General features: G+C 40.4%; 1 long non-coding RNA gene across 1 annotated transcript; it reads left to right on the top strand.

The window, feature by feature from the left end:
* Nucleotides 1-13431: 13431 nt before the first annotated feature.
* Nucleotides 13432-43715, top strand: LOC137615182 (uncharacterized). The gene is made up of 4 exons (XR_011039187.1): nt 13432-13605; nt 31413-31592; nt 42435-42638; nt 43589-43715. It is a non-coding gene; the product is annotated as an uncharacterized lncRNA (long non-coding RNA).
* Nucleotides 43716-69845: the final 26130 nt, after the last annotated feature.

Raw genomic sequence — 69845 nt, 5'->3', positions numbered from 1 at the left:
ATTTTTGCCACGCACTGGCACGCATTGATGCGTGCCAGTGCGTGCCACAAACCGCACTGTTCACGACCAGTTCACTCCAGTTCGCGCGACGTTCACGCGATGGCACGAATTGGCACGCGTAGTTCACGAGAAGTTCACGACACGTTCACGCGAGTTCGCTCATCATTGCGCATCGTTCACGCATCGTTCACGCATCGTTCACGCCAGTTCACGCCAGTTCACGAATTGGCCACTCCATATAAAAACGGGGCTTCTCCAACTCGAGGACATTCTTGGATTGGCTTCAGACGAGACAACATGCTTACTGTCAGAGACACCATTGAATTGAGGAGAAGATACCTATACCTGGCACCTGCTGTAGCATTTGTTGGAGTGCATCAGAAAAGGCTGGCAAAGGAAAAAGAGAAACAAAAGCCAACCCTACCTTGAAGAAAGATACAAAGGAAAGTGTGGGTCAGGGAATGGTTAACCAGAAGGCACTCGTTTGGACACTATGACAGTCTATTGACTGAACTCAACAAGGAAGATCCAAAGGGCTACAAAAATTACCTCAGAATCACACCTGACCTGTTTCAAGAGATGGTTGAGAAGTTAACCCCGCACCTCCTGAAGCAGTCCACCTTCATGAGGGAACCGCTTCAAGTTGGACTCAAGCTTGCTGTCACCCTCCGCTTTTTAGCCACTGGAAATTCCTATCAAAGTCTACAGTACAGCTTCAGGGTTGAAGCAAGTACCATCAGCAAGTTAATACCAGAGGGGTGTAAAGCCATCATCGCTGCCTACAAGGACGAAGTGCTGCGTTGCCCCAAAACTGAAGAGGCCTGGATGGAAGTTGCTGCCAGATTCAGCTCCAGATGGAATTACCACAACTGTCTGGGGGCTGTGGACGGAAAGCACATTGCCATAAAGAAGCCACCCAATGCTGGCTCTTACTACTACAACTACAAGGGCTTCCACAGCATTGTACTGATGGCAGTTGCAGATGCTTCCTACAGGTTCCTCTATGTGGATGTTGGGGCAGAGGGTGGTGCGTCGGATGGAGGAACATGGAGCAACCGTTCTCTGTATGATGCTGTAGAAGACAACAGAGCTGGAGTGCCTCAACCAGAACCACTCCCTAATGATGACCACCCAGTGCCCTATCACTTCGTTGGGGATGACGCCTTTGCTCTACGAACCTGGATGATGAAACCATTCTCCCATCGGTCACAAGTCCTACGAGAACGCATATATAGCTACAGGTTGTCTCGTGCCCGACATGTCGTTGAGAATGCCTTTGGAATTTTAAGTCAAAGGTTCCGTTGCTTCTTGACGACGATGCAGCAGAAGCCCAGCACCATCAACATGATCACCATGTGTGCCTGTGTCCTGCACAACCTCGTCCCCATCAAATACCCAGGTGCTTTGTCAGAAGTGGACTACGAAGATCCGGACACACATGCTCTGATCCCTGGTGCATGGAGGAATGAGCAAAACCTGCAGGGGCTGATGACTCTACCCGGCCATCATATCCAGAAGGATGCAAAGGATCAGCGAGACTACCTTTCACATTACTACATGTCCCCTGCTGGTGCTGTCCCTTGGCAAGAAAAAATTGTAGTACTTCCATGACCTGTATAGTTGTTCCATTTTGTAAATAAAAGAAACTTATATTTTTCGTTTGTATTTTTTGTGGCCCTTTATTTTAGTTTCAATAAGAAAGCATTTGATTTACATATAAATAGCAGACATAAAATATGTACAACTATTAAGAAAGCATTTTATTTTTACATTCAAACAGCAAACTTTAAAAATTTCTTGGGTTTATTTTTCATTTCATTTTTATTTAAAACAAAAAATGTGCATCTTGATTGGCAATAGATGAAAATAAGTGTGTGCATGAAATAAGACATCATTTCAATTTTACATGAAAACAGCAAACTTATAAATTTCTAGGGTTTATTTTTCATTTCATTTTTATTTAAAACAAAAAATGTGCATCTTGATAGGCAATAGATGAAAATAAGTGTGTGCATGAAATAAGACATCATTTCATTTATACATGAAAACAGCAAACTTAAAAAAATTTGCCTATAGCGACAATACGTCGACAAAGGCAGGATCGTTACCTCGATCGTGTCGAAATCCCCGAGCTAACAATATAAGCATTTTATGCGGAGCTAAATAGCTAAATTATTAAAGCAAAACAAACTGGGAATGTCGCTCTAGCAAACTAAATCAGTGTTTCTCAACGTGGGCCATATGGCCCCCTTGGGGGCCATGAGAACTTTTTAGGGGCCACAAGGCAAAATTGGAAAAATGGGGGGCCATGGGGGGGCCACAGAAAATTTAGGACCCACAAAATATATAAATGTATAATATTTTGAAATAAATCATTATTATGCTTCGAATATTCTGTTTATCATGCTTGACTTTAGTTTAAACATCATTCGATTCAATATACAGTACCAGGTAATTTTTGCAGACAGTGAAATATGTGCCTGCTATGTATGACCTCACTCTCAAATGAAAGTATGCGTCCCAGCAAACTGAAAAAGCATCTGGAGACTGCACATAAAGACAAGAAAGACAAGCCGCTAGATTTCTTCGAAAAATTATTTGATGAGTTCCAAGGAAGGATGACAGTGAATCATATGTTTACCCAAAAAGTGGCAAAAGTAGATAGAGGGATGTTGGCTTCTTACAAGATAGCAAATTTGATTGCAAAAGCAGGTAAGCCTCATACTATCGATGAATCTCTGATCATGCGGTCTGTGGCTGTAGTGCTTTCAATAGTCATGAATCAGTCCACAAGAGGTAACTAGTGTTATTCCTCTGAGCAACTCCTCAGTATCACGCCGCATTGAAGAGATGGCAGCTGATGTTGAAAGCCAATTAGTCTCAAAACTGCAGGTGAATGAATTCTTGCTTCATCTCGACGAATCAACTTTACCTGATAATTTTGCTCTTCTGGTGGTATTTGTCAGGTTTCTTGACGTTCAAGAAATATGTCAAGAAATGCTTTTCGCATTGAAATTAACGAATGACACTAAAGGTGAATCCATCTTCAAAAAACTTGAGGTCTATTTTGAGGGGAACAACATTCCACTCAAGAACATTGTGGCTTGTGCAACAGATGGCACTGCTGTTATGATTGGAAGGTATCGGGGATTCAGTGCTCACTTAAAAAAAGCAGTTCCTAATGTCGTTTGTGTGCACTGTGTTGTTCACCCGCAGCACCTGGTTGCCAAAAACCTAGCAGAACGTCTGCATGAAGCACTTGGGCATGTTATCAAGGCTGTCAACTTGATAAAAAATAGTGCACAGAAAGATCACCTCTTTCAGCAATTATGTGAAAAGAACAATGAAGAATTTGAAAATGCGTTGCACACGGAAGTCAGGTGGCTTTCTAAAGGTAATTTCCTGAACCGTTTTATTGCACTTTGGGAGTGTTATCTCTTTCTTTAGTGGGACAGAACTTGGACAGAAACTTGTTGATGCAAAGAGTGACATCTTATACCTGTCAGACATATTTGAAAAGCTAAATGTTCTGAACAAAGAGCTTCCAGGAAATAACTCCACCCTGTTTTCCTGCTAGGAGGCAATTATTGCATTTAAAGGGTCATTTAGTTACTAAATGACCCATAAGAGCGAGCGATAGCATCCTGGATGCCTCCTGTAGGCAACAGCTCTTGTTTACGTTAATATCACTTTTGATTTCATTCAAAATGACAAGAGCTTACATTTATACATAGTAAAGATAATACTCAACTTTTCAATTTTTTTTTCACATTAAGACAGCAAATATAAAAACATAGGTTTATTTTTCTTTCATTTTCATTAATTTTTTCGTTTCCTTTTTGTTTCTCTTCATTATAAAGATAAAAATAGTTTGAAATAAGATATCATTTTTTTTCACATTAAGACAACAAATATAAATTTTTGGGGGGGTTTATTTTTCTTCCCTTTTATTATTTTTTACTTTGCTGTTTCTTTCTTTGTATTTTAAGGAAATAGACGAAAAGTGTTTGGAAATATATAAATATTCTATTTAAATTAAAACAACATATATATACAAGTATCACACTTCAATTATGTACAAATATTTAACACTATTTAAATTTCCTTGTCCTTGACTGGTGGGGTTTCAACCTCCTTGGACGAGTAGAGGGGTGAGGGTGTCATGGCTTCATTAAGGTTGCTGTCGATGGTCCCCGGGGTCAGGACAGGGAAGGTCAATGGACTTTTGAATGCCGCCGACAGCGACGTTAATGAAGGTGCTGGTGAAGGAGCCTGGACAAGGGTGGGTGACGACACTGGCACTGATGGCGAGGTCACCTGGACAGGGGTGGATGACAGTGGAGTTGGCATCCCTGGGTGCCACTTCGTGGTACGGGGCAAGGAAGAAGGGCTTGACTGCGGCACCCAGTTATGACTGGCTGGACGATGCTGCTGCTGCTGCTGCTCTAGCTGTGCTTGCGAGGGTCCTGGTTGAGGGGACTGCCAAGGTTGCTGCTGGTGAGGGGGTTGCCAAGGTTGCTGCTGGTGAGGGGGTTGCCAAGGTGACTGCTGGTGAGGGGGTTGCCAAGGTGACTGCTGGTGAGGGGGTTGCCAAGGTGACTGCTGGTGAGGGGGTTGCCAAGGTGACTGCTGGTGAGGGGGTTGCCAAGGTGACTGCTGGTGAGGGGGCTGCCAAGTTGACTGCTGCTGAGGGGGCTGCCAAGGTGACTGTTGCTGAGGGGGTTGCTGATGCACAGGGGGCTGTAAAGGTTGCTGTTGCTGTGGGCCTGCCCAGGTCACTGAGGGTTGTTGCTGTGCCTGCTGGAAGACCTGAGTCTCGTCCCTGTAACGTTGTGTGAGATTGAGGCACTCTATTTGGAATTCGTGCCATCGGTGTACTGCGATGGCACGCATGTAGCCTTCCAGCAGGCACGCAAAATCGTGCACAATCTTGTGCTGGCCCATAAACGTTGGGGTCGACGATTCAGCTTTCGACACAAGCTGAAACATAAAAAAATATTATAAAAATATATTATATATTATATATATGTATATATATATATATAACAAACATTGTAACAATTTAGTACAGCATTTTAATGCAACAGATAGCATATGTCAAAAAAAATTAATACTCACATTCCTCAATATATTGCTGAAATCCTTCTCAGACACATAGGTGTCGCTGTGAAAGGTGTCAAGTGTTCGGCAGGACCCCTTCCCCTTGTCCTTCTGGTGGTGGTAGATGCCTGGCTGCGAGACCCCGTCGACCTCACGTCATCGTCGACATCGCTGGCTGTCGTGGCACCTCCTTCGGAGCCACGAAACTCCTCACTGGCGACTGTCTCTCCCCGGACGATGTGCTGTATGAGGAACGACTAAGTGTCCATGAGGAAGTCATCACGGCCACTTCTTTGGGCCTGGCCAGCTCCACTCTTCTTCTCCTTCTTCATAATTTTGCCAACCCTCGTCCTCAAGTTTTCGTAGCGTTTTTTGCACTGGGCAGCAGTGGCAGGAGGTTCCAGCTGGCTTCCTATATATGCCCACCTGCTGTCCTTCAACACCTTGTTTATCCACTCCTTGTGTTTCTTGTCAAAGAGCATGGGGTTCTCCTTGACAAGGCCGGCCAACGTAGTCTCTGTCTCTTCCGTCCACTGGTAATCAGGGATGTCCTTCTTAGACACCCGAACCCGCTTCTTCTTTAAATCGTCATCACTGGATACCTGGCTCTGGCTTGTATCCTGCTGTGTCTCTGGGATGACCATATCGAGACTTGAAAATGATGAATGAGGAGAATCTCGATCTGCAGTCTCCTCTATCACGTCCATTTTCCTCCCCCTTCCCTTTGGCAGCTTCAGTTTAGGCATGTTGTCTCCTCGCTGGCGAACTCTGGAATGGCTAGGAGTGTCCTCGGACCTCAATTTATATACCCCCTAATCCCTTTAATCACACAAGAGCTCCACCCCCTGATAATCCCACGAGAGCTCCACTGGCGGAGTAGGAGGGCACTAGCGTGAGTAGGCGGGCACTAGCGTGAACCGGCGGGAACTGGCGTGAACTGGAGTGAACGATGCGGGAACTGGCATGAACTGGAGTGAACAATGCGGGAACTGGAGTGAATGATGCGCGAACTGGCGTGAACAGTGCGAGACATTGCGGGAGTACAATGCGTGACAATGTCAGTGGGAAGGCTGCGATGAGCGAACATATCGTGAACTGGAGGGAACAGTGTGGGAACTGGAGTGAACGATGCGTGAACTGGCGTGCACGTTGCGTGGAATGGGAAGCATGGCACGCATTGGTACGCTCTGGCACGCCAGTTCCCGCACTGTTTACTCCAGTTCACTCCAGTTGGCGCATCGTTCACGACTATTTCACGGCCATTTAGTGCGTGCCAATGCGTGCCACAAACTTTAAACATTTCAAAGTTCTGGGCACGCATGGCACGCATTGGTACGCTCTGGCACGCGAGTTCCCGCACTGTTCACGACATTTTCACGGTTCGTTCACGCGAGTTCGCGCATCAATGCGTGCCAGTGCGTGCCACGAATGCGCGCAAGTGTCAGGCAGGCTTTAGTTGGTAGAGTATGGGAGATTCAAGTCCGTTTGTCTAAAGTCTGTTTGCTTTAGACTTCGTTGTTTTTGTATTAATATGGTGTGGCGACAGTGCGTAAAGTAAGGGACTTTGTTTTTGGAACCGTTGAAATTGGTCATGAACCAAAGATTCGAAGAAAATACAGATTGTCTAGCATAAAGTGAGTGAAAAAGATATATTAGTTTATTAAAGATTTCTTGATGTCATCGACAGTTTCTTAAGAAGTACAATAGTCTGTTCATAATTTACTAAAGATTAGATAAATTCTTGGTTTATATGCTTCGAATGAACTGCTTTATCACCAAGTTAAATGTTACGAATATTTAAATTTTTTTTTTTTCTCTCTCTCTCTCTCTCTCTCTCTCTCTCTCTCTCTCTCTCTCTCTCTCTCTCTCTCTTCTCAGCTGATTGTGTTCGACTTATGCAATTGAGGTTCATGATAAATTGATTAAGATATTTTGCCAATAGCGAATGGACTTGGCTATCAATTTTAGTACCTAATTATTTGGTTTTGAGTTTTTTCGTCATAACTGTCACTTGCTTTATTACTTACAAAGCTATTGGCGAATGCAACAATTACTGTCCGGAAGTAGTCTTCAACCACAAACCTAATTCTCAAAGTGATTGATTATTTTAAATGTAGGGATGGGTTGCGACCATTACTGACCATTCACGCCAAATAGTTTGGCCTATTTTTAGTCTACGTTCTCCTTTGTCCCTTTACACTTGACAAACCGAGATTACCAAACTATTATTCTTCGCTCAAGGGGTTAACTACTGAAATGTAATTTTTCAGTGGCTACTTTCCTCTTGATAAGAGTAGAAGAGAGACTTTAACTATGATAAACAGCTCTTAGCCATAGCCTCTGTACCATGGTCTTCCACTGTCTTGGGGTAGAGTTCTTTTGCTTGAGGGTACACTCAGGCACACCATTCAATCTTATTTCTCTTCCTCTTGTTTTTTTTTTTTTTTTACTTTCATGATCTATATTTTATTTAATTCCTTTCCTCGCTGAGCTATTTTACCTATGGGGTCCTATGGCTTAAAGCATCCTGCTTTTCCAATTAGGGTTGTAGTTTAGAAAGTAATAATAAATGTTTCATATTCTCCCCACAACAGACTGTTGCTATTAACCGAGTTTTGTCCCTCGATCTTGGAATTATGAAGTGTTGGTAATGAACCTATGGTTGTGGTCAGAGCAATGTTGCTGAGGCGACTTCATAGCTGTTAGCCGATTTCACTCTAAATGATTTCAGTTAGCTGACATACGATCTCACTTGTCCAATTTCACGCTGTTACACTTAAATGATGGGATTTGACTACATTGATTTCACTTGGCTAATAATTATTTTCTCTACTGATTAAACATGGTGATAAATTTCATAGGACTGGCCTCATTTAGCTGGCAGACTTGAATATTTGATAAATTCTATAACTGAATTTACCTAAAGTACAATTTAACTAGTATGTTTCGCTTGACCAAAGTTCTTTTTCACTCTTTTGATTTAATTAGCCTTTAGGCGATTTCCCTTAATTCCATAATGCTGAGGAAAATTTCACTTGTTTATTTCCTTATTCCCTTTCCTCACTGGGCTATTTATCTTATTTCCTTTCCTCGCTGGGCTATTTTTTCCTGTTATAGCTCTTGGGCTCATAGCATCTTGCTTTTACTGGTGTTGTAGCTTAGCTAATAATAATAATAATAATAATAATAATAATAATAATAATAATAATAATAATAATAATAGCAAAGGCAATCGCAGTCCCATGATTTCGTGAAGATAAGAAGCGATTTCACCATAAAGATTTCAGTCGGCTAATCTGATTTTAGCAAAGAAGCAGTTTCACTGGGACTGATTTTTAGCTAAGGCTATTTCACTGGGTGACCGGACAGTTTGATACTGGACATTTTGCTACCGTACATTTTGTGACTAGGCTTTTTCGCTGCCGGACATTTCGATACCAGTAGATATTTATATATAAGGTATAAAACCAAAGTATGTGTTAAAAGTAAGTTAAACGGCGCACTTACTTGTGATCTCACTGTGGCGGTGAGATTTAAACGGTAGCTGACGTCAATGACCTAGTAAGGAGTTGAAAGTACAAATCAAAAGTACAAATCAAAAATATATAAAGACTAAAAAAGATTTATTTGTAAAAAACATATTAAAAGTATAATTTAAAAAAAGACAAGCAACTATATTATCTAGTTTAAAAAAATTAATGATATGAGCAATGCCACTAAGTTATTGGATTTTACTTGAAGGGTCATACTGTTCCAGCAATTTTTTTTATACGCTGATGGGCGTCCCTGTATTTTTTCTTGAGGTTACTCTGTCTCCACGATTGAGATGGGCAATTCTTGTTGCACCGAGAGCCTCTTCATGTTTTAAAGGAGTTATAAGGGACCAAATATTAGGATGCACATTTGTCACTTGAGGTTCTTAGTGTATTATGAAATCCTTCAACAGGGTTATTCGTGCGCGGCATACCATTTTCATTGTCGTCATCAGTTATTTCTTCGAAGCCGTCAATAACAACGTCAATGGGAAGGAGAGCAAGTGCAGATAACATCTCGCTTTTAAACTTTAATCATCATCTTGGTGATATTTCTGTTTAAAAACTATTGTTACGACTTGTTTGTAAGCATTTTGTGAGAGGTGAAATAGGCAACAGATAACATCTGAGCTATTGATATATCTAATAAACTATTGATATATCTAATAAACTATTGATATATCTAATAAACTATTGAGTGATAGAAAAGACTGAGAATATTTAGCTTCCGACCAATATTTACTATAAATTGCCGGTCTTTGAGAAAAATATTTAACAACCAATTCCAAGAACAGTGTGGCAATTATTTAGACAACCAATTTTAAGAACAGTGGGAAACTTAAAATAAACTACGCTATCCTCGTGGGGCTCGCGCGCGCACACACACACACACACATTATATATATATATATATATATATATATATATATATATATATATATATATATATATATATATATATATTATATATAGGGGTATCGAAATGTCAGGTAGTGAAAAAGTCTAGTCTCAAAATGTCCGTTATCAAAATGTCCAGTATCAAACTGTCCTCGAACCATTTCACTGCATTGATTTTGAACTAAGTGGAGATTTCGCTAGACTGCGTATTAGAAAAGAAGTGATTCCATTAGACTGATTTTTAGATAGGTGATTCAAATAGACGAATATTTATTTAGCCTGAGGCGATTTCACTAACTTATTTTTAGCTTAGACTTGATTCACCAAATGTATTTAAGATTAAAGGCTATTTCACTAGACTTGATTTTTAGCCGAGACGATTTTACAGCATATTTTTAGCCAAGAGGTAATTTTACTAAATTGGATTTTATGCAAGAGGCAATTTCACTGGATTGAATTTCAGCTAAGGTAATTTCTCAAAACTGCTACTTAGCTAGGGGACAATTTCACAAAATTAATTAAGGTGCAAACTCACTAGACTGGTTCTTTACACGATTTCACCACGGCTGTTTATATCAGGCGAAATCCCTGGATATTTTTAGCCAACAGGTGAATTTACTAGATAAATTACAGTTAGATGGAAGTAATATCACCAACTTGATTTTATTTTGATGGAAGCATAAATGCGTGCGTGTTCTATGCTCGTGCTGCTCTTGTGAGAGCTAACTTAGCTAAGGACTCTTTGAGTTGGCAGCCCGTTTTAGAGTTGCACTTTTGCAAAATAGGAATTTTTTTAGATTGAAGAAAAATTCCTACCCTGATTTCATTTGGCTAAGAGGCAATTTCATAAGCTAATGGGCATTTCCTCCCACTCGATTTTACTTTACTAATTAGCATTTTCACCCATTAGATTTCACTTCTGAGGCCCTTCCAATAAACATCTTTCAGATGAGACTCTTTTTCTCTCCAGGTTTTACTTAGCTATGAGGTAATTCTATTCATTTTTTTTTGTCTATCTCTAGTACTGATTTTAGCTAGCTAAAAGACAGTTCAGTCAACTGTCTTCATTGAGTAGATAGGAAGTTTGTCTATTAATATAATTTTGATGGAAGCCAATTTCACTTGCGTGATTTCATTTAGATGATTTTCAAATAGATTGGTTTCATTTAACCGATATGTGATTTCACTTGATATTTCATATAACTGATAGTAATATTTTGTTTGACTAATTTCACTTGTTACACAATTTTGAGTATATTTACTTTAATTGATGAGGCAAATGAACTAGTGCTTTAACATACCAGATGCACAATCCGACTTGAATGATTTCATTTAGTTGATAATGATTTCACTTCACTAAAAAGTTTTAGTCGATTTCACAGACATTTTGTCAATTTCACTCAACTGATTCCACTTAGGAGACAATTTCACCCCACTGATCTCATTTAGTTGGTTTGATCTCAATTGACGTTACTTAGCTAATGGACAACTTTACTCAACTGGTTTCTATCTAATTATGGTTGATTTAATTTTAGGTGTTATACAGTTTTACTCTTTAACTGTTTTTATTTCAGATAGGCACTTGGCAGATTTTATTTACCTAAAATATTCTTTAGCTAGCCCGATTTTTATCGAGTTAATGGGTAAATCAACTCGTGATTTCGTTTGACTAACTAACTGACCATTTCACTCTACCAACATAGTCTAAAAGATAATTTTTCTTGGCTTTTAATAGCTGTGTTGACGTTGATTTAGCTGAAGGGAACGGCAGATTGTGCATCAACCGGAAAACATAGGTTATGTAGCTGTACTGTAACAAAAAAAAAAAAAGGTCGGAGGAAATAGGTACCTAAAAAACGAATAATTCTAGGTCTATGGTGAAGAGGACGGTGTGGTTAATGCACTGGGTAACAATCGTATGTGTAGTCAATTCCTCTTGTTCTTTACAGTGTTGTTTCGTCTCCTAGCTGCAGACAATTTTAACCGCCTGTTTTACCTTCCTTCCTGCTTCCTTTCTTTGATTTTGCTCTCCATCTTCTGAATTTTAGCTTCATATTGCTACTGTGGGTGGTTCACCCAGCTGAACTAGGGCAATGACTTGGCTTCCGATGCCCCGGTGCCGGGACAAGTGGCCCAAACTTATAACAATTAATCCAATCAATCCCTAATGTGAAGATGCTAAGGAAATCTGAGAGTATTTCAAAAACTTAGTTTTTTTATTTTAATATTCAATAACTTACTAATTGACAGGTGATAACTGTTTCTGTAGGGTACGTATAACAAGGTGACCCTTGTGCGGGTGGGACATTTATTTCTAAATCTGCATAAAAATCACGTTCTCGGCGGGACGCTTTGATTTGTTCATTAGGAGGTTTACCCATTATTTCCCCAAGTCTCTCCCCGGGTATATTGGATGTTAGAAATTTATGTGGAAAGCCAATTGAAATGCATTGGCTATGTCACAGAAACTGAATTCTATTGAATTGAGTTTTATGTTTCTGCAATGCTGGTTAATTAAAAGTAGGCAATTAATGTGTAGGAATGTCGTCAACTCGGCTGCTCACATACTGAAAAGCTGCCTGAAAGCAGCGTCTGTCAGCCCAGCCGTAGATGGTCAGTAAGTGAATCGTTATATTTTCTCATCTCTAAAATCATACTGCTAAAGTAGAGCAACAACAATTTATTCTTGAAAACAATTATTGTACTCAAAGGATATAATAAGACAAGGGGACTTACTTCAAGACCAGGTATTCAGAGCGCTTTTAATGGTCCATTTACTGATATATATATATATATATATATATATATATATATATATATATATATATATATATATATATATATATATATATATATATACGTAAGTAGGTATACATATAAGTGGTAGTCACTGTCTATACAAGCTTGCCGGACCAGGGTTCGATTTCCGGACGGTCACAAGCTCTTGTCTTTGTGTGATTTCGCCTGGGGCTCTGATCCCGAGGTCGTTAAGAGAATCCAGACATTAATGTATCAAAAATATATATGGCTTATTTGAATATGTACATGTATATATACATATGTAAATATAGATTTATGTTTAAGAATGTATATATATACATACATATATATATATATATATATATAATGTATATTTATGTATGTAGGTTATGTATATACATGTATGTGCATATATATATATATATATATATATATATATATATATATATATACTGTGTATATATATATATATATATATATATACTGTATATATATATATATATATATATATATATATATATATATATATATACTGTATATATATATATATATATATATATATATATATATATACTGTATATATATATATATATATATATATATATATATATATATATATATATATATATACTGTATATATATATATAATGTGGCTACTTTTGCACAAGTAAAACTCCAGATATCAATGATTGCACAATGAAGGTCGTTCCCCAAAATGGTTGTGCGTCAGAATAATGGAATAGAAGCGAAGTTGTTTATCACAACTGAAAAAATATTATGATTGTAAAATCTGAAGAGAAGGGTCATGTTGTAAAGCCCTAAAAGATGGTTGTGAAATGTTAACTGGAAATGTCTTGAACATTTCAGTGTGGACTCAACCATTCCAAGAAGTTAAACATTCTGAATAGAGCATCACAATGACTCTCGGTGGAAGTCATTCAAGAGAAATTCCGTATTCAGAATATCATGACAATGAAGTTTTAGGCGAGGTTAAAAATTTGGAAGTTTTATTTATTCATTTGTGTTGCATGAACACCAATGATATAGTAGTAGATATGTAAAATAAAAAAATTTTCTCCAGTAGTAAATAAATATAATTTTGAAAATATTTTAATGTTTGTGCATTTTATTTCGCAGGTTGTAATGCCAATGCAAGAGATTCTTAGTTTTTGGACATCATAGAAAAACCAATTGAATGTAACTTTCAAGTTCACCAATGATCGGGAAATGAAATATCGACCCAAGATCCACAGAATATTATCAAAATACTGAAAACATTTCAGAAAAGGAAATCAAACCAGAAACACACTTAAAGGTAAGTATTTTTTTTTTTATTTATTTAGTGGTAGAATTTCTCTTCCAATCTTCAAAATATCGCTAATAAAATAGCTAAGTATTTGATTGAGACACTTTTCTTCAATAAAAGCAAACCAAATTTAACTAATTTTTTTCTATTGTTGCATTTGTTTGATTATCAAATTTCTAGAAAATATATCTCATATAAAGGCTAAAAAGTTAAAATATTTGAATATCCTTCACCACACACACATATGTTTTTATATGTTGTCCAAATTTGGTGATAGTTGGCCTGATGTGAGGATATGATTGATGGTCGGGGTATTTCCTTGATAATTTCAGGACTGGTCAGTTTTAAGGCCCCATTTGACCAGATTTTCACCTGTTCTGGCCACTCCAGCTCTAGCTCTGTGAGGGCATGGGGAGGGTCACATCTGTGTGAGCACTCATATCTCTCTTAAATATTTTTAAGTTGTCATTTATATAACGGGTCGTTTACACTAGTATATTATACGTTATACATATGTATATTAATTTTTAGGTATGTGTATACACTTACAATATGATATATTATCATCATCATCATCTCCTATTGACGCAAAGGGCTTCGGTTACATTTCGCCAGTCGTCTCTATCTTGAGCTTAATCAATACTTCTCTATTCATCATCATCTACCTCACGCATCATAGTCCTCAGCCATGTAGGTCTGGGTCTTCCAACTCTTCTAGTGCCTTGTGGAGCTCACTTAAAAAGTTTGGTGTCCTAATTTCTCTAGGGGTGTGCGAAGAGTTTGCCCAAACCATTTCCATCTACCCCTCACCATGATCTCATCCACATATGGCCCTCGGGTAATTTCTCTTGTAGTTTCATTTCTAATCCTACCCTGCCATTTAACACCCAATGTTCTTCTGATGGCTTTGTTATCAAACCTACTAAATCTTTCATATTCTTTCATTGTCATACCACGACTCGTGCCCATACTGCTTTCAAGAGACATTATGCTACTTAGAAGGAATTAAGTTTAAAACTATTGTTAAATGTGGAAATTGAGAAAGACTGCATATTTAAACATAAGTCTCTGTTCAGGAAACAGAATGAAGACAAATACTGAGCGTGGATAAATATATTAATATTTTGGATTTCAGTTGGTAATTAAGATGCTGCAAATTATTTCATAAATGAAAAGAATTCCCATATATTCCGTATTTACGATTATATTTTTCGTTAACTACTCTTGCATCCCATTAAAGCTAGAATAAATTTAAAGTTTTTTATGAGACCTGGACGTCCAAAATATTTATGCTTTTTGTGGCTTGTTGGTAACTTCTGTGCCTGGTGATCGCCAGACTGGGTTTCGGTCCCGCTCAAACTCGTTAGTTCCTTTAGTGTCTGCAACCTCCCCATCCTTGTGAGCTAAGAATGGGGGGAGTATGGAGGAGCCTATAGGTCTACCTGCTGAGTCATCAGCATCCATTGCCTGGTCCTCCTTGCTCCTAGCTTTGTGTGGAGAGGGTCTTGGGTGTTGATCATATGTATATATGATCAGTCTCTAGGGCATTGTCCTGCTCGATATGGCAATGTCACTGGCCCTTAATTCTGCCATTCATGAGTGGCCTTTAAAACCTTCAAAAACTGCTGTACATCGCATAGCCAACAAACTGACATCTAAGGTCATTGACGCCGGTAACATTTAATTTATGTATACAAAAATAAAATAAAATAAAAGAGTATTCAATTAAAATCATAAAAGTTGAATGTCATAAAAGTTAAATAGTTTTCAGAAGACCTGCTTCTGAAATAAATCTAAAAATGCCACTTGCATGGTAGGACACATCATTTCCAAGAATCTTGGCAAGGATGAACCTGCCACCCTCACCTCGAGCCTCAAACAAATATCTATTCCTTAAGTTGTTATAATTGGGGCATTCGGTCAACAAATGCCTTACTGTTAGAGGTAATAAACAGTCGTCACAATACGGTTGGTGTTGGCCCTTCAGCAGAAACTCGTGTGTCAACCGAGTGTGACCAATACGGAGACGACAAAGAGACGTCTCCCATTTTCGGGGCATCATATTATACCTCCAAGGAGATATGTCATTTGTTACCTCTCGCATTTTATTCCCATCTAGGCTATCCCATTGCTGTTGCCATTTATTGCAAACCAATTTCTTGATGTCAGGTAAGAAATCATTACAGGGAATGGGATACCTTCTTGGCAGCAACTCGGATGCAGCCTTCTTAGCCAGTGAATCTGCCTTCTCATTCCCAGACACACCTACATGTGCTGGAACCCAACAAAATCGAACTGTTATACCTCTCCGTCCAATAATAAAAAGCCATTCTAAAATCTTTAAAACTAGAGGGTTATTAGAATTAAAAACTTCTATAGCTTGAAGGACACTCCTTGCATCACTAAAATTGTAAAATTACCCTCCTTCTCCAAAGTTATTTTCTCAATAGCGGTTAATATGCCATACAGTTCGGACACGAGACTTGAGTAATTACAGATTATTATTATTAATTATTATTATTATTATTATTATTATTATTATTATTATTATTATTATTATTATTAGCCAAGCTACAACCCTAGATGGAAAAGCAAGATGCTAATGGCCCAAGGGCTCCAATAGGGAAAAATAGCCCAGTGAGGAAAGGAAATACGGAAATAAATAAATGATGAGAACAAATTAACAATAAATCATTCTAAAAACAGTAACAACGTCTAAACAGATATGTCATATATAAACTATGAAAAGACTCATGTCAGCCTGGGCAAAATAAAAACATTTGCAGATTTAAAGTTACCAGAGCCAAGATGCACATCGACTGTGGGTTGTAGACCTTTCATATATGTGGCCCATTGTATAACGAGCTCCCACTTGACGTCAGAGGGACTGTTGGTATATAAGCTTTCAAGAAATTGATGTTCTATATTTATTCTTGTTTTATTTTTCTGAAAATCCTTTAAAGCGAAGATTTGACAATTAACGCAGACTGCGCTGTATGATTCTCTGAAGACCTTAACGTTGTTAACGGCAAATAAATGTCGTCTCAAAACTCTTGCTGGGTGTGACAAGACAGGTATCATCTCACAAAGTGAAGTAAAAGATAAAAAAGTGAACTATCTGCATCGATTGTTTTCGTTACAATGACCTTAAAGTAAAATCAGCATTGTTGTCCAGTTTAAATTGTTTCTAAAATAAAAAAACAACAAGGTAACACAGAATACCTTTAGCGAAGACATGATCTCGGAGATTTACTAATAATATAATAAGTTTCAGAGAAAAAACATAAAATTTATCTGAAGAGACAACCAATGGGAAAAAAGTAGACAGAAGTGTCTTATTCATGTCCGTTGAAACTCTGTATATATAAAAGATCTATTTTAATGTTCATAAATTTTTTTTTCCCATTACTACTCTTGTAGGTTGTTTATTTCCATTATTTCCATATTTCCTTTTCTCACTGGGCTACTTTCCCTGTTGGGACCATTGGGGTATAATATTAAAAAGTACGCCAATATTTCAATGGGTATAAATTGCCATAAACTAAACTGAATAATAATAAAACCACATTTGGAATATCGCTCCCTCTTGTCAGTTAGTGAGAGCGACCCTTCTCCCTCTGTGATTGATTTCCGCAACATTCCAGGCATCGTTTGCCACTTCCAGCTGGTCTGTACCTGGGAGGGAGCTTGGAAATATCCTCCCTTCAACGTATGGGGCAGAATTATTTATTTATTTCGCTTCGGTAACGTTTCAAAACGTCATTTGGATAGTTTTATTCACATTGCAGCCGTTTGAAAATTTGTGTTTTCAATGAAATTATTCTTTATTCAGAAAACACAGATTGCAAAGCATAACTGCTTCAAGTAATAACTCGGTGGAAAGCATTGGAAATTGAGTAGACTATGTCTAGTTACTTCTCTTTACTTTAAAGACTGTTTTCCCGTTCCCGTTTGCCGTATACATTAAGTATTTAAGAGCATAGCACAGTTTAACCGCCGCCGCCAAGATTAGTCTTACGATGGCTGCTGTTTAAATGTCATATCCTGATTATCGAAGCACCTTGCAAAACGGAAATGTCTTAATTTCTTTTTAAGTCTTATTTTCAGTCCTTCGATGCCTATTGGACTACTTAAATAGCATTAGGGTGGCATACATAATAAGTGTTTCTCAACCTTTGATGGTCCATGCCCCCCCTCCCCCCCCCCCTCCTCCCGCTTAGTTGTACTCTGCCCTTCAAAAGAAATGCAGATTTTGTTTTATGTTGTTTACTCAGTCACTAGAATTATAACTCAAGTAAAAAAATTTGCTGAACAATACAATTTATGAGACAGTTGCTGCCCAGGCAAACCTAACGTTTCTGTAATCATTGGTGATGAGCCTCTGTGGTCTCCGTTTTCTCTTTGGAAATTGTGGGTAAACTCAGCTACCTTCTTTACTCTGTCGTAGACACTATCCCGGTCTAAACACTAAAAAAAAAAAAAAAAAAATCAGGCGAATGGTTTAAAATAAAATAAACTTCCTTTATGGCCGGAGTCCCGTCACCTAAATTATACATTCCAAGCTTCTTCATTCTGAATTGCATTTTTTTCGGCGTCCACTCGTGGCCCCCTGTTGCGAGAGGCTGCTCTAGAACTAGAACCTTCATTAGAGGTAGTTACAACCCAAAATTTCCTCCCCCGTCGTTGTAAAGGAAGTCGGCTCTATCGTATGCTAGTCTCTCTCTCTCTCTCTCTCTCTCTCTCTCTCTCTCTCTCTCTCTCTCTCTCTCTCTCTCTCTCTCTCTCTCTCTCTCAAATATTCTAGTAGTAGCAACCAAAGTAGTAGAAGTAGTGTTAAAATTGCAGCAGCTACAGCACTGTTCATTTCTTCATTACTTGTTTTCATTTCATCCTGCTCGGTTGGTTAGCATTTTTGCACAGGGAAAGTAAGGGGGTTTAAATAACCGTTGGGATCAGGAAATAGTCTAATTTAAGCTCTCATGGGACAAGTTACTGCTTCTATCCCAGGCATCAATTTCTCCGCATTATAAGGGTGTTATGCACCACACAATTATTATTATTAAAATTGTTATATCATTCCTCTGTAATTCCCACACTCCTACACACGACCTTCCCTTTGTAGATGGAAACCATTTGGCTGCTATTTCTCCACGTGTGGCGCATAGGCAGAAGAGCAGGTTCTCCCTCATGAGACCTGATGGGAAGGGGAAACGCGAGGCCTATCTCTGGCACAATGAGGATATTTGGTTGTGCGTTTTGTTTTTATTTTTTAATGAGAAAATGAATAGCAGAAATACATTTTATTTAACTCCTAGCAGCAGTAGTAGTCGTAGTAGCAGCAGCTAGAGAGAGTGAGAGAATGGGTGGATGGGTTGTGGATCTGTAGGTAGGAAGCCGTTACTATGACAATTGACTGTCAAACTGGCATTACCCCACCCGTGGAAATTCTAGAATCTGCCACACTTTCAACAGACTTCATGCCGCTGACACACGAGTATATGTTCAATGATCAGTTCTTCACTGCTGGCTTCGACTTCCATACAACGAGGGGGGGGGGTGGTAAAGAAAATTTGGATCGTGTGTACATCTTGGCTTCAATAACCAAGTATCTTAGATATTTTTTGACGTCCAGTTCTGATAACTTGAGTCCTGCACATATCTTTACCTCTGCGCAAGCTCTAATAGACAGTCTGCGTAATTCAATTCGTATGGGAATAATACTTTCTCGGGGTAGAACACTTTCTTAATAATCTTTCTTTTGTTTAATATGTTTTTGTAATTGGATAGGTTGTAATAGTTATAGTAGCCAATCCTGGTAATAACACAATCATAAGTTTCTTTACAGAATATTCATGCAGATGGCTCTACAAAAATAATGTTTCTAAGGTGATATCCACCGATTCTTGCTTCATTATTTATTTGAGATCTGAGAGAGAATTCACATTTGGGACAAGTTCTCATTGGTATTTATTTGGAAGTCACGCAAGTTTCTTAATTTAGTTTCTTTCCTACCACCATGAACTTAATTTTATTTCAACACTAGTAAGCACGTTATATCATCAATGACATTTATGGAGAAGTAAAATTGTGTATAATATGCAAGTAACTTGAACTTCATTTCATGTGTTTGTAATACTTTTGATATATATATATATATATATATATATATATATATATATATATATATATATATATATATATATATATATATATATATATGTGTGTATATATATATGTATATATATGTGTATATATATATATGTGTATATATATATATATGTATATATATATGTATATATATATATGTATATGTATATGTATATGTATATGTATATGTATATGTATATGTATATGTATATGTATATGTATATGTATATATATATATATATATATATATATATATATATATATATATATATGTGTGTGTGTGTGTGTGTGTGTGTGTGTGTGTGTTTAATTCTTATTACTTTCGTTATTAGCATCGGATCAATCGCATTATTTTTCATAGCTCCCTTTATAATAATCCTTTGCTATATATTCATATCTTGTTAAGCTTATTTCTGTGTTTGGTACAGCACCAAACTGTCACGGAATATCTGTAAAAGATAGACTTATTTCATTTAAAGAATTCTAGAAATTTATTAGCCAGTTCTTGATCGCTATATCCAGGGAGGTTTTTTTTTTTTTTTTTCTTTTTTTTTTTTTTTTTTTTTTTTTTTACTACACCATTTAGTGGACAATAGAACTTGTTCCATCAAGTCCGTTGCTGCTTCGCCGATTTATTTTCGTAGTGTTCAGTTTATTCCTACTTAAATAGGTGATTATACTGCGCATCTTTTCCCTCTTTCTCCAATGTCTCGCCATCAAACCCAGGAGATCTTTACTTTACAATTATAGTCTTTTCCATCAATGGGCGCCATTATTCATTTTGATTCACCCTATTGTATACAGTTATTAGGCAATCAACCTATGTTAGACCCCAATAAACGTTGGTTGCCATGACTGCAGGAATTGTTAATGCCATCTATTTTTAAGTAATTTCATAAAAAATATACATGGAGAGGGATTTTATTTCTAAAGCGTTTTGTCTTTATCACTGTTTTTCTGCAAGGGTAATAAAAAGGTAATAAGTTACGTGTTTTTGATAATACTAAGTAATTTGTTCATAATACTTGGTATGATACTAATTGTAACAGGATCAATACCATATGGTTTTCTTGAAGTTTTGTCACTTGTGATCAGATTGCACGCCTGCATATCAGCAGTGGGGGGAGGGGGGGGGGGGTTGGATAGGTGGGAGTGGCAGAGAGCAATAAAAAGCGTGAACGAGTGAGGGCAGGCATTGACCATAATGAAAATGTGCGTCAGAGCAAATAGCTCTCTCTCTCTCTCTCTCTCTCTCTCTCTCTCTCTCTCTCTCTCTCTCTCTCTCTCTCTCTCTCTCTCTCTCTCTGTAAAGTAGAAATGTTGCATCTTCATAACTTCAATCTCATTACAAATTCGTTTTGTTGAATCCTCCTATGAATTAGCTAATTTGCCTCGTCTTGTTTGCCCAGTTATTTCTCTTGAAAAATCTTAAAATTACTTATGTATTTTTTACTTATGCATTTTTTCCGCATTGTGAAGTTTCCCTTTTAGAATCGTAGCCTTCGTAGCTCATAGTACTCTGCTTCACCAATCATGATTGTAACCTCAGTGATGATGATGATGATGATGATAGCGATAATGTTATTAATAAAAAAAATCAGAATTAGTAATATTAATATTGATAATGCTAATATTGACATTTTTATTAATAACTATATTAATAAAAATAATACTGATCGCATGGAAAAAAAAATATTTTGACGATCATGATGGTCTGCTTAAATTCCATAGCTTGAGGTAAAAGGATAATGGTCTTTTCTGGCCTAAAATTAGGCCTACTGTTGAACACGATAATTTTAGCCTTTAGGTAACAACCCACACGTGTGATGGAAGCATACGTTAATGCATATTTACAAAGTACGAAGAATAGAAGTAAAAGTCATGGTACATGGAAAAATATTCATGGAATCTTACAATTGTTTTGATTTTTAATGAAACTTTAAGTAACACTATCGCAACGGAAAGTGAAAGTTGATTTTGCCATTGGCGTGAGAATTTAGAAGAGAGAGAGACTACCTTTAAAAATAATTCGTAGCTACAGTATTTTTATAGTTTATCCTAAAATCATTCATGGTTATTTGTAAAGTTTATCCTAAAATCGTTCATAGTTATTTATAAATTTTATGGAAAATAATTTGGTCCTTAGAAGTGCAGCTCAGTTACACCATAGTTTTGTCTTTTATTTTCTTATATGTATTTTAAGAAATTATTCTTATAAGTACTATGAGTTACTTTAAAGTTTTCTGTTACAGATCTTCATATCTAGGTTTGGGAGAAATAATCTAAGTCTTTCATGCGTCCAATTGTTACGTTTTAGTTTTGAAATTTCTTATCCAAGCAGTTTGGCATGTTCAATATTCTTCAAGTGCAGTTCAGTTACATTTGAATTTCTCATTTTAAGGTTTTAGGAGAAATACCTTATTCTTAAGAGTAATTATTTTAATTTTTGTTTCCATAATTTATCGATCGTATTTAAAAAGATGAAAACAGTTCTTGAAGTGTGTTAAAATAACGAGGGAAAGACAAAGCCTGGCTCGGTGATGATTATACTGTAGATGCGCTTTTTGAGCTCAAGCCATGGCATCCTGATGGAAGGTTCCTTATTGGTAGCTTCCTTAGGTATATAACTACTAAGATATTCCCAGAGAATTTAACCACAGGTTATCACAGAATTCTAACTTCTGGAGCGAGTATCCTAAAGGTTTCCCTTTAAGACATCGTATATCAACAGGGGACGCATGTATTAACGCGCCACATAGCTATCTGCACCCCACATAGTTAACACTTCAATATGGAGGGGCGGAGAATAGCTGGGGAGCCGTTCCACAGCTATACTCGTCCGTGGCTACTTTTGGTACTCGAAACGTAAACAAACGGGTGCCATTGCTAAATGACGTCACGTCCGTCCTCATCCTTCTTCTAGTAGCTTGCCTTGCTAAGACGGATTTTCCCTTGTGCTTTTACATCGGCTTGCATCTTCGTAATGTCGCTACCTTCAGCCTCACCTTCTTCTGGAAAGTTGAGTACCAGGTCCCAGTATTGTTTAAATAAGCTCTGACCGTAAAGTAACTTTTACTTTTCGAGATATTTTATGTTTTCTGGCAGAGCTGTGCTACTACCGGACATGCCATTTTATGGCGTCGCTGTTATCCTGCATGCGTTATTTAGCTAGCCTGAACAGCTTATTCCGGCCTTTTAACTAATTGATACTATTAGTTATTTAGTCTTCATAGCTAGGAACTTCATATATCGTGTTTTGACGCTTTTTTATCGGTAATCGCCTGACCCCATACTAGATCGCTTGCTTAGCCCCTAGGCCAGAGCGCCTATCACCAGTGTTCATGCATGATATATTCCAGTGATCCTAGGTTAAGTTATGAAGATAGTGGCATTATTTTATGATACTGTTTACTGTGATGCAAGTGTTTTCGCCTTCAGGGACCATATAGGGGATCGGTTTGATAGTGTGCCTTTCTAACCTAACCTAGATGTAGGACCCCTATATGCTCCCTTCACCCCCTGCCTTAGGGCAATCACTCTGTGTGGCCTTGCTCCCCCTACCACGTAAGGGGATCAAGTCCATACCAGAGTACCTATCGCTTCTCTGTCCTCCCTAAGGGAATGATCCCCCCTTAGGGTTGCATCCGAGAATGAGGAACGGCCTGTCCTTCCTCAATTGCTGAGGTTAGGTTACCTGACCTTCCTTGCAATTGCGATACGCCTTCCAGCCTACCTAGCTTAGGGTTTAACATCCCTGCTCTAGGTTAGGCCTCGGGGGGAGCTAGTTCTGTGCCTTGCTTGAAACGGTACCCATGCACCGTTCTCAGCCAGGTTGCCTACCTTAGGCTAGGGAGCGTCCTCCCTTCCTTGGTGGCCGCTTTGGTACAAAGCCTCCCCTATGGAAGACCCTTCTTCTTCTCCCCTCCCCCCCTATCCCTTGTATGGTCTAGCCTATACTTAGGTTAGCCTATACTCATCTGTCCCTTGTCCTACAACTCCTCCTTAGGGTGGAGTGTCAGAGCTATCTTGAGTCCCTGTGTGCAGTCCGCTCTGGTACATATACCCTTCATAGTGTCCTATGGGGTTAGCCACTGGAAGCGTTTTGTCCGCAGGGGTTCTCCCCCCTCTTGGGTGTTCCCTGGCCCTCCCTTGGGCTACTCTGGCACCCGGCCCCCTGCCGGCCCCCTGCCATTGGGTGATAGAGCTAGCCTTTATCATGGGTACACCCATTCAGGTGGGATGCTATGGGGTTCGTATCTTTACCCCTCCAGCCCTCCTTCTGTCTCTTTTCCTGTCCTGGTGCCGGTCCCTTGCCGCCTCTACTGCCGGCAATACCGCCCTCCCTTGGTGACACATTCCTAGTATCCTCCCTAGCCGACAGTCCTCCGTGTGCCGGAGGACTGCCGCCTTCCGTCGGTATACAGCCGATGGCCTACCCTTATACTACCTAGCTTCGGTCGTCCGTCCCTCGGGCCGGCCCCCGGCGTGCCGGCATCCATTGCCGGCGGTCCGGATATGCTATATCCACCTTCCTTATCCTATGACCCTGTCACCAAGCCGGCAGCCGGAGCCCCCGCCGGCGTGCTGCCGCTGTGCCGGCGGCCGCCAACCTGGCATTACTCCTGACTTCTCTGTGTCTTCACTAATGCCAGAAACTCTGCTGGAGTGGCCTGCGGCGTGCCGCCGGTCTGCCGGGGCCTTCTGGAGACGCCAAGAGACTTGCACCCCTTCTCCCAGCTATCAACTCCATGCTGATAGCCCTACACCGCAACCAGATGGCTTGGCTACCCCAATAGATAGGTATTGTCTTATCGTTCTATTAATGGCCGTGCTGTCTTCTTGCATATCACAATTTTCCAGCATGCTGTGTGTATCTTAGCACGGCTGGTTGCCGGAAACCGTTGCCCTATGGGGTCTTCTACAACCCCCCATATTAATGGCCTGAGTGGTCTCAGTCCTAGATTTACATCTTAGGCAATTCCTGCTAGAATTACCTTCTGCCTCCCTGGCGATCCATGAAGAATTCTGCCTTGTGTCCTCGGTCACAAACAAATTGCCTATTGATAAGGTTACAGTAACCAGCTGGGCGGGATACACGGAGTATGTGTCTATCTACTTCATTTCCTGCTCCACTCTCTAACATTACAATGTTATTAATTATTTAAGATTAAGTTAAAGTTAACTTCTTAATATTTAACTTTAGAGTAATATAAGTCATTTGTATGACTTCCGTATACTCATGTTCTCTTTCTCTTACAGGAGTACGTGAAATGTGACCACAACTTCTGTGGAGTGAAGCGCCCGCACTTCTACGGGCACACGGCGTGTAGGACCCACACCCCTTGCGCCAACAAGAAAGGTGATCTGAAGTTTTGGGACCCGCAGCACTGTACAGTCTGCAAGGACCGCCTGGTCGAAGCGTTCGACAATCCTCCTTCAGCGGAGGTTAGGGACTCTTCTCGAGAGAAGCTACGCAAGTGGGTGCGTGGCTTCCAGAAGACCGCCACCGGACCATATCTCGCCACCAAAGACTTGAGGGCCTTGCTTTTCCCGAAGGCATCCCCAGACTCAGTGGTCCCCAAAGATCAGATTCCCACCGTCCAGATAACGGTGGAACCGGATGTAGTCATGGCTCAGTCCATGCACGAGTGCCGTTTGGATGCCGACAACGCGGAACGTGCGTCGGAAGTGTCGGAGAACACGGAGAGGAACCTCATGGGCGACGAACTGGACTATGAGGAAGATCAGGTGGAATACCCTGAGTCTGAGCAGGAGGTCGCTCCACCTTCCACCCCCACACCGACACCTACACTGACGGATGTATCACTCCCGTCTACATCTGCTACCCCGGATCCCGCCCCATCCAACACCCAGGAGATCTTCAAAATGCTTGAGGCTCTCATGGATAAGAAACTCCGCGAGACGCATGAGTTCTTCAGGTCCAACATGGGAAGTTCGAAGCAGCCGAAAAGGATTTCGGTTAAGGACCTCCCCGCATGCTCAGATACCAACCCCTAGAGGTATGCCGAGCACATGCCAATTACGACGGGCAAGATCTTCATAAGCGAAAAAGTCGGCTCGATCGCGCTGGAAGAAGTGGAATTCTTCCCAAACTTTGAGGCTTACCCGGACTGTTACGTCCGACTTCGATCTGAACCTGCCTCTAAAGAAGAGACCGAACCGAAGGAGGTTATAGTGTTCGATCTCTCGAAGGCCCAGGCTATGCTGGCCAATACAGTGAAAAGTAGGGGCTTCACCTGCTCAAAACTACCGGCGCTTAGCAAGAAGCACCCTACCTACGTCGCACCAGACGATGCGACCCTCCCCTTCTTGGAAAAGGCCTTCACTGCGGTGCATAAGGCAGTGGAAGAAGGAAAACCTTGTCCTGCACTGGAGGAGTGCAGACCCTTCTCCCTGACTACTCCCCCTGATGTTAGACACTGGAAAGATGTCCAGTCAACATTTGTGGTGGGAAAACTAGAACCCAACGTCGCTGGCCGTCAGTTTAACGAAGACCTCCCAAAACTTAATGACCATCTCCTTCGTCGGGAACATGATACAAAAGGAAAGGCTCGCCGCATCTATGTCCCTCCAAGTACAGCTCGAAGTCATGGCCGGTGACACTAGGGTCCCTGACTACTACATGGTTCTCGCCAAAACACATTTGGCGACCGTAGTAAAGGATCTGTACAGCTTCACGAAGGCTCGTAGAGCCTGTCGTGAATTCGTGTTCTCCAGTGCTACAGTGAGACACGAACCCCGGAGGCTGATTTCCTCCAACATCTGGGGTAAGCACCTCTTTCCCTCCTCCCTTGTGAAAGAGATCACCGACAAGGCTGCCACGGAGAACAGGAACCTTCTCCACAAGTGGGGCATGTCGAAGAAAAGGAAATCCTCTCAGGACGACGGCCCTCAACCTAAGAGGAAACCCACGAAACCGAAACCCCAGCAACGTCAACAGAGACGGCAGTTTCCGGGATCCGCTACTCCCCAAGTGGCAGCTCAGCCACAGCAGACCTTTCAACTGGTCACCCAACCGGTCTTGTTACAGTCGCCGGTCTTCACCCCTGCTTTTGAGCAACAGTCAACTACCTTTCGTCCCAAAGGTAGAGGCTCAAACAGAGGTGCAGGCAGAGATGCATCTCACCGTCCCTCCAGAGGCTGAGGAGGAAAGGGAGCTAGCGGCCGAGGTAGTAAACCCTCGGGAAACCAGAAGCAATGAAGTGCTTCCGGTGGGAGGAAGACTCCGCCAATTCCAGGATCGTTGGACCTTCGATCCCTGGGCACACAGCATCGTCAAGAAGGGTCTAGGCTGGAGCTGGACTCAACCACCCCCAACCTTCCAGCAGTTCTTCCAACAGTCAACCCCCCTTCTGGAAGAATATGTCCTAGAACTCTTGAACAAGAAGGTGATAAGGAGGGTAAAGTCGACCAGGTTCCAAGGGAGACTGTTTTGCGTCCCCAAGAAGGACTCCGACAAACTCAGAGTCATTCTAGACTTATCCCCCCTCAACAAGTTCATAGCGAACAACAAGTTCAAGATGCTGACTCTTCAACAGATAAGGACCCTTCTGCCTCAAGGTTCCTACACGGTCTCCATAGACCTGGCGGATGCCTACTAGCATGTTCCAATGAACCACCACGCTTCCTCCTACTGGCACGTTCCAATGAACCACCACGCTTCCTCCTACCTAGGATTTCGACTCCAAATGAAAAGCTACGCTTTCAGGGCCATGCCCTTTGGCCTCAATGTGGCCCCACGGATCTTCACAAAGCTGGCAGACGCCATCGTTCAACAGCTCCGCCTCCGCGGCGTCCAGGTGATGGCCTACCTCGACGACTGGCTAGTCTGGGCTCCATCGCCCGAAGATTGTCTAAGATCCTGCAACAAAGTCGCCCAGTTTCTGGAACACCTAGGATTCAAGATAAACAGAAAGAAATCTCGCCTCCCTCCAGCTCGGAAGTTCCAATGGTTAGGAATCCAGTGGAATCTTCAGTCACACCGCCTTTCCATTCCCCAGAAGAAAAGGAAGGAAATAGCAGCGTCTGTCAAAAGACTGCTGAAATCCAAACGGATCTCAAGACGTCAGCAGGAATGAGTTCTAGGCTCTCTATAGTTCGCCTCAGTGACAAACCCAGTGCTGCGTGCACAGCTAAAGGATGCCGCGGGAGTCTGGAGACTTTCTGCATCCATCGCTCGAAGAGACCTAAAGAGACCAAGAGACGGCTCCCAAACAGACTTCGGTTACTCCTAAAGCCGTGGTCGGAAGCAAAGGCCCTGAAAAGGTCCATCCCTCTTCAACACCCACCTCCATCACTCAACATCCACACGGACGCTTCGCTGGAGGGTTGGGGAGGTCACTCCCACCAAAAACAGGCTCAAGGAAAATGGTCTCCCCTATTCAAGACGTTTCACATCAACATCTTGGAGGCCATGGCGGTCCTTCTAACTCTGAAGAAACTCTCCCCGCCTTCCTCGATCCACATTCGTCTTACCCTGGACAACTCGGTGGTAGTCCGATGTCTCAATCGCCAAGGCTCAAGATCGCCCCAGATAAATCAGGTGCTTCTCCCAATCTTCCGTCTGGCAGAGAAGAAGAAATGGCACCTGTCTGCAGTTCACCTACAAGTATTCCGCAACGTGACAGCGGACTCTCTATCTCGGACAAGCCCGATAGAGTCGGAATGGTCTCTAGACGCAAGATCCTTCTCCTTCATCTCTCACCAAGTCCCAGAACTTCAGATCGATCTCTTCGCAACGAGCGACAACAATCAACTTCCTCGATATGTGGCCCCGTACGAGGACCCCAAGGCAGAAGCAGTGGATGCCATGTCACTGGATTGGAACAGATGGTCCAGGATCTACCTGTTCCCTCCCACCAACCTTCTGCTGAAAGTCCTCTCCAAACTGAGAACCTTCAAGGGGACAGCGGCCCTAGTGGCTCCCAAGTGGCCCCGGAGCTATTGGTACCCCCTAGTCCTGGAGCTACAGCCCACGCTGATCCCTCTCCCGGGCCCAGTTCTCTCCCAGCAAGTACAGAAGTCGACTGTCTTCGCTTCATCATCGAAAGTCAGGGACCTTCATCTCATGATTTTCTCTCCCTAGCCGCGAAGAAGAGGTTTGGGATCTCGAAGAAAAGTCTAGACTTCCTCGAGGAATACAAGACCGAATCCACACGACGGCAATACGAATCATCCTGGAGAAAGTGGGTCTCATTCGTCAAGGCAAAAAATCCTACGGAAATCACCATTGATTTTTGCATGTCCTTCTTCATTCACCTTCATGGACAAGGCTTAGCAGCCAACACGATTTCTACCTGCAAATCGGCCTTGACTAGACCACTACTGTACGCCTTCCAGATTGATCTGTCCAGTGACATCTTCAATAAACTGCCGAAGGCATGCGCTCGTCTACGCCCAGCACCCCCACCAAAACATATCTCCTGGTCCCTGGACAAGGTGCTCCATTTTGCCTCCAACTTGGACAACGATTCGTGCCCTCTCAAGGATCTGACTCAAAAGTTATATTTCTTTTTGCTCTTGCCTCAGGAGCCCGAGTCAGCGAAATAGTGGCATTATCAAGAGACGAGGGTCACATCCTGTTTACAGGCTCAGGAGACCTTACCCTCTTCCCGAATCCGACGTTTCTCGCTAAAAACGAACTACCCTCCAAAAGATGGGGCCCTTGGAGAATCTGCCCCCTGAAAGAAGATGCCTCTCTATGTCCAGTAGAGAGCCTCAAGGTCTATCTTCGTAGAACTTCTGACTTTGGTGCAGGCCAACTCTTCAAAGGAGAAACATCGGGTAGTGACCTGTCACTGAAACAACTAAGAGCGAAAATCACCTACTTCATTCACAGAGAGGATCCTGACAGTACACCCGCAGGTCATGATCCTAGAAAAGTCGCATCGTCTCTGAATTTTTTCCAGAGCATGAATTTTGAAAGCCTCAAGAGTTTCACAGGCTGGAAATCCTTGCGTGTTTTCTTCAAGCATTACGCGAAACAAGTGCATGAAGTCAAACATTTCGTGGTAGCCGCAGGTAGTGTTATGAAACCTGCACTTAACTCTGCATAGAACAGTGAGTTACGTGGGACTGTAACTCTTCGGGTGCCTCTGTTGACCCTCGTGTGATACGTAGTGAATTCATAGACTGTTCTTTACAAGGTGAAATGTCATAGTCATCACATGAGTGCCGCATGCCTAGAGCATGGTGTTTTTTTCCTTATTAAAGACTGTCGTTCCTCTGGAACCTGTGCCTTCTAATAATTTGAAATTTTCTTTCAGATTCAAGAGCGAAGTCTTTCATTACTATGTACATTATAATTTATTGTAAATTAATTTTACATCCCTTATTGCTTTTATTTACTATATTCTGCAATTGTGAAATAAAATTTCTATTTTATTACTTGTGCGTTTCAATCCGCTCCTACTTATACTATGAAATGCATGGTTGTCATAGTTTCATTATCCCCTTTTCTTTTAAAATGATGAAGAATAATAGGTTCAATCCATATTATATACTCACCTATGCTATGTAATATTCCTAAATGAATATTTACTTGCGCTATACCTTCGAGACCAGATCGTTCTCTTGCTACGAAATACAGTGCCTAACCACCACTTGTCTGTCATTGAGAATGTTCCTATACGAATATCAACCATTCTGTCTTGTCTCCGAGTTCTTCACGTTCTCCCCGCAAGGTGGGTAGCCCTTCGATGACCACTTGGATCTTCGGCATGGTCTGTTGGGACTTCTCTGCCAAGGGGGGCAGGAAGTTACATCCCCACGGAACCTCTATCGAGGTCACTATGCTTACCTTATTCAAAGCCCTCGGCACTTACTCTACAAGGGGAAATCTACCACGATACATTGATTCTCTGGTATTCTTCCATCAGGACGCCATGGCTTGAGCCAAAAAAACGGATTTTGAGCGAAGCGAAAAATCTATTTTTGGGTGAGATAGCCATGGCGTCCTGATGGACCCTCCCTGCTACTTTGTCCAGCCTTTCAGGCCCCACCCTGTCCTGCTGTATCATGGTGATCGGCAAGCAACTGGCATCAGGATGAGGACGGACGTGACGTCATTTAGCAATGGCGCCCGTTTGTTTACGTTTCGAGTACCAAAAGTAGCCACGGACGAGTATAGCTGTGGAACGGCTCCCCAGCTATTCTCCGCCCCTCCATATCGAAGTGTTAACTCTATGTGGGGTACAGATAGCTATGTGGTGCGTTAATACATGCGTCCCCTGTTGATATACGATGTCTTAAAGGGAAACCTTTAGGATACTCGCTCCAGAAGTTAGAATTCTGTGATAACCTGAGGTTAAATTCTCTGGGAATATCTTAGTAGTTATATACCCAAGGAAGCTACCAATAAGGAACCTTCCATCAGGGCGCCATGGCTATCTCACCCAAAAATAGATTTTTCGCTTCGCTCAAAATCAGTTTATTTGGAGAAGCAGAAGTATCATAATTTGGATCGGTAACAGTTTGAGGTATGTTGTGATTTTTGTATGATAAAAAGTTTTTGCCTTGTAATATCTCTTGTGGCATTTTACTCTACTATTTTCATTGATTTATCATATCTTGCCTTGAAATGTTTAAACTTATCTCATTAACATTTTTTTGCTTAATTGTGCAAGATTTTCATAATAATTTTCTTACAGATGATGTAACCACTGGTCAATTGTTAGATGATCTCTGTTCATCTCTTAGCCAATCGGGAATATTTCTCCATCATCGTGAAAAATGACATCAAGTTATTAAGCTGTGATTAATGTGATCTTATATACTGGAAGAATGAAACCAGGACTTTATAATCGCCTTTTCGCCGTCATAGGTTATTGGTATGATGGTAGTATGTGCTGGTTGTTTCCACTAGGTCAAGACGCAGGTTTTTAAAGTTTTATGATACAAAGGGATTGTCCCAAGAATGAAACTCATTACTTGTGGCTTAATTATTCTTTGTTCCTACACATAATATAAACCACCGACCTTCGAAAGGAGTATAAATTCAGCAAAGCTGGAATGACCGTTAAACGGTTAAACTTTGACTTCGGCCTCCTGATTTGGATGTTTAAATCTTTTTCTTCTTTCAAGATGAACAAATGCGCTGCAGATATTCGACATTCTTGCTGAAGTGATTTTAATGGAGGAGGAATCCAATGATATGTGGGCTGTCATGATAACTGGAAATTGGAATAGTGACAGTTTTCTGTGCTACCTGTTGCAATCCGTTGTCCAACATATCTCTCCTGTTGGATGTCATATATGACTCATATCTGTTGTGTTTTATTCCTCATTTGTGACCTTAGAAAGATAACGACACAACAATGTGAATTTAAGAGTTCAGTTGGTTTTCCTTAGACATTACAGTTGCTCGCCAGAGGAAGAGTTCTGCTGTTGCAGTGTGTAAGGGGGAAGGACATTGCATTTCGCATTTCTATCCTAATGGAGCAGATAACAGCAAATTTTCAGGAGCAAATTTTCGTTTCCAGAAACCAGTACCAACATTGGCACAAGTACCCACTGGAGAGTGCTCTTTTGATAAGACCCATTAACCACTTAAAAATTTCAAGATGGCGACAATTTTCTAAGATCGATGCTTTTGCATATACAGTAATATTGTATTTCACAATGAGATTGGGGCTAAGACAGGGATGTGTGATGTCGCCATGGATTGTTCAATTTTTTTGGATAGAGTGGGGAGAGAGGTGAATGCTCGAGTGTTTGGTTGAGGATTGAAACTGATAGACGAGAGTGATCATGAATGGGAGGTAAATCTTGTTGTTTGCGGATAATACTGTACTGGTTGCAGACTCGGAAGAGAAGCTTGGTCGATGAGTGACAGAGCTTGGAAGGGTATGTGAGAGGAGGAGTTGAGTTAATGTGGGTAAGAGCAAGGTTATGAGATGCACGAGAAGGGAGGGTAGTACGAGGTTGAATGGAGAGTTACTTGAAGTAGATCAGTTTTAAGTACTTGGGTTCTGTTGTTGCAGCAAATGGGGGAGTGGAAGCAGATGTACGTCAGAGAGTGTACGAAGGATGCAAGTGTTGGGAGCAGTGAAGGAGTGGGAAGGAATACATGTTTAGGCATGAATGTAAAGAGAGTTCTGTATGAGAAAGGGATTGTACCAACTGTGATGTATGGATCGTAGTTGTGGGGAATGAAAGTAACGGAGAGACAAAAATTAAATATGTTCAAAGTGAAGTGTCTGAGGAGTATGGCTGGTGTACTGTATCTCAATTAGATAGGGTTAGGAACGAAGTAGTGATGGTGAGAAGGGGTGTAAGAAATGAGTTAGCAGCTAGAGGGGATATGAATGTGTTAAGGTGGTTTTACCATATTTAAAGAATGGAAAGTGGCTGTCTGCTAAAGAAGGTGATGAAGGCAAGAGTTGATGGGAGAATTACAAGAGGAAGGCCCAGGTTTGGGTGGATGGATGGAGTGAAGAAAGCTCTGGGTGATAGGAGGATAGATGTGAGAGGCAAGAGAGCATGCTAGTAATAGGAATGCATGGTGAGCGATTGTGACGCAGTTCCGGTGGGCATTGCTGCTTCTCCGGTCGCCTCGGTGACCTTAGAGGTTGCAGCAGTAGGGGATTCAGTGTATGAAACTTCTTTTGTGGTGGATAACGGGGGAGGGTGGGCTGTGGCACCCTAGCAGTACCAGCCAAACTCGGCTGAATCCCTCGTCAGGCTGGGAGGAGCGGAGAAATTAAAGGTCCCCTTTTGTTCCTTTGTTTAATGTCGGCTACCTCCTAAAATTGGGAGAAGTGGATTGGTAAATAAATAGATAGACAACAAAAACGAGACCTATTTGAGTGATCTTGGTGTCAACTCTTACATTTTTCACTGTAAAATCCTAATTTGGAACTGCGAACTACAAGATGGCTTTCGTGTATTAACAGAATGGATGTCAATGCCCAACCAGGGCACCCTGGATGGCACTGGTGCTGCGAAACCTAGCATAGGGTTCAGTATCAACTGACTGATAATTTAGCATACACAAATAATTAGTTTAATATCCCAAATGCTGTCGAATAAGTTCAGCATCAGTTAGTTTTTCTAAACCCCAGTCAGGTGTTGGTCATTGCTGCTGACCAGCTAAAGTATGGAGTAGCCAAGTAGGTCCAGTGGCTCTGCCTTATATTGGGATGACAAGTTTGTCATAATAATGAGGATCTTGCCTATTGAGGTTATTGTGCTGAAGTCTATTTGAACTCTACTTTAGGACAGAACAAGACCCTAGTGGAGGCAGGGATGATTATTATTATTATTATTATTATTATTATTATTATTATTACAGGCTAAGCTATAACCCTAGTTGGAGAAGCAAGATGCTATAAGCCCAATGGCTCCAACATGGAAAATAGCCCAGTGAAAAAAAGAAAATAAACAAACTACAAGAGAAAAGTAATTAAACTTTCAGAATAAAATATTTTAAGAACAGTAACAACCTTAAATTAGATCTTTCATAAATAAACTTTAAGAAATGCAAAAAAAAAAAAAAAAAAAAAAAAAGATTATTTCTGACAGCTTCAAGCATCACTAGGACATGACAGATGCATCATGTAACACGCAGTCTGTACAAACTTGTGAAGGCACCCAACACGGACTACTTGAATGAGACAGATGAATAACCTTAAGAGGTTCTTAGCATCACAGCTTGGTGTGAGCTTCACTAACTGTAAATTACCTAGTTTCATTTTTGGTATATGATACTGTCAATGGTACTGGTGATCCTTTTTGATGATCTTATCATTCAGGGAAGCCAATTTCTTCCTGTACTGTCAGTCACTGGCTTAGCTGCTACCATACTACTTTGCCAACAACAATGGAAACTATGCATGATGGCTTCCAGTCCATTACACACACATAATGACACTGGAATAGAAGCATCCACAGGTGGCTTAGAAATTTCCGACTGGAAACTTTGTTGTACACAATCGAGCTGACAGTTCTCAGCAGTGGCTATTGATCAAGCTAACAACCAGGCCAATGCTGTCATTAAGGCAGACAGGGGTGCGATCAGAATGACTGAAGACCTATCAGCAGTGAGAAGATAGACACTAGCTGGTCCTGAAGTCAACCACATGGTTGCATAGTATGAGGTAGCATGTGAGTAACCGGATCTGTTGACTCTCTTCAAGCAAAAAGTGCTGAAGGCAGACGGTCAACTGTTCTCCAATCTGTTGTTGCCATGCCAGAGGAGAGAAGGTGAACTGAAAAGTATTCTTCTCTCATGAGAAGCAATTGCATCCTTCTGCCCTCGGCAATGATGGAAAGCTCCACACCTGTCAAAAACCCCACCTCGCTACTATTTTTTAGAGCCAAATTACATCAACCGAGGCAAAGCCAGACGTCAACACCACCACTATTGCTGATGCAGTGTAAATGAACAGTCTGCACTTATGGAGTTGAAAGATGTTCAAAGAGTATGTTATGCTCCATGTCCTTTTTACAATACAAGCTTACTCCAGTACAAGAGAACAAACATTATTTGATATCCACTGGCCATCTAGTCTGAAAGCTGAAAGAAGATCAAAGTGAGGATGCTGGGTGAAACTTAGGGTGATAAGGGAGGGCAAAATTCCATTAAGCTAGTGAAACTTCTGGAGAGAAAATGAGGACCAAGTTAAACTGTACACATTTCTGGCTGATGAGATTGCATATGAGGCTACACAAAATATGATGATTTTTACCAAGACGGAAGATACTTTTAGCAACCATGCTATACATCTCGCTGGGGTTGCATCATGTACAGTAGTCGTGAAGAAGATGACATGCAGGTCTATGTGCATGCCAGGCATGCAACAGAAGCAGGCAGCAAAGCCAGCAACACACATCATTATTACAGTCAATGTTCTGCAGACACTTCAGTAGCTAGATCTGCAGCAATTGAGGGTTACCTTCATTCAGAGGATAGAATTTGAGGTGGATTCCTGTACATGACTTTAGTTTTACTCTTGAAGAAAAGAGCAAAGCGTGTGCTCTTCATCTATGCCTTTACTGGCCACGATGTTGATTCAGTATTCTGCTTGGCAAATCTGGGATGTTTATGATGAAACTCCCGGTGTCTTCAGTAAATTCGGCTATTGTCCACCGGTAATGGATGATGAATACCTGGAGACTGGAGAAGTTTGTGATCATGATGTACGAAAGATCCAGGATAGCTGAAGGCTTTAATGATGCGAGGTTGGACATGTTTGCTCAGAAGTGGAAGCCACATGAAGCCATTCCTCCAACCAGAGCAATACTGAAGCAGTATGTGAAACATGGTACTTATCAGATGGGCTGTATCTGAAGCATGATGCCTAGCAGATGGCATCTTGAGTCAGTTAGTAGTAATCAGCTATAAACAGACTCCGAACTAGAACTGGACCAAGGAGGTCTGTGGAAGATCATTTGGGCAGAGCTCCCATCCATTACAGTGTGTTGCAAGCAGCTGACAGTGTGTGGATGCAAGTCTTAATACTGCAGTAAGTGCAAATGCTAATGGTTTGGTTTACCCTACACAGCACTGTGCAGCTGCAGATGTGAGATTTAAAAGTATTGTAGTATATACATAGAAGTTTCAAGACAATATATGACAAACAAGTTCAGGTCTATGGCCTACATATACATTGAATAATATATTGAACTGTCTGTGCCTCTGATATGGCTTTTTTTGCCTTATGATTCTGAAACTAATATTTATGGTACAAGGAAACGTGAGTAGGTATGTAGATCCAAATCCACATTCTACATGATGAATAATGTATAAATTGACACCATTCAAATAGGACAAGGCTTTGCAGTTTTATTGTAAAATGTAATTTTTTGCATATTTAGTGCTGTCCATCTTTAAAAATGGCCACCATCTTGAGTTTTTAGGAAGCAAACGGGTTATATGAAAATGACAATTGCCAAGGAATGTGTGCAAATTTTGGTGCTTGTATCCAGAAATGAAGATATGGTAGTTATCTGCTACGTTATCAGTGTCTGATGATCCTATAAGGTGCTAAGAAAATATTGCCTGGGTGTGCTCTTGTGGTTACTTTCACTGTCTCATCTTTGTTGCAACTTCAAGAGAACAAGAAGTAGAAGACACATTTGAAGAAGTCTAGGAAGACTGATCGATAGGCATACACGTGATTCCTACTGTTTCTCTCCTTATGGGAGAGAGTGCAGTACCAGGAACTTACTTTATTGAGGGTACCAACAGTTGTCCCAAAGTGGGATTAAACATTAGTGCACATGACCCTATGGAGGTATCTGGGTACTCTGTAGAGGTGTTCACACACCTTTTACTGAGTCTGATTTAATTTCTGGTAGAAGTAAAAGCTGAAGGTTTTTCCATAGCGAGAAGAAACTTCGGAGCTGACAACTCTTGTTCCATTTGACCATGCTGGTTGGGATGGAAGTGTCTGCCATTTTTTCCCACTACCTTGATATTCAATCTCTCTCTTAGTATAGGGTGTGCCGACTAGATCTTTGTAGATGCTTTACTGCTTGTATCTCCTTAGCTTTTAGTTGAACCTTCAGGTATGATGCCCGCTGAGGAAGATAATCTCTGATGCGCAAAATAACCGATTCCTCAGCAAGGTTTCATGAGAGTAGTGCTATATGGAATCCAACCCTCCAAACAGGAAGGAGTTTCGGTGTTGGGTACAGGAAATTACCGTACATGCCTGCTACCAATGCTAGGTCTGCATAATCAAGCATAAGTGCTGCTGATTAGGACATAGACAGCCACTGTACTTAACTTCCTGCCTGGAGATGTTCCCAGGAATTTTGATACCATTTACCACTGGTTACACCATCACCATGCACACAATCAACAAAAGCAGTCGGGAAAAAATCTGCCAGAGGTGAAGGAGAATCTTCAGATTGTTCCTCTTACTCAGCTGAACAACAGGAACCTCCCTGACTGCTCTTACCCTACATACGCTTGGGAACGTATAAAATCGGGAAGACGATCCTGGTACATTCTTGACCCCTACACGAGGCGAGAGGTTGCATATCGGGAATGCTTCTTTCCCCAAGAAAACGTTTCGGTATACAGTACTGTACAGGTGTTCACTTGCCTGCTACCTCTGCTTGGTCTAGAATGAGACAGCACTTGGACCCTTGTGTATGGTTATTGGATCTGAACTCCTTCACTTCCTCCTTCATAGTTTCAGAGAAAACAACCCAGCAGGAGGACTGGGATGAGACAAATCAGGTAGCAGCTCAAGTGTGATGGTGGTAAACCGTCTCGCCCTAGCTACGCAATTGCAACATGCACTATCCTTTTTCTCATGATCACTACAATCCCGATAATGACACGGACAAACTCCATGAATATGATCACAATGTGCACGATTATCTGACCTGTACTTCGTCTTGTTATTGGGGGAATGCTTGAATAATATATTTACACAGCGGGTTCAATGTCGTGGCAACATTGTTCTCATGCTTGTACCTAGTGTAGTGTCTGCAGACGCTACTACCTTTGGCGAAGAATAGTCATTGAGTACATCAGGATGCCAGATTACTCATAATCATCAATCATGCCAAGAACGTAACCTAGTACAGTATGTTCTCTCGCTGTCCATGAGGCGAGGTGAGATATGTACTGAGTAATAAATAGATATTCAACACCTCACTTTTTCAAAGTTCACTATCAGACGCTTCATGCATTTTTTTAGTGACTTTCAGATCACAACTTTTTGCATCTACTTTATTTCAGCTTTGCCAGTGCTTTTTACTGGTAGAAAGAGAAGCTATGATCATTGTCATTGCTTGCATAGGCTATAAGATCTCCACTTCATGAGCACTGAGGCTTTCTTGTACTCTTTTCCTTATTGTTTTGCCTTCGTAGGAACATTTCAATTGCTCTCTCCTGGCTAGACAAGTACCCTCACACTTGTACTCCACAGTTGTCACTTTCAATAGAATTGGCATCACTTTGCAATTGGGAATCACTTAATCGCAGCTTATTCTGGTTCTTGGCGATAGTTACTTTAGTCACCAGGGATCTTTCACAAGTATTAACTTTACCTTCCCAGTGCTACTAGCCCAATCCTGCAGCCCCAAAGAAAAGAAAGTAGAGGTCGCTGAAGCTCAGAATAGCTGATTAGGCCAAGTTTCACAAGACTTTGGCCTATTTATCTGCATGGTATTGTGGGAGCAGCAGCTGCACTGTACTAAAACCAACCCATGGAAGAGATTTCTTGGTAAGGGTTTTCAGAGCCTGCACATTTGCTACCACTGATCCTCACTGCAGTGATGGAGGATGCCCTTCAACTTCCCTGGGATAACTTGGGTACTTGCACCTTTCCACCCTACTGCTTGATATGTAAGGTCACCAAGAGTGTGGTGACGACCCCAAATATCAGGATGATTCTGGTTACTTCCAAGTGGCCACACACCAAGTTGTTTATGGATTTGCTGATGCACCTTGGCAAGGTACCAAGAGAACTACCCCAATGGTCTAATCTTCTGTCAGCCTTATCTGTAGAGGTATAACAGCTAAGTGTCATACCTATCACTTCACACTTTGCAACTATCCAGCTTCTCCTCCAAGAGAAAAGCTTCTATGAAGCACTTCACAGGAGAGGCTTGGATATCTGCAAAGATCCCCAGCAAATATCTACCATGAGAAGTGGGTAATTTCTTCCAATTGGTGTCATGGACTGGATACTTCTCCATTCGGAGCCCCTCTGCAATTGATGGATGATTTTCTATTTTTTCTATATCAATAGAAGCTCCTGTGTCTCAACAATGAAAGGGTATCATGTTCAGCTCAGACCAGAACAACTGAGGCTGTTCTTCATCACTGGAAGGTTTAAGAAACAGATAACCAAGAATATAATGGCTCTCAGAGATTCTATAGTCTAACAGTCTAGAACGCAAGTTCACGAAGTCTGATATCGGCTCTACCCCAGCTTTCAAGAATAATCTGTTCATGGTTCGGCAGGAATTTTGAAGTGCCAGAGAACCTTCGCTGCTCACCACTTTTGTGGGTAAAGCTGCAATTCCCTGGACAGTTTTACCCCTGGACCTATGGTAGCTACTTAGCAGGTTGTGCAGTAAGCTTTACTCCAGCACAGTACAAAAAGAATCGTGTCTAAGACAGCGGCTATGCCATAAGTCTAGAAATAAATTGTAAAAAATGTCTGCCCATTCTTTCTACTTCCCCTCCTTAGGGGTACAGTAGTTGTGCCATTGTGTTATTGGACTTGATGCTAAATGCAGTAAGATATGTAATAAGGTAACTTCTTTATCATTTTGATATCTCCCCCATCCTCCTTTATAGGGGGAGTATGAAGGGAATGTAAGCACACCCATTTCTCCCAGGTTAAAGGTGAAAATGAGATTTCCTCTACTTGTTGGGTGTGCGGAGCCTACCTCCAGCACAACAGGCAACCTTTGTTTTTCTTGTTAGAGTAACTGCCGTTCAAGCTTCGTTGAAGTCCTAATCTTATTGAAGGTCTCAGGTTTGTATAGTTAGAAAAAAATACAAATTGCTTTTGAAAATTTATGAATTTATGTAGCAAGTACTTTTGATAGAATGGCCTGGTTCCTAAACGCTTATTCCTAAAAGCACATTGTGGGTGCTCTATTAACTAATCGATAATTATAAATGATTTGTTTTCCTGTAACAACTAAACATAATATGGAAATCTGCAATTTTAATTTTATCACTTACTACCTCAAAATAAGCTGAGGAAAATATCTTGGTTTAGGCAAGCCATTGTGGTATTTTAAAAACTAATTTTTTCAGATTTATGGCTCGTCTCGAGTATTTCACCATCTTTCTGCTATAATTTTGTAACAACCACTGTTATATATTTTTTTATTAATTTTCCGAATTGTGGGCATAAGATAAATGATGTGCGTTATGATTATCATCTCTGCACATATCACAAAAATTATCTATGTAATTTCCACTGAAATTTACTTTAATTTTGAGCATGTTTAGCCTTTCTTTCATTATTAGGATTGCCTTATCCATATTTCTTAATTTAAGACTGTGGGGCGGGGGCCATTCCCTTCTATAAATCTATCTTTTTATATATTTTTTGCCTCAATTGTTTCCTATATTTTTTATGTAACATTCTCTCAATTTTTTTCTGGGTCCTTTTCCTCCAGTTTCTTATTTTTCGTATTTTCATTCTATATTAAAATTTTCTTCAATGCAGCTGCTCAAACTCTTATCATTAGGGTTTTGACATTTTTCTTGAATTATCTCCAATTAATATCTTATCAAAGTTTATGATATTATGGAGCTGTATTTCCTCATCTTGTTCTATTCTACAAGTCACTGGCTAAATTCCTGTTTATGCTATGATTCCTCAGTATGGATTACTTGATGGTTGTTTATACATATTTTTTGTTTATTGTATTGCAAAATGTTTCCAGGTATTTCTTTCTTTTTAAATTATATCACTGCAGGTTTCAACATAAGCAAATATTGTTGGAACAATCAGTTTCAGTTTTTCTCTACCATTTTTTCTTATCTCCATATATGCATATTTCTTTGACCATGTGCGTATTCCTTTGAGCTTTCATATTCATACTCTCTCTTCCTTGTTTCTTTTCTCTTGAGCAGCGTTAAAGATATTTATCCCGTTATTGCTACTTATTTTCAATATGAGTGATGTTGAATATTGTACTAAGACTAAGTTGAATTTTCTCCACACCGGCACGCTGGTAATAGTATTACAGTGAAATTCATGTTACTTGGGTCAAACTGATTAGAAAAAATAAATAACTTTAATTGTAACACTAGTATTTCCTGCTGTCAACATTCTATGAATATATGCTCTCCTAGTCAGGGTAAAACAAAACACGGGCTTTACTGGTTAAAAGTGAAATGGTCATATTTTAACTAAAAATATTGTCCAAAGCATTTACATTTTTTTGTTTCATGCACCAATCAGTCACATGTTTTAACACCAAATATTGCTTCATGTATTTCCAGAGCTTTTCCCCCACATTTATTAATAGGAATGCTAAATTTGTTCATTTTGGAGGCAAACGATTTGGCCTACAGTTATGTTGGCAGGGAAACTTAGATGGGTGTGATATTGACAAAAGTTAAGCCCTAATTCTTACTCAATTCAGGCAAAGATTACTGGTTAACATAGTATTACCTCGGATATATAAAATGATCTGGACTCGTTTGCCTAACAAGCCAAAGAAGTCTGCTGGTTATGTGAAATGGGTAACAAAATGTTTATGGAAGAGAAAAATATAGCATAGGGTAAATTAGACAATTAAATATAATATTCTGTATAAATGATACCAGTTTCTTTGGACTGCTCTTTCATAAGGTGCAGAAAAACACTTGAAAAGAATGAATGTTTGAAGTGATTGCAATACTTTTATGATATTTTAAATTGAATAGATAAATGGCATTGACACTACAGCTAAACATCGTTAGTTAATCATGGATAATGAAATTTTCTCCATGTTCACTAGGTGATGGGCACGTCCAGTCACAAGGATTCGATCCTCACCTCACGGTGTGCCCTGGTTTGATAGTTTGCTACAGTAATGACTATAGCAGTTTTGACTGTTCACCTTCTCTACTAAAGTGTTAGAGGCAAAATTATACATCTATACTCTTAGAATCCCCTGACTGAGTTGGGCAGGTGCTAACTACCAATACCAATTTACTTTATAGAATTTTGAAATACTAACAAACTTTTCAATTGCAGCAGCTTATTTTTGTGACCAGAAATGAACTAATTGCTCATTAAATGATTATACTGAAAAACTTGTTAGACTAAACTGTAAAGGAAGACTATGTACCTGAAACCAGCAAAAGTGATGTTTGTATTAGGAAGCTGATATAGAGATGCTGTGAATCAACAGTTTATGAGAATGTAAGAAGATATTGATATTGGAATATGGCTATAAAGGTAAGATGATGACCCTTTTTCATTTAAGTACTGCTGCTTAAGGTCAGATTTTTACCTTAACAGTAAGTATCGGTAGGTAAATGAATTTGTTTGGGATAAAGAAATGTATTGATAGATAACTATTAAGTGTTTGTTTATATGGGCCTTGTGCAGTGAAGATAGAAGACTAAATATTTACGTCCCAAGTATGTTTTAAGCAGAATTTGTCATAGGTATGTATTTAACTGGATATCTGTAAAAATCTGTTAAGCATCTCTGATTAATTGCATATCAATCAGTAATTTGTGAAAACTTTAATAATAGTAATTAACCTCCATCTAAAGCTATTCAAGGAGCTTTGTCTTAATTCAGGATGATGAAAATACAAAGTTTAGAAGAAAATAGTTTTCATGGTTAGTGGTCAGTTTTTTTTTTTTTCCTTTTTTTTTTGTAACTAATTATCTTGAAGTGGTGCATTTAGAATATTGCATATGTATAACATTGGTGTTGGCTTTGAATTTCCCAAAGAAACACTTGCCACTAACAAAAACTTTCATTAATGTTACATGTGTAATCTTTAGCACTATGACTTTACAATTAACATGCAAAAGAAAGGGACAAAACTTGTAATTTCTTATTTGAAATAAAGAAATTATAAATATAGCTTCAGTCATGTGTCTTTGGTAAAACATTCGAGGAACTAACGTGAGACAAAGTATAAATGTGAAACCATGTCTCTCTTAGTCTCAAAATATTTATTGCATGTCAAGTTGAATTGTAATGGCGAAAGTTTGTGGCATTTTAACCCTTAAAAAATATTTAATTACAGAAAGTGCAATTGGAATATTCTCAACTTTTAGTCAGCAGGATGTAATTAGTTTTAATTTCCCAATTGGAGTGAAGTGATTGTTGTAATTAAGAATTTTTAAGCATGTAGTGTATTGAAAGTTGAGACTTTCTATTATTTCCAGGACTGATGTGTGAAGAATTTCAAGAAGGTATAATTTGACAGAGAAGGAACTTCTGTGCAAAACAATGATAATGAGAACTGCAAACTAATCCATCTCCTTAAAATTTAACCTTAAAAAATCACAACAACAACATAAGAATAATGATAAAATTGTAATAACCAAGAACGAAGAATAACGACAACTAAACAAAGATATAGTCTAAAACGAGCACCTTCCTGAGGTGTGTACATAACTATAACAAAGACTAGATCGATATTCTCCGTTCCATATTGGACTTGCTAGCAAATAAATACCATAGTAAATACCATAGTAAAAACCAATAATAAATAATGATAATAATATTGGTCATAAAACGTAAGTGATATAACCTAGATGACAGAGTACCAGATGGGCAATATTAACTTGAAGAACTACCGAAGCGAACAAAACCAAAATGGCTGCCGATACCGAGGCAGGCAAACCGCTTCCCAAACTAAAATCCACCTTACTGGAAAAAGAACAAATGCCCGGTACTGAAATAAACTGTCAAAACAAACTATGGTACTTAACATTGGTAAAGGTGAAGTAGCAACGTCAGTCGTGTTGAATTTAACGACAATCACTTGCGAAAAACACCGAACAAAAAAATTCATGACTTAGCGACAATCACTTGCGAAAAACACCGAACAAAAAAATTCATGACTTAACGGGCAAGTCCCAAACAGAAGGATGACCTGGAGGGTGTTCATGTAGGTGACGGTGGCGTGGTACAAGTGTGGTTTCTAGGGTCTTTGTTACGGCCCTTCCCTTTGATGGAGGAGTTATCTAATTGGAAGACAGCCTGTGAATAGTGGTTTTCACACGCCCATGATGTATACACGACTCTCGCGAGGTGCTCGCGCGAGGATAGTAACCTCTGCATCCCATGCTTTTATTTTTTTCTCTGGTATATTTGGAAGATTTTTATCAGAAAAGGTACAAAGGACTTTTCACCGGCCGTCACAGGTCTCTCCCCAGGAATAGATTTTTCCTTCGTCAAAATCCCTTTTTGTTGGACAACCTATTTTCATACAGTTTAGTTGTGTAATTATAACTTATGCATTTTTGTTTTTTATTTTATGGTAAATTATTTTTAATAAATCCACCTTGTTCTATTGACAAGAAGGCAAGTTGACTTTGAATACATTGTTCATTTACTGTATCTCTTAACTTCAGTTTCCCCGATGGTGGTGCTAGGACCCTGCTACCCATGACACATTCGCAATGGGAAAAATTCTGCTGCTGCTGTATGTGCATACCTGTGATCTTGAAAACAGCTCTGTCAAGTTGCTACTGCCCACTTTTCGTTCTGCTTTCCAGTAGAATTTGCTTCAGGACACTGGAGGATATCTCTTGAAGCAATAAGTCCTGAATTCCATAGGAATGATGCAGCAGGTTAAAGTCTAAGAGTAACACTAAAATCTTGCTGTGAAAAAGTCTTGCATGCCCATCCTGCCAGGTTGCTGATTAACTTCTTCATAGAGGGTCTCCTACTGGAAACTGAAGTTCTTTAGACTTCACCTCGTTGGAATGATGACGCAGGTATTGCCACAACGCTGCTATTTCAGAGAATTTCTATCATATAAATTGTCCATATAATCCAGGTTTCCATCATATATGGATTACTGTATCACAATGGAATGCTGCCAAAGTTTATACTACCCATTTTTTCATGTTCTACATTAGTTTCAAGTTGCTACTGCCTGTTTGCATTCCACTACCAAAATCTTGAGTGTCTGATGATGTCTAGTGCCATTTATTAAATGATACTTCTAATCTCAAACTCTTACAAACATTGATGCCACTAAAATGATGCATGAATTGTCAAGTGTTGCAACCCGATCAAAGGGATACAAAATGCTGCTGTCGTCTGGGCTTCCATCGTTCTTCATCAGCACTTATTCCACTAGAATTATGGAATGAAGGTTAATGGTACCTGCTGTCATATTCTCATGTGCTGCTTCCCACTCAGATGTATGCTGGCTTAAAACTTTAGGCATCAATGCATCTCACCATATTTGCAAGTGATGATCCCTGAAGATGCCTCTACCACTGGAATGACTACCACTCTACATCCATATCTACAAAGGAATCTGTCATTTTTTATGTTGCTTCAACATACTGTTATTAACTGGTGACAAAGGGGTTCCTTCTACAGGTTCCCCAAGTACTGCATCACACTGGAATGTTACCCAAGTAACTGAGATGTCCTGCTGGAATGGAGGAATCTTCAAAAAGTTGATTTTGATATATAAGAATGCCTCAACCTCAAGTTTCTCTCAAGCAGATTATCTGCATTTTTCAAGTCTTGCTGTCAGTAGTGCCATTCACTAGAATTTGGCCGAGGTGTTATTATGGAACTGAAAAGATTCAACTGTTGCATTACAATGTAATATAGTAAACAGGCACATTTCTTCTACCGGCTCTTCTCCAGTGTTGCTTCATCCTACTAGGATGCCATCAGTGTCTTGCCAAGTTCTACATCCCATTTAATGGAAATTTGATTAAAATAATTTTGCTGTAAACTATTGCAATTTCTGAAATTAAAAGTATTTTAAAATTGTGATTTTAATAAAATCTTTGAAACAAAGAAAAATATTAAATTACTAGTTATATTTGGTCAAAAGTCATCAAAAATACACGCAGTACTGTATTAACAAGATATTCACATGCAATTTATAAATCTATAACTTAAGTTTCACACCACTTTATTATTGAATTTAATTTGTGGAACAGTTTGGCATCATTAATTCTGTGGTACACTGTGTAATGAATTAACAAAAAAAAAAAAACTTATTTTGTGTTAAAGATACATCAAGAGAAAAAAAATAATAGTGGTTATTAAAAAACATTGCAAATAAATTTAGAAAAAGACAGGAATAGAAACAGAATAACATGGATGATCTTTTAAATAAAGTAAAAATTAGTCTTACTTTTCAGGGAATGGTCTCTGCTATGCTATATTTATCTTATACTCATAATCAGCCATTAACATTAAGTTCAACAAAAAGAACCTGTAATGGATTCTTTCGTATAGATTATGTAAAACCAAACAACCAGTATGTGTTAAATTAATCTGAATAAACATTGTAATCTACTCAACAGATCCATGGCATGTTTTAATTCTCCTAATACACCAATAATATTAATACATTTGTCATTTAAACAAGAGAATCGTCTATCAGGGGGAATATTAATACATTTGTCATTTAAACAAGAGAATCGTCTATCAGGGGGCCCATGTCATCAATCCTATTTTATCATAAATCCATTTTTAAATTTATAGACAATTTTAAATGTGAATTGATGAAAAAAAAAATTTAAGTGGTTTTGTAAGAGTTATCCTATTAATAATATCTACTAAATTGGCCACTATTACTTAATAGTCATAAAACTACCTCTTATTAATACTTTTTGTGATAGCATATGAAAAGTCCCCAAAGGATTTTATTACAAATACTCTGAGATCCATCATAATTGCTTTTATTAGTTTTTTAGCTAGTTTGTTAGTCAAGACCATTGTATACTTTGCATCTCTGCTCGTAACATCGTTTAGTGCTTGATTTGATATAGGAACACCTACCAAATGATTAGCAAAAGAAATACTTATTTTGTAACCTTATGCAAACTGTAAAAACCTGTAGACTAACCTTTACAAGGTTTAGTGAGACGAGGGCATAAGTAACCTTGTTTGCAATTTCCACATCTTTCCAGAGAACTTTATAAAAGGCACTGACCGACTATCAACGGCTTCTATTAATCGCTGTTATCTGGCTCTACACTTGATAGGTTTTATAATACTTCCCTGTGTTCTATCAACAGCATCATCTGCCTGGTTCCTTTAGTAGTTCGATGGAAGTCCAAGTTAATCCAATTACCAAGGACTGGTAGCTGACGGCATACTCCTGTAACAAAAGTAATGGAATTAATTGCGGATATATAACTGGTATCATTGAACAAATCAAATGGCATTTCATAATGACTTCTACATCAGTTTGAAATTCATTGAGGAGTCTTAAGCTATACTTGATAATGGTGGGGAACGTCATTGTTCTCGACATTATTATTAGCCAAGCTACAAGACTAGTTGGAAGGCAGGATGCTATAAGGCCGAGGGCTCTAACAGGGAAAAAGGCCCAGTGAGCAAAGGAAACAAACAAATAAACAAACTACAAGAAAAGTAATATGAACAATTAACATTTAAAAAACAATAACATTAAAATGGCTCTTTCATGAATAAACCTAAGACAAAACAGCCTGTTCAACATGAATATATTTGCTGTAATTTTGAACTTCTGAAGTTCCATCAATTCAACTACCTGATTAGGAAGATCATCCCACAACTTTATCACAGCTGGAATACAACTTCTAGAATATTGAGTAGTACTGTACTGAGCCTCATGGTGGACAAGGCATGACAATCAAAATTAACTGCATACCAGGAATGGTCTAAGTACATGAGGCTGAACAAAAGTACTGATAAAAAGGGATTTTGACGAAGGAAAAATCTATTTCTGGGGAGAGACCTGTGACGCCCGGTGAAAAGGGTCCTTCTTTACACTTTTCTAATATAAATCTTCCAAATATACTAGAGAAAGATGAAAGCATGGAATGCAGAGGTTACAACCCTCGTGCGAGCACCTTGTTGGTGTCGTGTATTTAACAAGGGCGTGTGAAAACCACTATTCACAGGCTGCCTTCCATTTAGATAATCCCTTCATCAAAGGGGAGGGCCGTGACAGGCCCTAGAGAATACAGTTGGGCTACCCTACCGACACCTACTACTCGCGCTCTCCAGGTCATCCTTCTGCAAGAACATATGGCTTGGCAAGGAAAGGGTGGGTCTGTACAAAAATAACCGGGAAGGGTTTCACCGGGCGTCACAGGTCTCTCCCCAGAAATAGATTTTTCCTTCGTCAAAATCCCTTTTCTGGGTCGATCTGTGACAGCCGGTGAAAATGTACCAGAGAATGCCTTCTAAGCCCAACAAAGTAATAACATAATGCAGAGAATACAATCACCATGTACGACAATAATATAATTAATATAATAATGTAAGAAACGTCTGATTACCAACTAGCCAAATGACATAGGGAGCGTAAGGCTAAATAACTATGACGACAAGGAATCAACCGAGTGTCAAATCGCAAAAGGCATCAAACCTTACATGTCTAAGCATATCTAAACCTTAAAGGAACGGTAACTACAATAAGAGTTAAACCATAGGAATTAAACATGGCAAATATCATAGGGCTAACGAACTACCCAGGAGAGTGACGACGTGGTGTGAGTGGTGGGTAGGAGGGAGAAGAGAAGAGATGGAAGAAAGGAAGAAGCAGAGATTAATGGAGAGGGAATAGGCTCCCCGCTGCCATCGTCGGGTATTTAAGGGCCTGTAAAATCTTTAGATAGTGGCGTAAGACAACCATAGGGGATTTCCAACCCGTATATTTTTTGTTTAAAAATCATCAAAGTCCCTGTTCTGTTAGTAATTGATGTAGGTATCTACTGTTCGTATATCATGAGCCTGGGGAAATGATTCCGGATTAGTATATTTAAAGAAGTAGAGGATTTGTTGCCTGATGCCGTGAATGGAAATAGTACCTCCTTGTTCCCCGATAACCAAGGGGCCAGACGAGCGGGTGGCAGTTCTAGCTAAAAAAGGCCTTGAGAGTAGTGACTGAACACAGAGAAAAGATCCTGGGGAAGAAGAATAATCTTCCGAGGGGAGCACCTATTTTGCGGATCCTCATTTCTTAGCTAGGAAATCATTGTCTGGAGAAAGGAGTTCTTCGGCTGTAGGGAGGAAATCTATGTTTTCCGGGTTCGTGAGAGAGCTGCTAGTTCTGATAATCCATCACCTGAGGCCAAAGCCGTTAGAAATAAAGTCTTCCTAAGAAGAGTGATAAGAGCAGGGTTCGTTGTCCGTGTCCGGCGCAAGTTTTGAGGACACCGTTCATAGACCAGAGTCCTTTTGTGGACAAACCGAAGGTCAAAGACTAGCACATGTTTTTGGAATAGATGAGAAATAGGAATCAGCTAGGTTAATGTTAAACCCAACAAGGAAGATCTTCTTCAAAGCTTTCTTGATGGTGGTTAAAGTGCTAACTGTAAGGCTTTTGCCAAATAAGAACCTCAAGAAAGAGATGTCTATATTCGGAGACATACGAGTATGGTCTGAACTCTTAGGGAATCTGCTAGTTGTTAACGGCCGAATCATATTGGCGAATTGTCGAGTCCCTTTTTTCTGATTCGATGAAGAGATCAATTTCCGGTTCAATGTTCGCGTCTCTACGAGCTGCAACCTTCCTGTAGTCCACAAAGTCAGAGTTTTGACTACCCTTGAGCAATCTGACACAGTGAGTTTGGAGTACTCGAGTCAGTTTGGGGAACGGAATCCGGTAGGGACGGAGTTTCAACTCGAGGAGGAGAGGAAACCAACTGTTCTTGGCCAGTGAGGTGGTACTAAAACCACTGCCCCCCGGAAGGAGCGTAGTTTGTGTAAAAGTCTCATTATTAGATTCACAGGGGGTAATAGGTAAACCTTCTTCTAATGGTTCCTGAGTATCCACCGGAATTAAATTATGTCTAGAGACCATTCTGACTCCAGTGGTTTCGTCCTGGCTAGCGAGTCTGCTCTCACATTTTGGACTCCCGCGAGGTGACTTACTGACAGGATCCAGTTCTTTTCTGTTGGCCAGGCGAAGATAGTGACCAGGATCCGATTCAGGTTGGGTGACTTGGATCCTCCCCTGTTGACGCAGTGTACCACGTCTGTGCTGTCTGACACTACTCTGATGTGGCTCGACCTCGGAGGAGTGTGTCTCTTCAGGGTCAAGAACACTGCCATGGCTTCGAGAACATTGATATGGGTCTGTTTCATGGCGGGTGACCAAGACCCCTGAAACATCTGATGTTCGGAGTAATCCCCCCATCCACTTAGAGGGGCACGGCTGTATGGAATGTCTCTTGTGGAGGTGGGAATTGTAGAGGAACCGATTTGGAGAGGTTCTTCGGTTCGGACCATGGGCGTAGTCTCATTTTCAAGACAGAGGGGATCTTCGAGACCTTGTCTCTTAAAGGTACTGTAGCTCTCTTTCTCCAAACTCGATTGATGTCTTTGAATTTTTGTTATTGAAGTGAATTGGAGAAGGCCGATGATACTTTCTAAGGTTCTTCTGGACGTCTGTTTGTGTTTGAGAAAATCTTGATCTTGGAACTATTCCTCTTACCTTTTTGGAAGGGAGAGACAACGTGTGCTTCGAAAGGTGCCACTGAATGTCTAACCATTCTAAGTGGCCTGATGGTTGCAAGCGAGACTTTTGGAGATTGACCCGAAATCACAGGTTGTCGAGAAATCGAAGTACTTCCTTCGTAGCTCTGTTGCCTTCTAAGGCCGACCGGGCCCAAATGAGCCAACCGCCCAGATAAGCCATAATCTGTATCTGTTGGTTCCTGAGTTGTTCTAACACTGTCTCTCCCAGTCTCGTGAATATCCTGGGGTCAATGTTGAGGCTGAAGAGCCTGTCTTGAACGCAAAGGCTTTCCTGCCTAGGCAGAAACCCAGATAAGAAGAGAAGTTTCGAGCTATAGGCACATGATAACAGTCGTCGGTAAGATCGACAGAGGTGGTGACGGCCCCACGGGGAAGTAAGGTCCGTACCTGAGAGATAGTCATCATCCGGAACTTGCTGCAGAGAATGTAAGAGTTTAGCTTTGACAAGTCCCGGTCCACTCTCAATGCCGACAAGCCTTTCTTCGGAATTGTGAACAGGAGGCCTTGGAACTTCGGTGATCGGTCCCGTTTGATTGCTTTCTTCTTGAGTAACTCTGTGGTGTACTCTTTCAGGATGGGAGTGGATTTCTGGGAGAGGGTCACTGGTGGAGGAGGAGGACCTTGTGGCCATTTCCACCTGAAACCTTTAGAGATTATGCTATGAGCCCACGGACTGAAGGTCCAATGGTCTTGAAAGTGGTAAAGTCTCTCCCCTACCAGGACTACCTCGTTGTGAGGGAGTGAAACTAGGTCCTTTCCTTCCCCGAGCCCCCTTTTTCCTACGTCCGCCATCAAACCTTGATGGCGGAACTGTCTTCTACTCCTGTATCTTCCTCTCTGGTGTCCACGAAAGGAACCTGAGGGTTCAGAGCTATGGCTGTATGCAGGCGAGGGCATCCAAACGGGGTTGGGCTGTGTACCTGGGGAACCAGTGAGGTATCCCACCTGATGAGGGGGGATCTGGATGCATAGTCGTCGAATCAGAGGAAGACTGTGATGTCGAGTGGGTAACTGACTATTGATGGCAGTGACCCCGGTTCGTTTTGTAAAGGGCAACTCTCTGCTTCTTCTTGAAGAAAGCTTGCTTTTGGTCTTCGACCTTCTTCCTGGCAGTGAGGCCCTGCCTTTCCTGCAATTTTGGGTTGCTCTCGTATCATCTTGTAGAACCTTGTTCACCTCCTCCTGAGGGAAGAGGGTTTTACCTCATCAGGAGGAAACTATCAGCCTGCTCGATTCCTGTCTGATAGAGGCCTCAGACAGAACGTATTTCCCACAACTAACCCGATCAGACCACCAAACGTATAGGTCGAATTGGAAGGGCAGAGATTGGGTCTTCCTGAATATCTGAAACAAAGTCTCAGTGGGATAAATCGAGGCTAGGGTCTCCCCGAGGTGGGTTCCGGCTCTTTAAGAGCCGGTATGGCCGAACCTTCTTTGTCAGCTTGAATAGTAAGACCTGTCCAGTTATCCATAATAGGCAAGGCAACAATGAGAGCAGCTGTAGATATGGCGTATTCCCCATTGTGTGGGGTGAGCTTGAAATTATCGTACCCCCCAGACCGACAACATCCTGATCCAGACAGATCGGGCCTGCCCTTTAGGAAATAATACCGTTACCTTCGGTACCTTGTCTAACCTAACCAAGGCATGCTCTTTCAATCTAACGAATCCGTTGAATGGGAATTCTAGTCCCTGAGAGTAAATTCTAGGTCCTCCAGAGGGCGGACGTCTATGCCATCCAGCGTTATGGTACCATCTATATATGGGACATGTAAGGCAAATTTCTATGTGTTGTTTTTATCGAAGGAGGTTACTTCGATACGCCTGGGGCTGTAGGGGGAGTCATCCGAGTTCCTGAACGGATCCGACTCACCACCATATCTTTGAGCTCCGTCATAGCCCCTTGGCTTTCCCTAGAATGTGTTGCTTTTAGCAGTCACGGTTTTATGCAAGGTAACATGAACATCAGGATCCTTTGAGGGTCCTAGGTCGGTGACGCAGGTAATTGCAAAGCTGAAGGCTCAAAACTCATCACCACCTACCTGCCCGTCCATGGGGTCGATGTCCAACCCTAGAGAGGACACTCCGAGGAGATAGGGTCCTCTAGATGGAGCATTCCTTCCAAACCTTGATACCCAAGGGCGGAGAGCCTCTCTTGCAGGCCGGAGAGATTCATCATCATCCTGAAAGAAGTGAGGGGATTAGTGATGAAGGATAGAACCGTTCTCCTCAATAAGCAATGCATACATTAATCCAGATCAAATTAAATTATCGCCAAAGGATACCAAAAGGAAACATATTAGAACCAACTTACATCATGGGTCCGGAGTAGCGAGGACAGCTCGTAGCAGAGCGTGCATGACTCCGGGAACCATACCATGTAGGCGGACCTTCCGTAAAAGAAAGGGGACATAAGTCTGGATGTTCCTTGAAACTCTGGTTAGTGATCCTATTCACAGGCTGGGATCAGCCGTATAACTCACTAATAAAAATGCCTATATTTATGCATATATTTAATTATAACTATGTATAAATATGGATAAATATCCATACAACATCGTGTTCAAATAGAAATAAATTTCTACTCAGTACTTGGAACCGAACGCTAGCCCCTTCTAATCAAAAGCCAGGTCGAAACCAACCATGCCATGAGAGGCTATCTACTGTTCCTTGAGAGACTGGTCAGTGAACAGATGAATCAATAGAATACTAATACCCAGTAACCACATAACATGCAACTATATACCTCATCGGTAAAATAATGTTAACCCCGGTTCTGAACGTCTGAGTCAGGGGTGGCCAACCTATGGCGCATGCGCCAACAGTGGCGCATTTCATGATTACAAGTGTCGCACTATACCCCAAAGATAGTAAATTGAATGACTTTTCTTTAAAATTGCTAATTATGTTCATATATTTTCATTAGCACTTTCAAGAATAGCTAATGAATATTACCAACGCAAATTCAAAGTGTCATTAAAGTAAGTACAGTTTACTTTGTATTCATGTTAAATCCTTTCCTTTACAGCTAAAACAAAAGATTGGCCACCCGTGGTCTGAGTGATCTCTGTTGCCACCGGAGATCCAGTGACAAAGGTCCGTCATAGTGAAAACGTGAACATCAGAGGAAAGCTAATATTAACCTCAATGTTGAACGGCTGTGCGATATCCGGTTAAGCCGGAGATTCGATGAAAAGGACCGTAATAACGAAATTGTGATTATTCATGAAAAAGGGTTCATACCCTGGTTCTGATCGTCTGATTGATCAAATTGCTAACTCCAGTTCTGATCGTCTGATTGATCTCTGTTTGTACCGGAGATCCAGTGCCAAAGGTCCGTCATCGTGAAATCGTGACCCTCAGCGGTACGATAACATTCCTCAATACTGAATGTCTGTGTTATCTCCAGTGAAGCCGGAGATTCGATGAAAAAAGGGACCGTAATAATGTAATTGTGATCAATCATGACAAAGGTTCGTGTGCAAAAGGCCTCAGCCGGAGTCTGAGTGCCGGATTTGACCGTTGCACTCCAAATATCTGACTAGTTCACACCCAATGAGTATCCATTATAGCGGAGTATAACTCAAAGCGGAGCTAAGGATGTCGGCATAAAGCGACCCCAAATAATGACTCATACACTAACGTAACCTATTAATAGTGCTAGCTCTATTAACAGTAACCACAACAATAAAACGTGAATATCATTCAACGTAATATCATCAACTCGGAGAATAAGAGGAGGCAGGAATAACTCGTGATCGTATAAAAACGGAAAACGGGAAATCCACCTCTCTTACTCGAGCTTAATAAAGAAAACGAGAGAAGGGGTAACTCATAACTGTAGAAACAGAAAACGAGCACTCTTTGCTCACGCTCTCAAGGTTACATAATAAAAACTAACATCACACAATAAAATAAGAAAAATAATAAATTTGATTGCTTTTTTCTTAGTAATTGTAATAACCAAGAACGAAGAATAACGACAACGTAACAAATAAACAAAGATATAGTCTAAAACGAGCACCTTCCTGAGGTGTGAACATAACTATAACAAAGACTAAATCGCTATTCTTCGTAGGTCCAAATTGGACTTGCTAGCAAATAAATACCATAGTAAAAACCAATAATAAATAATGATAATAAAATTGGTCATAAAACGTAAGTGATATTACCTAGATGACAGAGTACCAGATGGGCAAAATTAACTTGAAAATCTACCGAAGCGAACAATACCCAAAATGGCTGCCGATACCGAGGCAGGCCAACCGCTTCCAAAACTAAAATCCACAATACTAGAAAAGGAACAAATGCCCGGTACTGAAATAAACTGTCAAAGCAAACTATGGTACTTAACATTGGTAAAGGTGAAGTAGCAATGTCAGTCATGTTGAATTAACGACAATCACTTCGAAAAACACTGGGCAAAACACTTATCAACTTTGCGGGCAAGTCCAAAACAGAAGGATGACCTGGAGAGCGCGAGTAGTAGGTGTCGGTGGGGTAGCCCAACTGTATTCTCTAGGGCCTGTCACGGCCCTCCCCTTTGATGAAGGGATTATCTAAATGGAAGACAGCCTGTGAATAGTGGTTTTCACACGCCCTTGGTAAATACACGACACCAACAAGGTGCTCGCGCGAGGGTTGTAACCTCTGCATTCCATGCTTTTATCTTTCTCTAGTATATTTGAAAGATTTATATTAGAAAAGTGTAAAGAAGGAACCTTTTCACAGGCCGTCACAGATCGACCCAGAAAAGAGTAATTACTGTACAAGTACAACTACAGATGATTTGCTCGAGACTGAAGTCCTAGTCTAATTACTTGACAATGTACTTAAGTACAAGTAGAAATACATTTCAGCAGATTTTCTATTATCAGTGAAATGTTTGATTTAAAATCGGTAAAAAATATCTAATGAACTTTGCATTGCAAATATCTAGGAGAAAATTTGATGTTAAACTATAGCTTTCTTTATAAAGAGAAGCCTCCCAAAAGGATATCCCTGAGTAGTTCTCACACTATGTCAGTGAACCTTAACCCATAGGGTAAAAAAAAAAGGTGAAGCGATACTGTATTCATAGGATTTAATGAAGTAGTTATCAAAATTGGTCTCCCACAGGTTAAGGTAGTGGATTTTTTTTTTACAATTGAATTTTACAATGCTGTTCTCAACACGGTAATACGAGTAGATTTTCATCTCAAAAGGAAAAAAAAGCATTGGTTCTGTTCAGAATAATTTAAACAAAATTATGTTGTTCAGAAATACTTTAAACAATTATTCTTTTCAGAAAAGTTCTAAACAAAATTATATTTCTCTCTGATATGATTAGTATAATTTCTCTATTATCTACTTGTAGGATTCATCATTGCATTTTACAAACATCACACTTAAAATTCTTGTCAGGCAACATATGTCTGGGCAAAAAAAATTTCCTGCAATAATGAAAATCATTTCTACTGGGGCAGAAGCACAGACTGATATGTACAGTAGGTACTTTTGTGCCATCTTAGCAAGAGTTGAAAAGGTTTCTCTGTGGTCTTTCCAGTATGCTAGCACATCTCTCTCTTCTGAAATGCATAGCTGACCCCCAGTATCTTTGAAATTCAATATTAATAGACTCCTGAATCTGTTAATTGTCAAACTGTTACTCATAAAACTAAACAGTTAATTCTTTTTTTTCATCCAGATGAACTAGGCCTAGGTCCCAGTGTACCTTCTGTATGGTCTGAGACAGGATCCATGATTGCATGAGCTGTAATATCTTTGGATATAAACTGAGCTGTGGTTATGACAGTAGAGCTCCTTTCTTTAGAACACCAATCAAATTTAAATCTCGGATCAAGAATGGTAGCCATTTCATATATTTTCCGTTCTTCATATACCTGGAAGCGTTCTGTAATGACCTCTTCAATCCAAATACTAAACCACTGTTATACATGGATTGCATTTTCTCTAGGTGAAAAGTGAACCCTCGCTCACATGAAAAGACTCTGCGCTAGAGGAAAAAGTTCTGTCTTTTGGCACAATCTGTGGTCTCAAATGGCTCATACATTTTTAGCATGTCATTAAGAATGTTTTGGTCATAAGTGCCAAGCTTTGGTGCACCATCTAAACCTTTTTGGAGCATGATATACTACAAGCAAACTCCTTGCAGATTGCCTTGAATGTGCCAGAAGTATCCTCTGGCAACTTGAAGAGGCTCCATATACCAGAGTCCTTAGGTTATGCCATAATGACACTAGGACTGCTATGAATGATGGCAACTGAAAGGCTAAACACTGTATACTACAGAACCGATCATAAACGCAGATACAGGCAGGAAGAGAACCGGTTGCCGTAGGTTCCTTCAGGAATTGATAGCACAAAATTTGACTGATATTCTATTGATACACAGATGTTGAATGATTTTAATCAAACTTGATGGATCTTTATTATTGATACATAATTCATTATAACAAAAACTACACAGTCAAGTTATTGTCACTAACGGTGCATTTTTTGTTATACAATTAGTTAAGCAATACAGCCTAGTAAGTTTGCAATGTACTTGAAAAGTACTTGCTTATTCAAGAACTTTTTGGCCAAGTACAAGTTCAAGTAAATTGAATTTTAAAAACTCGAAGTACTCAAAACTTCGTACTTAAGGCCTAAGGCCAAGTACTTGTACTTGGACCCATGTCTGCTGCATACCTGGTACTACAAGCAGGATGGCACTGTTCGGGAAGATCTGAATAAAAAAGATGATCAAAATTATGAAAAATCTTATGCAACATGCATAATGAACTAATAAAATTACTGTGCCAGAGATTAATATCTATATCAGGAATAAGAAATGTAATAAGCTAAGTTCCTGTCCAACAAATTAAGATGAGAATCGGCAGCTGAAGACCTTACAGGAGAACAATACTCGAAACAAGGTAGAAAAAGAATTAAAACACTTCAAAATAGATTGATATCACTGAATATCTTACAAGACTCAATACGCCATTTTTTTGTGCAATTGTAGAGACTGACCTATGGATTTCTCAAAAGTAAATTTGCCCTCAAGAATCACACCTAAAATTTTGAAGAGTCATGGGGAGTTGAAAAAACATTATCAATGCTGTGATTTGGATTTTGAGGAGCCACTGTCCTTGACCTACTGTACTTAGAATTATATTTTGAGTTTTGTTATGGTTCAACTTCATGGCCCATAACTTGCACCATGCACTAATTTTAGCTAGATCTCTATTAAGAGATTCAGCAACCACAGATCTACATTCAGAAGATGGAAATTCATGCAAAGTAGCATGATCTGCATATGTAACAAGCTTGTTTTCTAGGCCAAACCATATGTCATCCATATATCATGTGTATATAGTATGAAAAGTAATGGGCCAAGAAAGCTACCCTGAGGAACACCAGATATGACAAACTATCTTGTGTATATACACTGTAATATGAAAATTTATGGGCCAAGAACACTACCCTGAGGAACAACAGATATCACTTTCCTACACGATAATGCCCATTAAACAAAAGCTCTTCGCAATCTAATACTTAAAAATTCAATAATTTTACTAAGAAAACACCCAATCACACCCAACTGTTTGAATTTGAAAACAAGGGCCTCATGATGAACACAAAGGCAGCACTAAAATCTAGGTCAATCATACAAACTTCTTGACCACAATCAAGGGATTTCTGTACAGCATTAGAGATTGTAAGAAGGGCATCACATGCTCCAAGGCCTTTACAAGAATCAAACTGCAAACTAGGGTACAGAAGATTATCTTGAGCAAACCTATTCATAGGTTTTGCCAAAAGACATTAAAAAACTTTAGATAATATAAGTTATGGAAATTCAGAGGTAATCCGCTGGACTTTTAACCACCACAAATGCATTTACATAATTGAGTAACATTATCGATTCACCAACAAGTGCATAAAGAACCTCTTCCATATCTGGATTCTGGTAGATCGAACACAAATAAGAGTTATGCCTACCAAAAACTTTTATTACCTGAATCTCATGACATCCACATTTGTAGCAAGACTTGGGGGACTCAGGGTACTCAGTCCTATAATACCCCGTCATTCCCAGGCCCTAGGAATGACTTCCCGCATCAAAATTATTGCCCTCTTAAAACCAGTAATGAGGAGCTCAGACAAGAACTTCGTTTGAGAAACCAAAGTTTGCGAGCATAAAAGAATATGCTACTGTAATGTCTTGAATTTTGGCATGCAGACAACGAATATTGCAATATAGATGACACTGGCGAAGTGCATGACTTAATTGACAAATTTACTATTTCACACTATATTTCCTTTACTCTTTGACGTCAGCTTATGAACACAAAAACAGTTCTAATGCTAGATATACACGAACCAATGTTCAATCACAATAAATCCAATCAGCTGACTACTACTCCAATAATCTCCCTAACAAACACCACCACCATGTGACCTGACGTCACATAATAGACTCGTTTCATCACCAAGTATCACTATATTGCCTATTTACTTATTATAAATAAATCTCTTTTTCTCACAATCTTCTCTGTATATTCATCCTTTCTAATGATACTTTACTTCTACATTTAATAATATTTTCAACCATCATACTGTACTATTCTAAATTCAAATACTTTAAATAAATCCTTAACTATTCATACTTATATCTATCTCGTCCCCTTCCATCTCCTTCCAACAGTAGTCTCCTCTCTACAACCCTACCCCATCACTCTCCTCCCCTCCATATTTCTGCTCTCCACATATGCCCTGTTTTCCTCGGATACTCCTGCTTTGGTAGGTACATCAGTTGTTTGTTTCTTTCCCGATATCCATTGTACCTCTTGTATTTCTCCAGATTCTATAGCTTCCCTTACAGCCACAATCTCCATCTTTAGTCTTTTACCACTAACTCCCGTAGTTGATTTCATAGCCATCATTAGTGTTCTACTATCCGTTTTCACTAATGCTATTTATTTTCTCTCCCACTAATTCTTCCCAAAACCTGTTGAAATATATTAAACCTATCACCTCTCCCACACTTAACACCTCTGCCTTGATAGTTGATTTTGCTACCCTTCTTGATTTTCTAGACTTCACCATATAGGACACCACCACCTGTCATCTGTCAAAGATCTCATATAACCCAATAGCATAATATGCCCTTTTCAAAATTTCCAAAGGATGCATCTAAATAAGCTTCCCAACAGACATTCTCTTTTTACAGTTTATCTAATACCACCTTTCGCATTATACTTTTAACTCTCCTTACTATTTCAAGTAATTTTCTCATATGTGTTGTACCTTCCTAAATGCCTTACTTAATTCACTAAAACTACACAATATTTCTGGCATTAGAGCAAAGATATCCAATAAAGGCCCAATGATTCTTAACCAGGGGCGCGCACACCCCTAGGGGGTGCGAGGCCGGTTCTAAGGGGTGCAAGAATGCCTATGAATACTTAAAGCAAAATATATTTTCATATACGCATTTTTCCTGAAAAAAAAATTAAATTTACCTCAGCAGTGACCCGAGATAGATAGTTTCAGTCACTTTGGGAAGAAGCGGGCCAGGATCACACTGTGCTTTTGTACCATACTGAAGTGAAGTTAATGGCATGTGGTTGTGAGCGATCTCGTGTTTGAACCGAGCAAAGAAATTAACCAGTTTCACCATAAACGGGTACATGAACTGGCTATATATTTCAATGACCCTAGTTTTGTTCAGATGTTTACCAATTTGGCTGATGTGTTTTAGAACTCGAACTCAATGTCTCACTCTGCAGGGAACTTAACATTGTGACTGCAAGCGAGAAATTAGCTTTATTCAAAGAAAAATTTGTTCTGTTGATCAATTGTTTGAACATAGGAATTTGGTAAATTTCCTTTGCCTGGAAGAGACCATTACGGAAAATGCTACCTTGCATCTAGACTTTGTTGCAAAATTTGTTGGACATATGCTAATGCTGTGTAGTTTCATGCAGAATTTGTTAAATGTTGATGACAATGGCATCAAGGAAGATCTCATCGACCTGGGACATTTCGTAGAATCCAAATGGAGTTCAGCAATGGTCAACTGGAGCACTTCTGGGCTTCTCAGCTGGAAGTATAAGTTGTACTAGCAAAGAAAGCTCTCAAAGTGGTAGTACCTTTAGCAACTATTTACCTGTGTGATTGGGGTGCAAGCCTCTTAGGGTAAGCTAGTCCTAACCTTCCTTCAGCCTCTCCTCCTAACTACTTGCATGCTACCTGCCCGTGGTCCCCCTGTTTATTACAAAAAGCATGTAAGTGTCCGACAGTATGATCAGACTCCCTCTGTTGCCTTGTAGGGTATGCCTCTTTAGGCAAAGGCTAGGAAAAGGAAAAATCCAAAATAAAACCATGCCAGTCGGTCTGGCTGCAAGGCAAGATCTAGTGGACTAGATTATCGGCAGACCGATGCAACTCCACACCACAGTCTTGCATGTCACACCTGTGTGCCGCAGGAGGAAGGTGTGGAGCCAAAGTGTATGGGCCATCGCTCTGGCAAAATGTTGTCCACCTTAAAGTCACGCCAACGGCCTTTTCAGTCCAACTACTGTCTCTCTAACACCCTCCTTATTTCTTTTCTCTTCCTTTCCTTCTAAACCTACCTAAAAAGATCAGTGAGGATGGGACAAGGGGGGTGGGAGTAGGCTTGGCGTAGCTGTTAACTCTTAGCCTGGACCTGCACATTGGTGACAGGCGTGTGATGGCCGCTTTCCTTGCGACAGTCTCCATACAGGAACTCTGTCCTGCACCTGCGATTGAGCAGGCCTATTCAGGAATACTATACTACTGCTCACCACAACTGGGGAAAGCCCTATAAAAGGTGGGCTACACATCGGTGGTCACACCACCCCAGTCATTGAGCAGCTGCACCCATTGACGAACATGCAGCTGCGAAAGAAGGAAGCATCATAGTATATCGTTCCTCAAAGTAGGTGCAATGAATGTGCGCACCCTTATGGATACCAGACACACACACCGCCCTGAAAGACGAACAGCCTTAGTCTTCAGAGAACTCGCCAGATCCAACGTCGATGTGGCTGCTCGCAGCGAGACTAGTATACCTGGCGAAGTACAAATCACAGAATTTGGGTCAGGGTATACAGTGAACCCTCGTTTATCGCGGTAGATAGGTTCCAGACCCGGCCGCGATAGGTGAAAATCCGCGATAGGTGAAAATCCGCGAAGTAGTGACACCATATTTACCTATTTATTTAACATGTATATTTTTGCATCGATTATATTGATTATTCAGTACAGTATGTTGATTTTGTTATTACCAATGTTTTACTTAATTTTTCTTAGGACTTCCAAATGAAATGTTTTTCTTTATGACGCCGCCTGAAACGACGGCGTCATAAAGTACGCTCAGTAAACAACCACGCTCAGAACAAAGGAGGCATTTAACGCGCATGATGAAAGTGATAAATAATGATATTTACAGTAAAAGCTTTTAGAAAATATGTTATTACAAATATTATTTACCGTATCTATATAAAATCATACAGTACATACTGTACGTAGCAAAGCAGGAAAACAATTTACGAGAGAGAGAGAGAGAGAGAGAGAGAGAGAGAGAGAGAGAGAGAGAGAGAGAGAGCGAGAGAGAGAGAGAGAGAGAGAGAGAGAGAGAGAGAGAGAGAGAGCGAGCGAGCGAGAGAGAGAGAGCGAGCGAGCGAGCGAGAGAGAGCGAGAGAGAGAGAGCGAGAGAGAGAGAGCGAGAGAGAGAGAGCAAGAGAGAGAGAGCGAGAGAGAGAGCGAGAGAGAGAGAGAGCGAGAGAGAGAGCGAGAGAGAGAGCGAGAGAGAGAGCGAGAGAGAGAGATTGTTTTACGTACGTAAATGTAAATTTTAAACAAAAAAAATATGATAGGTTACAACATGTATACTCTTCAGACTTTTAAAACCTTCCCTTTAACTTAATGCATACAGTACTAAACTAAAACAGGCACAAATATTAAAATGTTAGAATATTAAAGTAAAAAAATAAATATTGTTACTGTACTCACCACGAAAGAAGTTGAAGAAAAACTTGAATGATGATGGCGATGAATTTGCTGCACAGTAGAAATGATGATGATGAAGCTGATGATGTCTTCTACTGTGCAGCCAATGATAGTAGTATTTTACGTCTCTTCAGACGGAGGTGTCTTTTCCTGGGACACCTCTTCAACTTCTTCCTGGGACACTTCTTCAATTTCTTCCGAAGGCGTAGTAGCAGGAGGAACTGGCTCTTTTTTGCGAGGCTGGAAGAACATTGTGATCGGAAGTTGCTGCCGCTGCTTCTTTTTTCGCTCTAAGAGCATCCTGTAGGGAGTCATGATGTCATCGACCTTGTTGGAGAATTGCATGGACCGAACCATATCCTCGTCCCACTCTTGCAACATTTTTTTCAACTCCTTCGCATGGTAGCAGGCCTTGGCAAGCCGTTCTAATGTTAAGCCCGTTTCTTCGACATTTTCTTGGGTCTCTTCCTGCGTTTCACTCTCTTCTTCACTTGCCGATTTCATCAGGTCTTCTAGGTCTGCGTCAGTTAGCGGCTGGGAATGGCAGTCCAACAACTCGTCGACGTCTTCAGTCGTCACGACACCAAACCCGTCACCTCCAATTATGGCAGCCAACTGCACAGATTTCCGTATTGCAGTGTGTTGAATCTCAGCAGGTGTAAATCCCTCGTCGTCGTAAACAATCTGGGGCCACAACTTCTTCCAGCTCGCATTCACGGTTGCAGGTTTCATCTCTTGCAGTGCCTTCTGAATATTCTTCAGGCACGTGGCTATGGTGTACTGCCGCCAGTACGCCTTCAAGTTAAAATCTTCATCCTCATCATCTTGGGCAGCATCCACACACCCAACGAGGTCCGCCAAGGTATTCTTCGTGTAGAGGGCCTTGAACGCCCTGATAACCCCCTGGTCCATCGGTTGAATTAATGACGTGGTGTTGGGTGGCAGGAACTCAACCTGAATGCCCTCATGCGACAGATCAGTTGCGTGTCCACCATCGTTATCCATAAGGAGAAGGATCTTGAATGGCAAGCCCTTCTCTACGAGATATTTGCTGACTTGCGGGATGAAACACTGGTGGAACCAGTTGGAGGTCAGCATCTTCGTAATCCATGCTTTTGGATTATGCATCCAGTACACGGGAAGGAGATTCTTGTTTTTATTTTTCAAAGCGCGAGGATTTTTCGACTTATAAATAAGCCCCGGCTTTAGCAAAAATCCAGCAGCATTGCCACACATCACGAGGGTAACGCGATCCTTGAATGCTTTAAAGCCAGAGGCTTTGGCTTCTTCTTTGAACAGGAAAGTTCGCGACGGCATTCTCTTCCAAAACAAGCCGGTCTCATCCATATTAAAGACTTGTTCCGGCTTGTATCCACCTTCGGCGATAATATTCTTGAACGTCTGGTTCACGTAAGTTTCAGCAGCGGCAGTAGCCTCGCCATGCAGGAAACGCTTTTCAGGGCGAAGCGTTTCTGAAACTTCGCGACACGTTTCTGAAACTTCGCGAACCATTCTTTGCTGGCGGAAAAACGTTGTTTCTGACGCTGGGAATCAGTGGATGTCCCTGGTTGAGGTTCATCTACATCATCATCATCTTCAGCATGGTCGCCATCGTCGTCTTGAGGTTCCTTTGCCGCAAAATTCTCATACAACCTCAAAGCCTTGGTTCGGATGGTGTTCGTATCCAAGGCTATGTTCTTCTTCCGGCAGTCGGCAATCCACACAGCTAAAGCACCTTCCATGCGTACGATCGTTTTATTACACGTGGTAACGACTCGCTTCGCTGGTCTGCTAAAGGTGATTGCAGCCGTCTTTCTAATGTTCGCCTCTTCCTTCTTGATATAGCGAACGGTGGATTCATTGATTCCAAAATGGCGGGCTGCGGACGCAAAACTTCTACCGTCTTTTAACATATCGAGAAGCGTCACCTTCTCAGCAATCGTCATCATCTTTCGGTGGCGTTTAGGCTCACTACCAGCCTTAGTAGAAGCAGAACGCTTGGGAGCCATTGTACAGTAGGGTTTAACAGAAAGTTCAACAAAAAGTTCAACTTAAAACAGTCACGCACAGCACAGATTAAAGTTCACAATAACTTAGCAACATCTACACAGCGATACGGCGGGAGACAAAGTGACTGCGGAAAGATGCTGCGGGTTGGAGAAGCGGTCAAAACACCAATCACAGGCTAGATTACAAAACTTGGGTTCTGATTCGTCATCTATCAGTGCTTGAACCAATCACAACCCGTCTTATATGCTACGTAGGTTACCAATTCAAAGTACAAGATACCCTGCGTACAGTATACTGTACAGTAATAATAATAATAATAATAAATAATGATACTGTAATAATAATAATGATAATAATAATAATAATGATAATAATAATAATAACAACAACAATAATAATAATAATAACAATAATAATAATAGCTTTACGTACGCTATTTTACGCTTTTGTTGTAGGATGTCTCTCTCTCTCTCTCTCTCTCTCTCTCTCTCTCTCTCTCTCTCTCTCTCTCTCTCTCTCTCTCTCTCTCTCTCTCTCGTACGCTTATTCGAAATGTTATTTTTGCAACAAAGAATATTATTGGATGCAGTACTACGTACGTATACATACAAAAGATTCATGGAAAAGAAGCACATCCATTACATTTGTAGTACAGTAGTAGCCAACGGCAGCCATACACCATTCTAATATGGTATGACTGCATCTGATTTGCGTTTCATGTTCGATTTAATTTTACTACGTACTGTATACAGTACTGAATTATCGTATGATCACATTCTCTTTTGGTGTTTTATTTCTTTCTGTGCTTAATTATGTCATATGTAATGCAATGAGCAATCAGTAAGAGCAGATATTACTAATTACAGTATTAATGGAATTACAGGTAACGAAATATCGTATTTGGGGTCTTCAGATATCGCGGTATTTTCGAAATTTCCGGAAAATCCGCGATATGTATATATATATGGGTTATGAAAAAATCCGCGAAGTGGTGAATCCGCGATGGTCGAACCGCGAAGTAGCGAGGGTTCACTGTATTATCTTTTGGAAAGGAAAAACCTAAAAGACCACCGTTCCCAAGGTGTTGGCTTTGCAGCTAAGACCCAATTAGTAAAGGCCCATAACCTGACACCACATGCAATTAATGAAAAAATCACCTCACAAAGACTGCCACTCCCGAAAACTCAGTTCATCACGCTAGTACCGGTGTACCCCCAAAACCAGATGCGGAAGACCATGTCAAAGGTGCCTTCTACCAATAGCTTGAAACTGCTAGATCGAGCTGGGGATAGTCTCCTCCTTTTTGGGGATTTTAACGCCAGAGTGGGGCAAGACCATGAACTCTTGCTCAACATAATCTGCAGGCAAGGTGTGAGAAACTGAAATGATAATGGCCTCGTCTTCCATGGCTTTAGTGCTGAAAAGGAACTGTTCATAACAAACATGCCATTCAGACTCCCAAATAGATTTAAGACCACCTGGAAACATCCTATATCAAAACAATGGCATATCTCATATTAGGCAACAACAAAAAAATGAGGATTTGATCACAAGAAGCATGCCTGAAGCCAATGACAGCTGGACAATTCATCACAAAATTAAAACGAACCATTAAAAGGAAGCCACGTAACATCCAACAAAACTAAGCCAGAAGAAGATATGATACTGGTAAATTAAGAGACCCTGATATATCTCGAGCTTTCCAAGCAGCAATCCAGCAGAACCTACCAGTCAGAGAACCATCAATCGACGCTGAATGGACTAATTTATGAGATGACATTGATGAAGCTGCAAGAATTGAATTGAATATAGAATTTAGGCATTAAGCCAAGCACGGGGTGAAGCTGCAAGAGCCATATTTGGCCACCAGAGCAAACAGCACCAGGACTGGTTTGACGACAACGACGAAGATATCAAGTCCCTCATCAACACCAATCGGAAAGCACGAATAGCCCTCAACCCAAATCACAAGCAAAGTCAAAATTTCAAGACAGTTTTCGAGAAATACAAAATGAATGGTGGCAACAAATACTCAGACCTACATGGTTACACTGACCGTAGGGTCCTTAAAAGTTTCTTTGCAGGCACAAAGAAAATTTTCGGACCAAAGCACACTGCTATAGGGACACTCTTGGCAGCAGAAAACACCATCCTCACGGAAGATAGAGAGATCCAGAACCGTTGGGTAGAATATTTAAACACCCTCCTGAGCAGGAACTCATCAGCCCAACAAGACTTCCTCCGAAATGTGCCACAACATCCCACCCCAATTATGGATGTCCCTACCACCAACATTTCAAGAATTTGATGCAGCCTCAGAACAAATGCACCAAGGGAAGGCTGTAGGACCGGACAACATTCCCACTGAACTTCTGACCCCCGGCGGCTCAGTCCTGAAAACTCTTCTTCACTCCCTCATACTAAAATAATGGGGGGAAAATCAGGTCCCCAATGATTGGAAAGATGCACTCCTTGTCACTATATTAAAAAAAGGTGATAGAAGTGTGTGTGGAAATTATAGATGGATATCCTTGCTATCAATTGCAGGGTAGGTCTTAGCAAGGATCCTACAAATAGATTACTAAATGTAGCAGAAATAATCCTGCCAGAATCTCAGTGTGGTTTCTGCCCATCTACAGGAACCATAGACATTATTTTCTGTGCTCGCCAACTACAGGAAAAATCAAAACAACAGGAAAAATCAATATTCCCAATTTTCTACAACCTCGAAAAAGCATACAACAGCGTACCAAGAACAACCATGAGGTCTGTCTTGAATCTCTTTTTGGCATCAATGAAGTTAGATGTCAGGAGGCCAGGTAACTGATAACTCTATTCCAAATCCCTGAACCTTTTGTTGACATTATCAATGACCTACATGATGGGATGACCGCTAAAGCACCAAACCAACTTGTCAGTCTCTCTTCCAATCATATTTGGACTAAAACAAGGATATGTATTGGCACCGACCCTTCTCTCTTTTATACTTAGCTGCCATGCTATATGAAGTACTCCATAACAACCCATGGGTTGAGATAAAATACAGATTAGATGGAGGAATTTTCAAAGTGGCCAGACTCAAATCCCAGCACAACACCAACACCATCAATGAGACGGAACTACAGTATGCACATGATAACTCTGCCGCAGGCCACACGCAAGCAGAACTCCAAGAATTGGTGGATAATTTCCATACTGCCTACATGTTTTGACCTAACAGTTAACAAGGCCAAAACTTGATATTGGCCCAGCCAAGACCAAGGGAAAATCAGCCAATAACTAACATCACCATGGATGCAACCACCATTGAATGCGTTGAACATACCCAGAGCACCTCCTCCAGAGATATTTTTAAAACAGGTTACAAGCTGGCCACACTGCATATGGGAGACTATCCACCAGGGTGTTCATGAATAAAGATCTAACTATTCATACAAAGATGATGGTATATAATGCCATTATAGTATCTACCCTGTTATATGCATGTGAGACTTGGACCTTTTATCATAGGGACCTAAAAATACTGGAACAATTCCACCAGAAAAAAAAGAGCAACAATGAAATTAAAATGGTCCGACTATATGGCCAATACAGCAGTCTATGAAAGAGAGAACGTCACCAGCATCGAGGCATTGATCATGAAACTGCCTGAGATGGTCTGGCCATGTGATGCACATGGAGGACACAAAACCACCAAAGAAAATACTCTTCAGCGAGTTAAATACAAGTGATCGCCCTAAAGGCCACCCTATCCTTCGATTTGAAGACCATCTCGAGAAATCCCTCAAGTAAGCTAACATAGACCCCAACAACATCAAAGCTTCAGCAAGTAACAGGAACGAGTGGAGAAACAAAGTTAAAGTGAGCACAGACCTCTTTGAAGAGAATAGAAGAGCCAACCTGTTATCTGAACAACAGCAACGGGCAGAAAGACCAAGTCCATCAGAATCACCTCCCACAATTCAGTGTGATCAATGCCCTAGATTATTCAGGGCGAGAATTGGTCCTATGAGCCAAAAGAAGGCTCACCACCCCAACAATAATTAACCTACTATGACCATCTCCTCTATTCAACCTTCTATTGGGACTGAAAATTATGATATTCGGATACGAGTACATGCCAACGAGGATGACCTGTGGGAGCAAGGATTTTCTTGTCTACTTCACATCAAAACAAAAAGCAGAAATTTGGTAAAATTCTGAACACAACATGCAAATAGCACTTGGTACAGACACCAAAATTTTATGCCACCATACAGAACAAGAGAGAAAACAGCAGCAACGAAGTCACTAGGTTTATCGTGCAGTGCATGCAAAATGATGATTTAATTTTTATTAGTGTGTACTCTGTGTTTTTCTCATGAAAAGAAAATTAAGCTACATACAGTATGAGAAGATTTCATGAAAAAAAGTTTAAGCTATATACTGTATATTTGAAGATTTAATGAAAAAATTTGGTTTTGTTATTAATACACATCAGATACAATGTGTATTTCTTTATCTTTCTTTTTGAAGTTCGGCAATCAGGGGAATGAATGAATGATTTGAAGTTCTCTGGCATCCTGACATCGAAAGTCACTGACATCGATCAGCAATCAGGGGAGGGGATGCGAGAACTGAATTCTGTTTTGAAAGGGGGTGGATATACTAAAAAATGCTATGAACCACTGCAGTAGGGGATTACAAAGATCTCCAACCATGGACATATACAGTACTGTTCCTACTGACCTAGTACTGTATTTTGTTCCCTATATATATATGTCTAACTTCTGGTTTCTTTACATAGTTGACATATTTCCACTGACTGATACTTAGCCTCCTTTCATTTTTGCTCTACCATTACTCCAATGAACTTAAAACTCTTACTTTCTTGTTCACCCAATTTAAGTTTCTTTCTTAACCTTCCAATTGTCTCTTCTATGATCTATTTAT

Source organism: Palaemon carinicauda, chromosome 21, assembly GCF_036898095.1.
Source record: "Palaemon carinicauda isolate YSFRI2023 chromosome 21, ASM3689809v2, whole genome shotgun sequence".
NCBI classification, from domain to species: domain Eukaryota; kingdom Metazoa; phylum Arthropoda; class Malacostraca; order Decapoda; family Palaemonidae; genus Palaemon; species Palaemon carinicauda.
The sequence above is the reverse complement of the archived record's forward strand: the minus strand, read 5'-3'. Positions and strand labels throughout refer to the sequence as shown.